The sequence below is a fragment of the Strongylocentrotus purpuratus genome, unplaced genomic scaffold, assembly GCF_000002235.5.
Source record: "Strongylocentrotus purpuratus isolate Spur 01 unplaced genomic scaffold, Spur_5.0 spur5_scaffold_19, whole genome shotgun sequence".
Lineage (NCBI taxonomy): Eukaryota > Metazoa > Echinodermata > Echinoidea > Camarodonta > Strongylocentrotidae > Strongylocentrotus > Strongylocentrotus purpuratus.
Window position 1 is genome coordinate 120,109 of NW_022145604.1, and position 72,089 is coordinate 192,197.

A 72,089-nucleotide genomic window follows, 5' to 3' on the forward strand; every position below is an offset into this window, starting at 1 on the left:
GATAGAAAAAAAATATGTACATTTTCTCCTTTGTACAGTCATCAAAGTTTGTATTATCTATTTCCATATGCGAAATTTACGGACTAACTTTATACGAGTTATCCAATTTTATTTCAGAACCATTAAAATGTTACGTTCCTGCATTCGAACTGGTAATCCATGACATGACCCGGCCAATATATTTCCGGTTCAACTTACCAAAACTTAGCCAATCAGAGCACTTGTTTAATATTGGGTTTGTGAATATTCATATATTACTGGGTGAAGCCGGGCTGACTCGTACGTATAACGCATAGCTAGAGGTAGACGCTCGAGAAAAAAAATATTCATCAACTCAAACCAAGATTATAAAATATTTGAATGCACCTTGAATCAAGAGTAATAACCAATTATTGTCGATTGACAGGACTCGTTGAGTACTATTTTATATTTTCCTATTTAACCTTAATCAAAGCACTGCATTCAGCAATTTGTGTGTCGTTGGGCTTTGTTTTAGTTCAAACAATTAAGAAAGATAATTTGTCTATACTAGATAATACACATGTCATTACATTATTTTATCCTAAACATAAACAAACTAATAATGCCCATATTTGCTTTACTGATTTGCGGTCACACGCGCTCACAATGGAATAAGAATATTCATCCCTTTTTAATTAATGTTTGATAGAAGAGAAATTGATTGCGTGTTACTTCATTTTCTTTATGTTACAGTCCAATGAGACCTACAACAATTTTTCATTTAAAACATCTTTTATCATATGAACTTCTCTTATTCCCCGACCCTCCTCCTCTCCCTCTCTCTCTCTCTCTCTCTCTGAACTGTACTAACTGCAATACTAGGACCGCTACACTTCTTTCCTACTCGTTAGGTTCCATCCCACTACTATAACCTGCAACAGCTTTGCATCTTTACACCACTACACTACTGTACTACTTCTATCATAGGCACCGAAAGCGAGGGGCAGAACGCATTTTCTCTCCCCCCCCCCCCCCCCCCCCAAAAAAAAAAAAAAAAAAAAAAATCAGCAGTAAACAAGTAAAAATGGTTTGTATTTTTTAACCAAAAAGAAGACAAAAATAATAAACATGAATGGAATCACATAAAAGTTTTATTCCATTCAAAGAAAAGGAGAGTAAAAAGGATTTAAATTTCCTAAACATTCCGCATTCCCCTATATTTATCAATGATGAGGCTACCCTGGGTAAACAAGACATACTATTATTATTATTATTATTATTATTATGAAGGATTTTATAATGTCGATACGCGCATATCGTGGAAATATTGTGAGAGGATTAGAAAGCGTGTGTTTTTTTATTATAGGGGTGAGAAGACATGAGCCCCTGAACACTAGCATACTGCTGTGGGGGGGGCAGTTGCCCCCCCCCCCCCCCCAATAAAATTCAAACGTGGTTTATTTCTAATTCGATACCAGTGATTTGCAAATTTTGCTGAAATGACATGATTTTCCGGGTTTTTTTTTTTTTTAACTTGTTTTGTAAAATATTCAATTTTATGCGTTTGTTTGAAAATTACCAATCACAAAATTTAAAGTTAGGCAAAACATTTACTTTTTAGAAGCCTTCAAGTTATGGCCTGTAAAAAGGCGGGGCTTGGGGGTTCGGGGCTCGGGGCCCTCACTTTTTTTGAAAAAGTATGTTAAAGAGAAAATGAAAGAAAGAGAGAAAGAAATAAGGTATCAAAATGTGCTCATCTGACCGTAATTAAATGCCTAAAACCCCTGAGCTTCATGGGGCTCAGCCCCCTGGACCCCACGCCAATTATTGACCTGCCAGTGTCACAAATAAGGTATATAATATGCTTATCTGTACGCTATTGAATGTCTAAAACCCCTGAGCCCCTGGACCCCACGCCAATTTATGCTCCAATCGCTTCGCTTGCTACACTCTACCTGATCGTTAATACTCTACCTTGAAAAGGGTGAGCCCCTGGAATGTTTGCCCCCCCCCCCCATCCCAAACTGCTTCCGGCGCGCCTGACTACTACTACTACTACTGTAAACACAACCACGACTAATACCACTACTAATACCACTACTAATACCACCACTACTACTAGTACTAGTACTATCACCACCATCATTATCGTGAATGCCGCTGCCACGCTACTATATAAGATGACGATGACGACTATGATACAGTTATTACTACTATCATACGAGCTACTCCTTTTACCGGCCTACTCTTTTACTCTGACCCAGTATTACAGGGATATTTCTCTACTGTTTACTAAAACAAAGACATTGACATCTCTTTGATACACTACACTCCTTACCAGGCGCGTACGCAGGATTTTTTCAAGGGGGGGTTTTAACATTCATAAATCGGGCCGAAAATTTCGCAACGACTCAGCCGACCGCTGAATAAGCGGGGGGGGGGGGGGTAAGAGGACACATTTTTTTTTTTTTTGGTCCCCAAAAATCGCAACGACTCAGCCGACCGCTGAATAAGCGGGGGGGGGGGGGGGGGGGGGGGGGGGGGGGGGGTAAGAGGACACTTTTGTTGTTTTTTTTTTACCTCGAAATTTGAAAATTTGACATTTTGCTCCGTTGGGAGGGGGGTAAGGTCACCTGTTTTAGGTCATTCATGGGGATAATTTTTTTTTTTTTTTTTTTTTTTTTTTTTTTTTTTTTAAACAAAACAAAACAAAGGGGGGGGGGTTTCAGGTTTTTTTTAGGGGGGGTTTATACACATAAAAATACCAAAGGGGGGGTTTAACCCCCCAAACCCCCCCCCCCCCCCCCCCCCCCCCCCTGCGTACGCGCCTGCTCCTTACATTCTTATGAAAACGTGTGTATATTTCACATGCCATATTAAATACTAATCGCTGCGTGTTTAAGATAAAGAGATTAGTCAACAAACACAACCCGACAATAAGCTGCTGTTTTCCGCTAACCACTGATTCATGTAGTGTATTTTCTTTCCTTTTGGTTAGAAATTAGTCACCATTCATTCACAAGGGAACATAAATCACGATGTTAAAGAGAATGCTTCAGATTCCATGCCAAATTTAAAAGCAAGCAAGCAGATAAAGGGTCAGTACAAAGTTTAACGTTGTAGGAGAAACATGGCTCACCGCTCTATCCAACCGTGTTTGCTGTTGCTATCGTGTGTGTCTTTTATAATTGGTGTAAACGGGCTTAATTATTGCTTTCATTCTCTCAATGCTTTCGGAGCAATGTGGAAACGTACTATTTCAGGTAAGAATATTAAAACAGGTATCGCTTAAATAGGGAGAGGACATAAATCTCATAATATGGCCCGGATACTGCTTTTTCAAAATAACCATCTGTAGGAATGACACCTTAAGCAGCAGTGTGCCAAACATTTCAGATCGGATACCGGGTTATTCTAACAGACATTCTGTCAGGACAAGTCAACGAGAAATATGAACTATATTCTGGAAATTCGTGTCTTTGCAATATAGATGTACATTCAAGTGATCGAGTTACACGTGAATGGAATTCAGCCTTATAAACATGTAAATGTATATACACAATTCACCGTGATACAGGTAAATTTGTTCACATGTCAAAAACAACACTTTTTATGCCATTCAGTTATGGCGTATGATTTTCTTAACATTATTACCACAAAAGTGCTAAGAAACGGGAATATCAACGTTACAGATCATGCAATATTACAGTGATTGGGTGCTGTATTCATCTGCTATGCTGGCTCCTTTACCATCAACCAGATAGTATAAATCCTGATGCATTTCCATATGTAAGCAGTCAGGCACGTACGCAGGATTTTTGCAAGGGGGGGGGGGGGTTAACATTTGAAAATTACGCAGAAAATTCGCAATTTTTTTTGTTGTTGGCTTGTTCGTGTTGGTTAATACGCATAACCGGCCGGCCCATGTATTGTTATTATTACACCATGTTTGTTTTTTTTAAAGTGGAGCTGAATTGGTATAATCTTATTGGCTAATTTTGGCTAAAATTACCTTCATAGCAACGGAAGAAATCACATTTAGGTGCGATTGTTCGGTGTACGAGAGGGAGGGGTAGGGCATAGTACTAGTAGGGGTGACAGCTTTTCAAATAGCGGAACTCCCTAATGAAAACATTTTCAGAGAACAACAAAGAGATAGATAACACTGAATGAATGTTGAGCTTCCCAGTAGAAAGTAATAACTTGATCTCTTTTCGACAAAGAGGTATATGCTGTCCATGGCCTTTCAATGAGTGGTAACAATGGAATTATTATGAAACCTACTGTTACGGCACAAACAGATCTATATTGAGATCGTATATTGAGTACATTTCTTCTGATATGCTTTTTGTTTTACCTCTATACCTCTATTACCTAAATATGCCCATTATTATACATGGAATAACATGCAACATGCAATGGAAAAGAAATGCATGACTTCTATCGAGAGTTACTATAACTATTATAACATTAAATCACATTTAAGCATATTAAATGGAGGGAAAATCTATATTAACTTTATCTAGGTACTCTAGGGATAATATGTCTACTGCTTTCATTGGTGACGGTCCGCATTTCGACACTACGAATAGCTGATGGACATACGGTCATCACAGCTATACTCCACTACGTACTTATCAACTGCACCTTACTCAGAAATGAACTACGCATGCGTGATTATCATTCAGCGTGGAGAAATCCACGTGAAGCACAGGAGAAACTCCTGCAGGACATCATCCAAAAAAACGGTGACACAGTTTACGGGCGACAACACAAGCTGAAAGTAAGAACACTAATTATTTATTATCAACACTTTGCATCATTATTCAGAGACCGTGGATTTTGATCATTGAGTTTGGGTGGGGCATGATTCTTAAAGATTTCATACAGGTTGTATGGAGTTAGGGAGAGGACTTGGCTATTCTTCTATGTTATTTCAAAATAATAAACCAGTCAAAGTCCCCCATTTTGTTGATTAAAGATCAATTTTTTAAATAATGTAATGATTATTATAATCTAATTATCATTCCCTTCAAAATAAATGTTAAAAACAAAAAGGAGTGTTGTTTACCTTCTATATCCATAGGACGTTCATTTTCTAAATGATCTAAGGAAGACACATCCTCTGACTACATACGACCATTATCGCTCATACATCGACAGAATGGCAATTGGAGAGAAAGGTGTGTTAACTTCTGAGGCACCAATGCGCTTTGCTCTCACCTCCGGTACTACGGGCAAGGCTAAAATGTGGCCCTATCTCAAATCATATATATCAGATTCATACAAGATCATGTACGGTTTGGTCAGTGCTATCACGTTTAAGACCTTCAACGAGAGGAGTCTGTTGCAACAAGATATTTGGCTTTACACTGCTCCAAAAACAAGGTAAGAAAGCAATCGCTTCCATTACTCAAGAAAAATGAACATTTTGATATACTAACGCATTATGCATTATTCTACACTGCCAATACTACAATGTGTTTTGAAAGATGTGCATGTCTTTATAGTAACTGTAAACAAAGATTTGAATTCGATGGCAAACTTTGCAACTTTCCGGCATTGATCACACCCTTTCCCCCTTTTATTTCACTCACAAGATTCACCGAAGGAGGTATCTTAATGGGACTTGGGTTCTATTAACATGATCACACCCTTTCCCCCTTTTATTTCACTCACAAGATTCACCGAAGGAGGTATCTTAATGGGACTTGGGTTCTATTAACATGATCACACCCTTTCCCCCTTTTATTTCACTCACAAGATTCACCGAAGGAGGTATCTTAATGGGACTTGGGTTCTATCAACATGATCACACCCTTCCCCCCTTTTATTTCACTCACAAGATTCACCGAATGAGGTATCGTAATGGAACTTGGGTTATATTAACATGATCACACCCTTTTCCCCTTTTATTTCACTCACAAGATTCACCGAATGAGGTATCGTAATGGAACTTGGGTTCTATTAACATGATCACACCCTTTCCCCCTTTTATTTCACTCACAAGATTCACCGAATGAGGTATCGTAATGGAACTTGGGTTCTATTAACATGATCACACCCTTTCCCCCTTTTATTTCACTCACAAGATTCACCGAAGGAGGTATCTTAATGGAACTTGGGTTCTATTAACATGATCACACCCTTTCCCACTTTTATTTCACTCACAAGATTCACCTAATGAGGTATCTTAATGGGACTTGGGTTCTATCAACATGATCACACCCTTCCCCCCTTTTATTTCACTCACAAGATTCACCGAATGAGGTATCGTAATGGAACTTGGGTTCTATTAACATGATCACACCCTTTCCCCCTTTTATTTCACTCACAAGATTCACCGAAGGAGGTATCTTAATGGAACTTGGGTTCTATTAACATGATCACACCCTTTCCCCCTTTAATTTCACTCACAAGATTCACCTAATGAGGTATCTTAATGGGACTTGGGTTCTATTAACATGATCACACCCTTTCCCACTTTTATTTCACTCACAAGATTCACCTAATGAGGTATCTTAATGGGACTTGGGTTCTATTAACATGATCACACCCTTTCCCCCTTTTATTTCACTCACAAGATTCACCGAATGAGGTATCTTAATGGAACTTGGGTTCTATCAACATGATCACATCCTTTCCCCTCTTTCATTTCACTCACAAGATTCACCGAATGAGGTATCTTAATGGAACTTGGGTTCTATTAACATGATCACACCCTTTCCCACTTTTATTTCACTCACAAGATTCACCGAAGGAGGTATCTTAATGGGACTTGGGTTCTATTAACATGATCACACCCTTTCCCCCTTTAATTTCACTCACAAGATTTACCTAATGAGGTATCTTAATGGGTGTAACTTCCAAACAAACCAGAACTTGTGAAGAGCGCCACCTTGTGGCGAAGTTTAGACACTGTATATAAAATAGGGCTGACGATATGAACCCGGGAAACCGAATGGTCTTTCAACCTTCTTTTTCTGTCAAGAAAGTGCTCTATTTACTTGAATACTGGACATGAATCATGGGATAGGTCACTAGAGAACGCATTTGTTTGCATGGAGAATGTTTCGATGAGAAGAAAGCAGAATTAAAGTTTGTTTTAGACAGATTATAACCAGTTTTTCATCGATTGACCTGTCTTAGTTGAACTGTGTAGCTGTATTGAGTAAGTGCAACGCACCGTGACAATTTGCTAGTAGGCCTAATAGTATTTACACCTGAGATACACGTGAGAACTTATTACGAGGTGAATGACCTTTGCGACATGTGAGTGTTGTGGGAGCAAAGTAAAGAGGACAGAGCTGAGAAGCGTATGGAGCAAGTCAGATCACGGGTTCAAATATTAAGGCGCCAGTCAGACGCATGAGAGAACAAGAGAGATTTTACAAGATGGCAATATCTAAATTATGGCACTTACATTAGTTGAAAGACCAAGCTGTTTCACTGCTGATGAGGTCTAAGGTCTATGTGCGTGAAGTCACCTGAATTCTGAATAGAGAACGAAACCAAGTAATAGATGACATGGATCCATACTATGCACCCTCACAGTTGAATGGAGAAGATGTAAGGCAAGAGAGTTATCTTTTGCAAGATGAAGATCCTTTTATGCCCCAAGGCCAAGCATCAAGTTTGGAGAGTGAAGATCAGCATGTAGCACAATCAGGAAATAGGCCTAGAGTTAATAGACCTAACATGGCTGCCCCAAGGGAGAGTCCTGAGAGTATGAATGGAACAACAGACCATATATCTGCCGCTGCTGGAAATATGATAGACCCAATGATAATTTGTATGCAGCAGCAAAACCAACTTATGCAAATGTTGGTTCAGTGCAACATGAGAGCATCGTTGCCATCACCACAGGTAAAACCATTTTTGTGGTAACCCACTGGAATACAGGTCGTTTATTAAGTCCTTTGAGCATGCTGTAGAGTCCAAAACTGCAGATAACACGGATCGGCTGTATTACCTGGACCAATACACTAGAGGGGAAGCAAACTCCATTGTCAAGAGCTGTATGTATGGACCAAGTGAAGCAGGCTACCTAAAGGCAAAGGAGCTGCTAAGGAAAAAGTTTGGAGATAAACATAAGATAATGGAAGCTATGATGAATAAAGCTTCACAATGGCCTGAAATCAAGTCAGAAGATGGAGAGGAGCTTCACAAGTACTCCACATTCATAACTGAGTTGCATAACATGGCGATAGATTTGAACATGGAAATGGAAGTGAATCACACACAAAATGTAAAGATGGTCATAGGAAGGTTGCCTTTTAAGTTGAGAGATAAGTGGAGGTACAAAGCTGATGACATTGTAGAAGAACGGCAAAGGAGAATTACATTTGGTGATGTGCAGGCCTTCATTGCCAAACAGACCAGGATTATGACAAACCCAGCCTACGGGGACCTGAAATACACACAGTCACAGAGTCAGGGAAGAACACCTGGAAGGCTTGGAAAGTCTGCAGCTCCACATAAAGCCAGCCTTAACACGGCTATGAGACAAGACACAAAGACAAGTGGCAATGGTCAAGAGTTTGCACATACAGCCAGCAATGACACAACTATGAAAGTTGGAATAATGGAAGGAGGAAAAGAAATCTGCACTTTCTGTAATGATGAGAGCCACCAAATCGAGGAATGTAAGGTGTTATCATCACAGCCTTATGATGACAGGATAACCTTCTGTAAGAAAACTGGGCTATGTTTCAGCTGTCTAAAGAAGGCCAGGCATATTGCCAAAGATTGCAGAAGGAAATTAAAATGCAGCAAATGTAACAGACTGCATCCGACAGCATTACACAGAGACTGGAAGGGTAATTCTAACAGTAACAGTCAAGATAGCAACAATGCTGACAGGCAACATGTCAGACTGCAGCCCCAAGAGGCAGAAGCATCGTTCACCCCTTCAGTAGTGACACAGATAAACAATCATGAAAATGATGATGGAAATGTAGATGATGGCCAACAAGCAACGGCGAGGAATATCAAGTGCAGTTATATTGATTCCAGAGCTGAGTCAGCTGACGTACTACCTGGAATAGTCCCAGTGCTGATTCGTTCACAAGACACACAGGTCCAACTGAAGACATATGCATTGATTGATTCAGGAAGCAATGCAGTATTTTGCACGGATGAATTGGCAAGAGACCTGAAGGTTAAAGGGAAAAAGATGAACATTCACATGTCAACCATGACAGATGAGAAGGTGGTGTCAAGCCATATCATAAGTAATCTGGAAATTACTGATTTACATGGACAGAACAGCATAAACCTCCCTGAAGTATATGCTCGAGAGCAGATACCAGTGTCAGAAGATGACATACCAAGAGAAGGAGACCTCGTGAAATGGCCATACCTTCAAGACATCCAGCTACCGACCTCAGATGAAGATGTGCATGTTGGTCTGTTAATAGGAAGTAACATTCCAAGGGCCATGGAACCAGTCGAGGTCATAAATAGTGAAGTACCTAACGGCCCTTTCGCATGTAAGACAGCTCTTGGCTGGATAGTGTACGGAGCAACTAAGGATCAGGCCAAGCAACATACAATTCATTCTCACAGAGTAAAGGCCAAGACAAACATTGATCAACAACTCGAAAGTCTGTTCAATCAGGACTTTAATGAGCGAATTATCAACGACAAACAAGAGAAGTCGCAAGAGGACTTGTCCTTCATCAAGAAAGTTGAAAAGTCAATTAAGCAGCAAGATGATGGACATTTTGAAATTGGTTTGCCTATGAAAAGAGAGGAAGTTAAACTTCCTAACAATAGGAGTCAGGCAACGCAGAGGGCGGCTCACTTGAAGAAAAGGTTTGAGAGGCAGCCAGATTTCAGACAGGACTACACCGAATTTGTGACCAAGATGCAGAACAAAGGTTATATGGAGAGGGTGCCCGAACATGAAACCAAGAGGGATGATGGCCGTGTTTGGTATTTACCACACCATGGAGTCGTACACCCACAGAAGAAGAAACTTAGAGTCGTCTTTGACTGCTCGGCCGAATTTGGAGTGTTCTGTCTCAACCGAGAGCTGTTACAGGGGCCGGATCTAACTAACACACTGTTTGGAGTTTTGACAAGGTTTCGGCAAGACAAAGTGGCCTTGATGGCGGATATTGAAGGCATGTTTTCGCAAGTTCGAGTACCCAAAGACGACAGAGATCTCCTTCGCTTTCTTTGGTGGGAGAAAGGAGACATTGAGCAGCCCTTGACTGACCATAGAATGAAAGTACATGTATTCGGAGCAGTATCATCCCCATCATGCGCTAACTTTGCGCTGAAGAGAGCAGCTCAAGAACAAGCAGACAGTTTCTCAAATGAAGTCACAAGCACAATTCAGAAGAATTTCTACGTAGATGACTGTTTGTTCTCAACTCCCAGTGTACAACAGGCAGTTAAATTGGCAACAGATGTAACAGCTGCATGTGAAGGGAGAGGATTTCATCTTACCAAGTGGGTTTGTAACGAACCAGAGGTAATGAAGACGATTCCAGAAAAGGAAAAGGCAAAGAGTGTTCAAGATCTGAGCTTAGACAACAAGAATCAAGTCACAGAAAGGGCCCTTGGCATCATATGGTCCACAAGTGAAGATACATTTGGTGTCAAGATAGATCTGAAGGCCAAACCGCTGACAAGAAGGGGGATTTTATCCACAGTGAGTTCTGTGTTTGACCCTTTGGGCTGTGTATCACCAGTGGTGCTGCCAGCAAAACAGCTCCTACAGACATTGTGCAGATCTCAACTAGGATGGGATGCAGAAATTCCAAGTGAGCTGATGAGGAAATGGCTACAATGGAGGACTGAGTTACCAAAGCTCATGCAATTCAAGATGGATCGATGTCTGAAGCCAGACGGCTTCGCACCACAATCAGTCACCCTGCATCATTTCTCCGATGCGAGCGAAAAGGGCTATGGTGTTGTCTCATACCTCAGATGGGAAAATGAAGACGAGGTACAGATGAAATTCGTAACAAGTAAGGCAAGAGTGGCACCATTGAAAGAGGTATCCATTCCCAGAATGGAGTTGACAGCAGCGAATGTAGCAGTGAGGATAGACCACATGATCAAGCAGGAGCTAGATATTCCTATTGAGGAAACATACTTCTGGACAGATAGTCAGACTGTACTTGGATACATCAATAACAGTACTGCTAGATACAAGACTTTCGTGGCAAATAGACTAGCCGTGATTCGTGATGGATCAAAGCCTTCGCAGTGGCGATATGTTGAGTCTTCGCTCAATCCAGCAGACATATGTTCGAGGGGAATAACAGTGGACAAGTTTCTTGAACTTGAATATTGGAAGGATGGACCAGCTTTCCTTCGGCACCCAGAGAAGGAGTGGCTTGCAACGAGTGAAGTCCCTCATTGCAAATTGATAGATGAGTTGGAAGTAAAGAAATCCTGCCTTGCCACTGAAGTTACCCCAGAGAAAGAAGTGCCAAACCACACTCATGAAGTGATTCATCACTACTCAGACTGGATTAGGATGAAGAGAGCAGTGTGTTGGCTGAGAAGATTCATAAGATGGATCACATTGAAATCTGAGGCCAAAGATGTGTCCGAAGGTGACAGTTTGAAAGGACGGATTACACTCCAGGAAATGGACGCAGCTGAGATGGTGATCCTGAAGTTTGTGCAAAAGGAAAATTTTGCACAGGAAATCAAATGTCTGGAAAGCAAGGACCCCTCTGGGGTACAAAGAGGAAGACAGAAACCAGGAGTGAAGAAAACCAGTCCAATCTATAAGCTTGATCCAGTGCTTGATGAGGGACTGTTAAGAGTGGGAGGAAGACTCCAGAAGAGTTCCCTACCAGACAATGCAAAGCACCAAGTAATTCTCCCAAAGAAAGGGCATGTCTCAAAGTTGATCCTGGAGAATCTACATAAAATGTCAGGACATATGGGGAGGAATTACATGCTGTCCAGCCTTCATCAGAAATACTGGATGCCCAGTGCCAAGGCAGCTATCGGGAGAATGATCAGCAGCTGTATTTCTTGCAGACGCCATAGAGCTAAGATTATGCAACAGAAGATGGCAGATCTGCCAGCTGATCGAGTGAGACCTGATGAACCCCCCTTTACGAAGGTTGGAATTGATTACTTTGGACCATTGGTGGTGAAGAGAGGGCGATCAGAGGTAAAAACATATGGAGTGATGTTCACCTGCTTAGCTATCAGGGCAATACATATAGAGAAGGCCGAGAGTCTGAGCACTGACTCATGCATTGCTGCCATTAGGAGATTCATCGCCAGACGGGGAACAGTAAAAGAAATGAGGTCAGATAATGGCACAAACTTGATCGGAGCACAAAGAGAACTAAAACGTGAGATTGAGAACTGGAATCAGGCTCAGATCAGTGATGCTATGTTGCAGCGCAACATCCAGTGGACATTCAACCCTCCGGGTGGCTCCCATCACGGTGGCGTGTGGGAGCGTCAAATTCGTACTGTGAGGCAGGTGCTCTTCAACTTGGTTAGGCAACAAAGACTGGACGATGAAGGTTTACAGACCTTCCTGTGTGAAGCTGAAGGTATCATCAATGGGAGGCCTATAACCAAAGCCTCAAATGACCCTAACGACTTGGAAGCATTAACGCCAAACCATTTGCTTCTGATGAAGTCCCAACCAGCACTACCTCCGACAATAACTAGAGAAACTGATATCTATGTAAGAAGAAGATGGCGACAGGTCCAGTACATGTCGGATCTGTTCTGGCGCAGATGGACGAAGGAGTATCTACCCCAGTTACAGCAAAGGCAGAAGTGGGTGGAGCCACATCGCAATCTTCAGGTGGACGACTTGGTGCTCGTGGTAGATCAGACAATACCACGAAACTTTTGGTTGCTGGGCCGAGTTTCTCGAGTACTTCCTGATGCTGAGGGCTTGGTTCGAAGAGCAGAGGTGAAGACGAAATTGGGCGTCTACTTAAGGCCGATCAGCAAGCTGTGCTTCATATTGGAAGGGGACGCGTAAGCAGAACGAGTTATTTGACACCCACTGGATCAATGTGAAATCGTTTTTGGAAACCATTTGTTTTGTGAATATCGAGCTTGCGAAATTTGAAATAGAAAGAGAAACCGCCACAAGTTTTTTGTGAAATTAGAAATGGAGATCATTTACCTTTTCGCAATGGAGGAGCTTAATTGTTCGCCAAATCACCTTCACACCTTTGAAATTGATATTTGTTGATATTGGAGCCTACAAGTGAAATTTGATCTTTTTGTGAATTGCCTGTATCACCGCTCAGCTGAAATTGGATCAATGCAATTTGCCATTAATGAAAACAAATATGTTTTGATTTGCAAAACATAATTCGTGAAAAGGAAGCATTTCTACAACGTTTAAAGTTTATAAAATTGGTTTTAATACCACAAGGAATTACATTTGAAAAGCCAGTTGTGCCTGGATTTGGATATCATCACGTTTGTTTTGAAATTTGATGACCATCAAGAGCTCACTTTGATTCTTTCGCGAAGAGAGGAGCACGTTTATCGCGATAGGCTCAAGTTTACATGGAGAGACTGAAAGTATGTACTGTAATCCTGTGCATATGGAGCCATAACATTGAGGTCTGATAATATTAGCGAGCCAAGTGGACATGGACATAATTGTGCTACGCTTGTTTAACCAGAACTATGAAAAAACTCTAACAGAAGACTGAAAGAAACTCTGTTTAAGATGCATGAAAGTTATAATTGTTTTTTGGAAACAAATTTGTCTAAGTTTGGTGTACTGTACCAATCCCATCATTTGTTTTGATGTAAAGTTAAAGAGCAAAAGGAAATTCATACAAGTTATTTATATCATGCTACATTTCACAATAATTGATTAATGCTTGTAAGATTGATTTCTTGTTGTTGCTTGGAAACAGGTCTACTCGTTTTTCAAAATTTATGACTGACGTATTTTGGAATGAAGACATTTCTGAATTGCATTTTTGAGTATTTTGGGGGGCAAAATTTGGATAAAATGGCAGTCACTAAAGAAATTTTGGTATTCATGTATAACCACTAAAATATAGAGTATCAAACAGCTAATTGTCACACATACCAGTACAGTATTTCATTTCGCTTTGGTTTTTCAGTGTAATTTACATACACTGTACATGTATCTTTAATCAAGGAATTTCCAAGCAAGTTGACAGACATTTTTGAGGACTAAATGGAACATTTTTTTTTGTAATGATAATTTGTTCCTTTTAATACAACTTGTGCATGATTCTGATAAGTTGTAATATCTTTGAAATCAACAGACATATTTTGGAAACCATGACAATAAGTTTAGAAGGTTAGCAATGTTCTGTAAATCATGATTTGGGTTTCTTGATGTGTTGCCAACATGAGGATTGTAAGGGTTGTTTTTCTTTTTAAGATTCTGGGTATTAAATGCCATATGCTCACAGTAAAGGCAAATGCAGTGTGTATCTGAGTTTTGAATCAAAAGTTATATATTCAGACCACAAGACATTGCCAGTTGTCTTGAAAGTGTTAAGAGGTGTTGTTTTTAACGACTTTCATGTTGTTCAATGCAAAGTGCATGAATTTAATTAAGTTGAAATTACAAACATCAAGGTGTTTCATTATGCAAACGATAAAGACAATAATATTGCCATTGTGTTATGGTATTTTGCTATAAACATGAGTCAAAAATTATTATGTGCATTATTGTTTTTTGAAACAAATTTTTGTTTATTGATTGTTTTTTATACATGCCATTTATTCTTGGTAGATACGTTATAATGTTAGATGTAACATGACACACAGATAGTTAAGAAAATATTCTTGGTAGTTTTGATTATTTAGTACATGTATTGTTTCATTGAGCCTTGTATACATGTATGTCAGGTATGCCAAATAAAAAATAGCATCCGTGTTGTTACGAAGCGAGTATTGGCTTTCGGTTCATAGAAAAATTGCAGCTATGTTGTAAGTTGTTATTCGCTCTATTATGAGTGGTATAGATAGATTGTGAAGTTCCAATCATTTGGCAGGATGAACAATACGTGTATACCAAGGACAGTTGACACTTGACAGTTTTATCAGTTTAAAAGCGTTCTGTATTTGTTGTTGCGAAAAACCTATTTTAGGAAATCAGTATCACCGTCACAGTTTGTGACTTGCTTTATTGATTATCACTGTGCATTACATGAGTAATTAGGTTTTAGTTATACGCCGATAGGCTACAGTAATTTGTTGGTAGATTGATGAGTGAGCTAGAGATTTAGGATCATTTTATTGGCATTTGTGTTTGAGTACATTGGAAGCTCAGTGTAACAAGGTCTTTGGGGCCCTTAATTCCCAAGTTTTGACAGGAATGTTGTTTTTATTGGACTTCGTTCAACCGAGTTTCCGTTGTATGTTGATGTTTATTGATTAAGTGTTATAGAATGGTAATTTCCAAGTGATTTATATTGAAAATTAAGGGGCCGGAAATGTAACTTCCAAACAAACCAGAACTTGTGAAGAGCGCCACCTTGTGGCGAAGTTTAGACACTGTATATAAAATAGGGCTGACGATATGAACCCGGGAAACCGAATGGTCTTTCAACCTTCTTTTTCTGTCAAGAAAGTGCTCTATTTACTTGAATACTGGACATGAATCATGGGATAGGTCACTAGAGAACGCATTTGTTTGCATGGAGAATGTTTCGATGAGAAGAAAGCAGAATTAAAGTTTGTTTTAGACAGATTATAACCAGTTTTTCATCGATTGACCTGTCTTAGTTGAACTGTGTAGCTGTATTGAGTAAGTGCAACGCACCGTGACAATTTGCTAGTAGGCCTAATAGTATTTACACCTGAGATACACGTGAGAACTTATTACGAGGTGAATGACCTTTGCGACATGTGAGTGTTGTGGGAGCAAAGTAAAGAGGACAGAGCTGAGAAGCGTATGGAGCAAGTCAGATCACGGGTTCAAATATTAAGGCGCCAGTCAGACGCATGAGAGAACAAGAGAGATTTTACAAGATGGCAATATCTAAATTATGGCACTTACAATGGGACTTGGGTTCTATTAACATGATCACACCCTTTCCCACTTTTTTTTCACTCACAAGATTCACCTAATGAGGTATCTTAATGGAACTTGGGTTCTATCAACATGATCATATCCTTTCCCCTCTTTCATTTCACTCACAAGATTCACCGAAGGAGGTATCTTAATGGGACTTGGGTTCTATTAACATGATCACATCCTTCCCACTTTTATTTCACTCACAAGATTCACCGAAGGAGGTATCTTAATGGAACTTGGGTTCTATCAACATGATCACACCCTTTCCCCTCTTTCATTTCACTCACAAGATTCACCGAAGGAGGTATCTTAATGGAACTTGGGTTCTATTAACATGATCACACCCTTTCCCCTCTTTTATTTCACTCACAAGATTCACCGAAGGAGGTATCTTAATGGAACTTGGGTTCTATTAACATGATCACACCCTTTCCCCTCTTTTATTTCACTCACAAGATTCACCGAAGGAGGTATCTTAATGGGACCTGGATCTCTGATTGCTCCATGGATGAAGAAATTCTTAGTCATATTTTCGACTCCTGGAGAAGGTTTCTTCATAAGTCGTCCCTTCGAGGCCACATATATCCATCTTCTGTTTGGTCTCCGAGACCGCAACCTTGGGGGGATCATGGCCAACTTTACCTCCAATTTGATGTCTGCCATGCGACAGCTTGAGCACTGCTGGCAGGATATCGTCAGAGACATCGAACACGGCACCATCTCGTATCTCAACCTAGAGTCCGACGTCCAGAAAAAGTTTTCAAAATCGTTGGGGAGTGGAGACCCGGAGAGGGCCGCTGAGCTCAAAACAGAGTTCGAGAAGGGTTTCGATGGTATCATTCGACGGGTATGGCCACATATACATTACATCAATGCCGTAGATAGCGCAGGACTTAAAGGCGTACTACTCGATACATATGCCAAAGGTATGCCATGTCTAATCTTTAATAAGCACTACGGTAAATGGTCGAATAACAAATATTCTAAATATGAATTAGTGAGAGAAGCTGTCTTTATTATTGGGGAAAAGTTGATTATGAAGTACGCATGATAGTGTACTAAGAGATTTCTTAAAGAAAACAAAATCGTGCGCACACCCCACCTCATTCAGAGTGGTCTCGGGCTAGTCGAATTATTTTGTGACGTACGTCACAGACCACATCTATGTTTGAGTACATCTGATCATAGTATCAAGTTGATAGCACTATTGAAGCTTTTATCGTGAAACCAAGGTAATTTGATTTGTTTATTAATAGTGGAATACAAATCGTGATTGGCAGCCAATGGCGGAATCGTTAATAGAATATGCACAAATTAAAATACATATAGAACACAATATTGCAAATGGTCATACAAACAGCACGATTAAAACATAATAATCAGCGTACGAAGACCATCGTGGATTAAATGATTTAAGAAAAGAAATTTAAAGTCTTAAATTATAAAACATAATTCTATGGAGAGAAGTTTTTGTAGTTAGATCGGCCATATGGTAATCATTGCTAAACGAATTATTGAAGGCTACGTTAGCTTGTTTTCGGAATCAATAGGAATAGCCCAACATGAAGCCGGTTCACAACATCATTGGATTTTTTTTAAATAATTATTTATATAAAGCTAAGAGGCTTATTAGTATTTGACTACGGTCAATGTTTTTAAATGGCATGTGTATTCCAGGTCCGGTAGCAAGTCGCCGAGCATACTTTAAACAAGACAGGTCAGGTACCGAGTCGATGGGCATACTTTAAACAAGACAGGTCCGGTACCAAGTCGCTGGGCATACTTTAAACAAGACTGGTCAGGTGCAAAGTCGCTGGGCATACTTCAAACAAGACAGGTCAGGTACCGAGTCGCTGGGCATACTTTAAACAAGACAGGCCAGGTACCGAGTCGCTTGGCATACTTCAAACAAGACAGGTCCGGTACCAAGTCGCTGGGCATACTTTAAACAAGACATGTAAGGTACCAAGTCGCTGGGCATACTTTAAACAAGACTGGTCAGGTACCGAGTCGCCGGGCATACTTCAAACAAGACAGGTCAGGTACCAAGTCGCCGGCATACTTCAAACAAGTCTTGTTATCATTACCCTCTAGTAAAGCCTCTGTGACTGAGAAAGTGTTCTGATTTCTTGCAGGTGTCCGATGTACGCACCTGGTTTAGGGGCGACAGAAGGAATGATGGGTATCAACCTATGGATCACATCAGGCAAAGACGAGTTCGTCCTTTTACCGGGGTATACAGTCTTTGAGTTCATTCCAGAGGAGAATATGTAAGTCCTGTTTAGATGACTATATCGCTCTCTCTCAATCAACTCTCTCTGTATCCCCTTCCTACCCCCGCCGCTCCCCCCCCCCCCCCCTCTCTCTCTCTCCCTCTCTCTCTCAAGTTCATTCCAGAGGAGCGTCTGGTTAGATAACTATATATACAGCCCTCTCTTAATCACCTCTCGCTGTATCCCCCTCCAACCTCCCCCCCCCCCCCCCTCTCTCTCTCTCTCTCTCTCTCTCGAGTTCATTCCAGAGGAGAATATGTAAGTCCTGTTTAGATGACTATATCGCTCTCTCTCAATCAACTGTCTCTGTATCCCCCTCTCACCCCCGCCGCCCCCCCCCCTCTCTCTCTCTCTCTCCCTCTCTCTCTCGAGTTCATTCCAGAGGAGCATGTGTAAGTCTTGTTAGATAACTATATATACCGCCCTCTCTTAATCAACTCTCTCTGTAGAAAAGAAAAAAAAAAAAAAAAAGGATTAAATTGAACAACCCCAATCTGAAACAATTATTGATGTCTAACCCAATTTTTACTCGTGAATTATTGGGTTACATATACGATACTAATCGTTTTAGATAGCTTTTAAAGCTATTAGGGATCCCCTTAACTTATGTCGATCCTGTAATAATATATAAAATGAAGTATTTGCGGTTTTTCCAAGAACAATTGCAACTAACTCTCATCTCGCCTTTTATGTGCATTTTATGCAATTTTAATATTGCAGCCTTTTTTTTTTTTTTTTTTTTTTTTTTATAAAACCATATCACTATTAATTTCATTTCACCAAGGAAAGTCGCTCGTGGGCTTGATTTCCGAAGCCCACGCCAAAGCTATACACGAAATTGACTGGCGCAAATAATCTTTGAGATTGAAGAGTGCCATCTAAACGAAGAACCAACCAACCAACCTTCCTACCCCCGCCGCTCCCCCCCCCCCCCCCCCCTCTCTCTCTCTCTCTCTCCCCTCTCTCTCTCAAGTTCATTCCAGAGGAGCATGTGTAAGTCATGTTAGATAACTATATATACCGCCCTCTCTTAATCAACTCTCTCTGTATCCCCTCTCTGTATCCCTGATAACACACTATTGCGATCAACGGAGACGGTCGCTTTCTCTAAAAGCTCCTAATTGGCGTGTATTATATAGAATTTTGGCGGGAATTTCGAACCAGCCGCACCCCTCTGAACTCGACGGCAGCTGAGTCAATCCTGTACCGTGTCCAGCCCATCGGACTATACGAGCTTTCGCCGTAGCAATCTCGTTGTTGGATCACATCTTCACGTTTTAACTCGTTCGTCACTTTAGTCAAGGCAAAGGTCTAGGAGGTGACCCTAAGTGGCAATCCTGTGGTGATTTATTGCACTCATTTTCATCCCTCCATTCACGTACGATTAACAACTTAAATAACACAGCCTTGAAAGGTAAGAATTTTCACTTATCCTACTAATCTTAATTATGCGCGTTTGAAAATTGAATGGCGTCGATTTCTCTCTCCTCTTTATCTTCGGGGGAAGAGAATTATATGACGGCCGTTGCTGAGAAATACCGGGACGATGTACATGATTTAGGTGAAGGTATATCTTCTGACGGTACTACGGTCCCGGAAGATAGTGACATTGCAGATTGTTCATGGAAAACGGCAGTACGCAAAAAATCGAAAAAGAGGCCAAGGGTTAGAAGCAATAGTGATGGAGTGTTACATGAAAAGAATAACAAAATACCCAAATTCTCCCGCTCGACACCAACTCATTCTGAGGGTAAAGTAGTTATTGTTGGATTGGAGAATAAGAATGTGTGCAGAGCCAACCCCGTGAAGGTTGTAAAACAAATTCATGATCTTGTAGGCAGAGTAAAAGATATGGTAAAAGAAAGAAACATGTTGATTGTGAGATGTGAGAGCGAAAACCAAATACCCAAACTGTTGGAATTAACCCAGTTGGCGGGCATTAATGTGAAAGTTACACGATACGATGGGAGCCAATCAACCACTAAAGGAGTTAAGCCCCAGTCCCATATAAAGCCGGACCAGCACGGACGAGCACGGACCACTCCGGACCATCCCGGACCATGGTCTGGGGTGATCCGGGATGGTCCGGGATGTTTTGTTCAAAAAAGTGTGATGCTTTTAAGCTACAGTCCCATATACGTCCCGGACCGTCCCGGACCATCCCGGACCCCATCCGGGGTAATCCGGGATTCGGTCCGTGTTGACACCGTGTTGGCACCGGGGTGGTCCTGGATGGTCCTGGATGGTCCTGGATGGTCCTGGCCGGTCAATAACTCACTCCCGGACTGCCACGGATCAACACGGACCGCCCCGGCGCCACTACGGATGACCCCGGACCCAGCACGGTGGCTACACGGATCACCCCGGATCAAACTATTGTCCCGGACCGTCCCGGACCACCCCGGCAGTTTTTGACCGTCAAAAACATCCGGGGTCGACTCCCGGACCGCCCAGGACCATCCAGGACCATCCAGGACCATCCAGGACCACCCCGGTGCCAACACGGTGTCAACACGGACCGAATCCCGGATCACCCCGGATGGGGTCCGGGATGGTCCGGGACGGTCCGGGACGTATATGGGACTGTAGCTTAATTCACAAGATTGATCCCCAAATCAGTAACGAGGAAATAGAGGAAGTTTTGAAAGAACAGAATGTAGTGAACGCTAAAAGATTTATGAAGAAGATCAAAGGAGAAATGGTAGCAACCCCTTCCGTTCTCCTCACTTTCAAGGGTAAAAACTTACCCGAGTCCATACATTTTCTGTATGAGGTAAAGCAAGTGGATGACTATATCCCTCCTGTGCCGCGATGCCATAAATGTCAGTTATTCGGACACATTAGGCAAACTTGTAAAGGCAATATCCGATGTGTTAGATGCGGGGGAGAACATGAGTTCGAAGATTGCCCTAATAAGGAGAACCCTAAATGCCTCAGATGTGGTGAAAACCACTCTGCAGCTTACCAAGGTTGTAAATTTTATGCAGAGGCGAAGCAAATTCAAAAAATAAAATTACAGGAAAACCTCACTTATGCCCAAGCGGCCAAGGCCCATCGTGCACAGATACATGAAAATGCCGTTACTGACATGGATAATCAGAAAGACATGGGTAGTGCAAATCTAAACAAACCTGCCAAAAAACATAACACAGAATCAAGGCCAAATAACCCTCAGAGAGCCAATCCGAATCCTCAGAGAGCCAATCCGAACCCTCAGGCCCATACCCCACACACAGTACGAGAAAGAAAGGGACAGGAAGAAAGGGACAGGGCAATACCCAGATCTCATTCCCAGATCCCAATTCCAGTACGAAAAACAAAGAAGGAAACTGCAACCCAAACTCCAGTAAATATGACATCTATTGATTTGATTATGTTTATTCTGTTTGTGGTACGACAGTTGCCTCAGTCCAGTAATGATGATAATTTCTTGGAAGCGGTAGTTAGAGCAGGCAAAGAAATTTTGAAGGTAGACATTACCATGGAAATGGTAAAAAGTCGCCTCATATAACTAATAAGTCCATATCAGACCTATTGATTGTACAATGGAACGCACAAGGCTTGACGGCGCATGGCGCAAACTTTTTATCTTCCCTTATTGATAACAATTTGTTAGGTATTCACCCAGATATAATGTGCATCCAAGAAACTTGGTTTAACGATTTTAATGTTTTGTTTATACCCAATTACGTTTGTGTTTGTAAAAACAGGCCGGACGGCAGAAGAGGTGGTTTGGTGATGTATTTAAAAAACGACATCACTTTTCAGGCGATGGATACACCCAGGAACGCCGAATACCAAAAAGTTGATATTTTTTGTAAAAACGGAGTTATCTCAATCTTCAACTATTATAATCCGTGTAAAAAGATTGAACTGATAGATCTAAATAACATGATAAGAAATGTGCCGGGGAAGTATTTGATTCTAGGCGACTTTAATAGTCACAATCCTCTATGGGGGAGCAACAAATTAGACACAAACGGTAGAACTGTGGAGTCTTTTATAGAAAATAATGATTTGGTTTTATTAAATGATGGATCTCCTACAAGGTTAGACCCATATTATGGTACATACTCAAATCTGGATTTGTCCTTAGTATCGAAAGAATTAGCACGTAATACAGAATGGAAAGTACTATCCAATAATTTTGGCAGTGATCATAATCTGGTTTGCTTAAATTTTAAACATGTGTACAATAGACCAGGGGGTGAGAATATGGGACAGAGATGGTCTTTTAGAAAGGTTAATTGGGAAGAGTATAGAGAAGAAATTGAAGAGGCATTGAGAAAAGAAGGATATGAAAATCTTGGTGCAGAACTAAACATTCAAGGCAGATACAATGTGATTGTTAAGGTGATCAAGGAAACGTCGAACAAGTGCATTCCGCGTGTGCAGATTGCCAAGAGAAGAAAAGTAAATCCCTGGTGGAACAATGCCTGCAAGAAGGCGGTGCAAGAGAGAAATCGTCTTAAAAACAGGTTAAGAAGGTATTATGATCTAAATGATGTTAAGAAATACTTAAAGAAGAAAGCTGTCGCTCAGAAGGTAATCAGGAGAGCTCAATATGATTATTGGTTAGAGTACTGCCGTAGAATGAATAGATTTACAGACATTGGGAAAGTCTGGGAACAGGTTAAAAGAATGCGGGACAGTACAATGAACAAGCACATCTTTCACAATCTATTTGTAGACGGAAATATCTTGAAAGAATCTGAGGAAAAAGCTAATGCAATGGCAACCTATTTTAAATCGGTTGATGAATCACTTTCCGTAACTAAAAATGAAAACGAAAATATCTTGTACAATAATTCTTCAACAAATGATGATGATTGTATCAATGATGACTTTAACATGAGTGAAATGGGGAATGTTTTAAAGGAGATGAAAAACTCCTCATCCGGTAAGGATGATATTTATTTAATTATGATTAAGAATTTGCCGAACAAGGCACTCGTGTATTTATTAAACTTGTATAATGACATTTGGAAAATCTCACTTTTTCCACATCAGTGGTATGAGGTTATTCAAATACCAATCTTGAAATCCGGAAAAGATCCGACTCAAGTGACCTCTTATAGGCCGATTTCGTTGATATCAACATTCTCTAAAATTATGGAAAAAATGATAAAAAATCGCCTGACGTGGTTTCTAGAAAAAAACAGACTATTAAATCCTATTCAATCTGGCTTCCGCAAATATAGGAATGTCAAAGATCACTTAGTGAGATTGGAGACGGACATACATATATCCTTGAAAAGTAAAAAATATACCGTAGCGGTCTTTCTTGATTTAGAAAAAGCATATGATTCGCTATGGAAAACAGGTCTACTAAGAAAATTATCTATCTTAGGCATTGGTGGAAAAATGTTACTTTTTATAAAAGCATTTCTATTGAGTAGGATTTCTAATGTGAGGATAAATAACTATATGTCTCGCCACTACACGTTAGAAAATGGAATCCCGCAAGGAAGTTCATTAAGTCCTTTATTATTTACTTTAATGTTAAATGATCTCAAGATAAATGTAAGTGATGTTAAATTATCTTGCTATGCTGATGACATTGCAATCTGGTGTTCAAATAAGGATTTAGAGCTGGCCCGCAGGAAATTACAAGAGGCCCTGCATGAGCTTGAGATATGGTGTTGGACGTGGAAGTTAAACGTTTCCCCTACCAAATCTGCAGTATTAGTCTTTACCAACAAACAAAAGAAAGATATTCTTCTACAAATAAAAGGACATAATCTGCCTATATGCGAGCAGTATAAGTTCCTTGGTGTGAGGTTTGACTCCAATTTAACTTGGTCTGTCCATATAGATTCTATCATTGATAAATGTAAGAAAAGAATAAACTTGCTACGTTGTGTCTCCGGCACCCCCTGGGGAAGTAAGTATGAGATTTTGATGATGATTTATAAAGGACTTATCCTATCCATTTTGGACTATGGGAGTGAAATGTATGATTCTGCTTGTATATCTTTAACAAAAAAACTTGACTCTATCCAATACAGAGCCTTAAAAATTATTACAGGCACAATACACAATGTGTCCTTGGAGGCTTTACAAGTTTTGACCGGGGAGCTGCCTCTGAGATATCGTAGAAGGTTGTTAAATGATAACTTTCGAGTTTATTTACTGTCTAGTACTTTAAACCACCCAACAAAAGAAGTATTGGGTGATGACTATGATTTAAATAACTTAGAATGGAAGATAGGAGAAGGACCTTTTAAACTGCGATCCTTTAGAGACGAAGTAGTGGTGGAAGGGCAAACCAACTTATTGCCGAAAATCCCAGAATGGCGGTTAGCACGACCACAAGTGTCTTTCGAACACCATGGCAAAGTGCAAAAAAAGGAAATGCCTCCATTTGAAATAAAATCGATTGTTCTAGATAGCATTGGAAATTCATGGAATGGGTTTTTACATATATATACAGATGGTTCTAAACTCGAGGATGGGAAGACAGGAGCCGCATTTTATGTGTCTCATTATAATGTGGTGAAATTTTTTAGATTATCCCATGTCTGTATTATGAGAGCAGAACTAGTGGCCATACTAATGGCACTAGAGTGGATTAATACATTTATTGAATCCTCTTCGGTGGTAATTTTTAGCGACGCTTTGTCAGCTTTACAAATGATCGATTCATACTTTATTAGATGTGCTATTGTAAATGAAATTTTATCCATAATTAATATTTTGCAGTTTAAGGATGTTTGTGTTGCTTTTGAATGGATTCCGTCACATTGCGATATTAGGGGCAATGAGATCGTAGATCGGGCTGCCAAAAAAGGAGCCATGAAAAGGTGTATAGACATAGTTATACCAAATACAAGAAGTGAATTGGCAGCCTCTCGTTTGATCCATTATAACAAATTATGGCAAGCAGAATGGGACAATGCAGAACACGGTAGATTTTTATATGCTTTGCATAGCGACGTTTCAAAGCCCATACATAGACAAGGCCTATCTCGCAGAGAAGAATGCTTGATACAACAACTAAGAGTAGGTAACTGTAGTTTAAATTATTACCTTTTTCAAATTAACCAACACGATACTGGTCTTTGTGAAGTTTGTCAAGAAGATGAAACAATTAAACATTTTATTTTCTATTGTACAAAATACGACAAAGATAGACGTCTCTTAAAAGAAAGGATTAAATTGAACAACCCCAATCTGAAACAATTATTGATGTCTAACCCAATTTTTACTCGTGAATTATTGGGTTACATATACGATACTAATCGTTTTAGATAGCTTTTAAAGCTATCAGGGATCCCCTTAACTTATGTCGATCCTGTAATAATATATCAAATGAAGTATTTGCGGTTTTTCCATGAACAATTGCAACTAACTCCCATCTCGCCTTTTATGTGCATTTTATGCAATTTTAATATTGCAGCTTTTTTTTTTTTTTTTTTTTTTTTTAAACCATATCACTATTAATTTCATTTCACCAAGGAAAGTCGCTCGTGGGCTTGATTTCCGAAGCCCACGCCAAAGCTATACACGAAATTGACTGGCGCAAATAATCTTTGAGATTGAAGAGCGCCATCTAAACGAAGAACCAACCAACCAACCTTCCTACCCCCGCCGCTCCCCCCCCCCCCCCTCTCTCTCTCTCTCTCTCTCTCCCCCTCTCTCTCCCTCGAGTTCATTCCAGAGGAGCATGTGTAAGTCATGTTAGATAACTATATTATACCGCCCTCTCACAATCAACTCTCGCTGTATCCCCCTCCACCCCCTCGCTCTCTCTGTTTCCCTATGCCATGGATTACATCAAGCAAAATTTAGTTTGTCTTAATACCATGTATACATAATTAGTACTTTGAAAGATGAAACTATCGGGTCTTATCATGCCTTTGTATTACTATTATTTTTATTAATCCTGTTTTGTACCAGCGTGCAGAGCGGAACAAAAGCTTTATGACAAGGCAAGGAAAATGCAGTGATCGATATATTAATAGAAAATTAATAGAATTATGAACATTTTGTGTGGTTTGGGAACTTTGATCAAACCTTTTCAAATAGTTCTGAAATGAACAATTTCCCCGTCACACAGACAATGAATGATAACTGATTTTGTCAATTATCTGATAACGTATACGAATGACACTATTATATTTAGCCGGCTTTATGAAACTTACTGATAAGAAGGTAAGGGCCCGATGTATGGATACAATCATACACAGTCCATAACATTTAAAGCCCGTGAGTTGTACGCCATCGTTGACGTACCTTTGGCTACCTTTCATGATCACAAGGTTTAACTCACGATGAGATATCGACGATCCAGACCATTTCCATTTCCCCTTACTTCTTTGCGAGGCAGATTTGTTGCAACGACAACCAAGGGTATGGTCAACGGAGCGAAAGCCCGAACTCAGCATAATAAACTTCACGTTGGATTCACGACATTAATCATTTTGTCAGACGAAGGAAATATCAATTCAGTTCATTTGGAGATTAGGGTTATCATGAGAAATCATATTAGCTCCAGAATGGAAGATTTCAGTAACTAAAGCAAAGCCCAAAGCTTCGAAAAGGATAACGAACTTTTGCTATAGTTTATCGTTGGTCTTATCGCCAAACAAACTCAATTTTTAACAGCTCCCCCACCCCCCTCCCCGCCCCCCCCCTCCACCCACCACCACCGCCTTCTGCATACGGTCGGCCTCCCTAAATGAAAGCATACAATAACTAACCAGTCAATTACTCCTACATAGGAAATTGCTGAATTTACAAAATTCGTGGTAACCCTTACGATATCTAGATACCCCCCTCACACATTTCACCACCATCACCATCACCACCACCACCACCACCATCAGCAACAACATCAACAACAAAACCACCCTAGCAGACAGTTGATCTCCCTCTACGTACGTACCCATAACGAATACGCAGTTATAATTGCTATAATGTGTGGAAGCGTTGGTTCCCAGGGGACGGGAATCAAGTGAAGACTTCCTTGGATATAAGAAAAGACTTTGCCTCCTTTTGTTATTTTAATTATTTAAGGGAAGACGAAACTCCCGAGACGCTGTTCCTTGATGAACTGACAATCGATGGCGTGTATGAGATCGTCATCACTCAACTCTTCGGCTGCTATCGGTTTCGCTATGGTGACGTCATCAAGATAACTCGTTTCCACATGAATACCCCCGTGGCTGAGTTCATGTATAGGTATGACATCAAACAACACCCTTTTATTTATTTCCATATATTTTACCTTACTACATAAATGTAGAGAATATTAATACATAGATTGGTTTATATGATCGAATATCATATCTAGTTCATTGTGGAAATGGGTAACTAGAAGTTTCTAGAACATTTTATTCGAGAGGAAGTCGTCATAATATCGTCATGAGATTTAAAAAGAGTTCGCGACATCCCGGTCTTATGCAGGGTTCGGTTTTCTCGGCATTTAAAAAAAATGTTTCTTGGGTTCAATATTCCTAGGTCTGGTCAGATGTTAAATGTTGTATCAGAGAAAGTTGATCAGCGGACAGTGCAGGAAGCCATGTGTGCTGCTGTGGACCAGTGGCCTGATGTTCAGATACGGGATTATGCCGTAGCAGAAAGCACACTCTTAGCTGAGTTAGGTGAGGAGGGGGCACAAAATGTACTATATTCTAATGCTTTCTCAGCTAATATTATTTTGTAATGTCTTCTATGACCACATTATTCTGTTATTAGCCTACCCCCCCCCCCCTCATCCCCTCTACGATAACAAACTGCATAGGGTCGCACCGGCGTTACCCCCTCCCTTTTTTGAAGGACAATAAAGAACTAGAGTGGTACGTTTATCTAAGCCCCTCCCCCCCCCCCCCCTGCTATATAATATATACTCTGCGTCCCAGATTTTTTTTTTTTTTTTTTTTTTTTTTGTAATGCACAAATGGCTTTTGTTATCAAGCTCTGTTCTCTTTTACCAAAATTACTTTGTTCCATAAAGTAAAAGTACATAATTATCATGCTTTGTGATACTTTGATGCCTTCCATCCGAATATTACCGACTGGAGCCCAATCACTTTGAAAAGGACATTCTATCCCAGTTGGTGGTGTGCCAGATTTGTGTAAAGCTATGAAAAGTAAACGTTGATCCTCTGGGAAGATTCTTTTAACAGCGAGCTACGAATGCTAACGACCTTATCATTAATAAAAGGATATTACAATTATTGTCGATGGTGGGGTATATAAAAAATACACATTGGAAATGAAATTCATGCAACAGAAACAAACGGAAAATTTTGAATTGTCAGAATCTTTTTTTAAAGTACGGTATATTTATAAAATGTAATTAAAGGGCAGGTTCCATTAAAATGAAAATAGGAAAATCGTATGAAAGGCACACTAGGCAAAACAAATATCATAATATAACCAGTTTACAACTCAGAATGGGCACCTTTGCTATCACAAGAGAGGCACTTTTTATCACTCGATGGACGTTGTCGGTCTCCTCCCCGATTTAAATCCCCCACCCCAGTGAGTTTCTTTGTTAAGGTTCCTCGTAAATTTATTCTCTTTTGCAATAGTTTCCATTGTTTTTGTTATCTCTCTCTCTCTCCTTCTATCTTAGATAACCGTGATAAGACTGTGTGTCCGTATTACATCGTGTTCATCGAGTTGGACCAAGATCCAGACTCAGGTGACATAGATCAGGACCAGTACTGCCTGGTAAGCTTATTCAAAATCAAAGGTACCGCCCCCCCCCCCACCCTCAAAGAAGAAAACAAATTGACCTAAACAATAATTATACAATATAAACGGTGGCATGAATATCCAGAATTTAGCTTTTAAGAAAAATTAAGAAAATGTATGTCATCGAGTTCTCAGATAGACCTATCACGATCACTACTTTATCATTATCGTTTTTGTACCATGAAGATTCATTGACTTCTGACAAAGATTCATTTTTGATTTTTTTTAAATAAATATTTTGAAAAGGAATGTAAGAGTGTTAATCACTATCAGATATATATTTAAGCTAAGCAATGTGAGCAATTTGACCGATGTTCAACCAAAATTTAAAGTTTAACCCTACGCGAGGACTAAAAAATGAAGCTGCGTTTGGGCGCATTCTCTTGTCTTTTGGTTATGCGACGTTGGGTTTTACTGGAAGAAGAGCCCCCCCCCCCCCCCGCCCCAAAAGGGGGGGGGGGTACTCAGATTTGGTTTGGACGGGGGTGTGCCGCTCAAGCCTTGAAACTCTTACCCATTATAAGGGGTCCTTTTTCTCGAAAAAAGACCCAAATTTTTAAAATTTCCGGGTGTTTGCATGGCAAACACTCGAAAAACATTGAAAAAAACGGACCCATCGGTATTTTTGATAAAAAGTGGGACCCATGTTTAGGGATGTTAAAGTGACCCATTGTGACCCATCACCCGGTGACCCATGTCGTAATATGCGAGGGGGGGGGGGGGAGGGAGCAAGCGCTTCTGTGTTATTTCTTAAATCCATCAATAATTACACACGATATTATTCTACTCGTTGTGTTTGCTTTTTTCTCGTATAATTGAACCATGTATTAGTTTCACTTTTGCTCTCCTCTTGTAGATTGACAGTGAACTGCAGCGGTTGTCTTTCACCTACAAATCGTATCGTGAGAAAGGTTGCATAGCAACCCCCAGCGTTCACATTGTGAAACCCGGTACATTTAGCCTGTTACATGACTTCATCCTAACGAACACGACCACTACAGCCAACCAGTACAAAGTTCCAAGAAAACTACGTACACCACAGATGCTCAGGCTTATGCTTGATAACTCCGCCGTGAGATCAAATACATTCGGGAGGATGGCCGAGCTATAAAGATCGACTGAAAAGCACTTTATGTAGACCGCCTAGCGCTACCTTCACTTTAATAACACAAACATTAGTGTGTTTCAAATAATGCACCATACATTTTCTAGCAAAGGAAAGCAGGAGTATACTTGACACACTGTCTTACAACCTGTGTATTCTTTAAAGGTTTACAAGATTATTTTTATCCGAGGCAAATATTGTTCTTTACGCACATTATTTTCTTCATATTATTTCCATAATGAACGCGTTTTGTACGCCTAGAAGTTTTAATAAATAAATAAATTAATTAATTAATGTATTATAATTGAATATGTTACTCAAATTGATTTTTCATAAATATTTGCTATCTATATTAACTTTGCTCGTAATGAATTAATACTCTTATTTACATGTCTTTAGTTTAAGGTTTTTATATTTCGTTTTTGTAACTATTTAATTATACTTGTACATGCTTATTTTTTACTTTGTAAAGCGCATAGAAAAACTTATGTTTATTATGCGCTCAATAAATCTATCTTTTGTATTATTATTAATAAAGCGGAACGTCCAATGAGACCGACTGAACACGAAGCCAATGTTTGTCTGATGAACGATCAGACGGTTGTCAAAAAGACTTTCGTATGGGATGTCCCAAGAACCTCATGCCGGTCGGGTTTGTTGAAGCCTATTGTATATAGTATTTATTTATTTGGTGACATCATTTAGCTTTGTACATATATTTTGCTATATTTTCAGCAGGTATTCTGCACATTCCCTTTTTCTATGACGCGGAGGTCATACGAAACAGCTTTTTATGGTTTGAAAAGATAGATTGTTTTAGTTTTAGTGGTGATTATTTTACCTGACTTCTAAGAAAGCATAAATGCTTGTTAGTAAGCAACCATATACATGATGCCATCATTTATTTAGCTCAAAAAGCGATATCAGAAAGAAGTTTTTAAACATGCCAAATTGAAGACAGTCTAGTATTAAACAGAGTTAACATTTATTTGCAAGATCTGAATTGCAAGATCAAGGCAATTTTCCACCAGGATATTTCGTGTAAAATTTACCTTTATTTTCCACCTCAATTAACCAATTTACCCATGCAACTTTTAAACCAGTTAAAACAGAAAGATGTAACATTTTAACCCTCCTAGAATGTAATCCCTTTGGATTGTGTGACGGCTGATCTTATCTGATTTTAAATTGATTTCATTTACCCCCCCCCCCCCCCACTCAGTGTTATTTAGGGTACGCGTATGCATGTTCCCTCCTTTTGAAAACACCCCCTAAGTCAGGTGTTTAAAGTCAATACGGACCGATTTTGTGTGTTTTACGAGCCGGACTTTAATTGTTGCGTGAAAATTACCCCTTTACCGGACATTTTGGGAATATGAATGCGGTCCCTCCGTTCCCGGAGAGGGGGGGGGGGGGGGGCATTTACCAACAGCAATACAGTAATACATTTCATACAATGTGTTTACATATACATGAATAAAACTAGTGATTGGTAAAAGGGGCCAGATAATAGCACATTTGCTAGTCGAGCCTAACCCATTAACGGCTAAACAAAATATTTTGGCACAAATCAATTTAGAAAACGTAACAAAACAAAAATAATGGGGTTAATTTACTATTACACTCAATACTTTAAAAAATACGAATACTCTACAATGTCTTATAATATACAAACTGATAATGTAAAATATTACTTTTATACATTATGCAGACTATATATTTAACTTGGTATTTAATTCATGATTTGTCCGTTTTAAATATTTGAATGTATTTGAATTGAATGAGTATAGTTTTCTTATATTTATGTTTGTATGTCATAAATGTCTTATTCCTCCTAGTCTATCAAACAAATTTATTTTGAATTCTGAAATACATTCATATATAACTAGACAATCATCTCATTTTCATATAAAACTCATCAAAACTTCTGTCTCCAAAAATTCAATTTTCTTTAAAGGTCCAATTTTATGGAATGAGTTACCTCCTAATGTTAAAGCAAGCCCAACTCTGAATACAATTAAAAAGAGATACAAACAATTACGTTTTTGTGAATAGTATTTTATTAGTTTTTATATATATGCAATCAGGTGTTAGATGTTAGGTGTTAGTTGTTAGGTGTAAGGTGTTAAGTGTTATGGGTTAAAATTCTTTATTATGTCGCAAGGGACCAGCACAACACAAGACTTAATTGTTCTTTCTTGCTGGTTCCTCATTCGTATATAATATTTGTATTTTATGTTTATCTTTCGTTATGTTATTCGTATGTTTTTTATTCATCTGTAAATATCAATGTTATAATCATGTATGTTTTTATATGACGAATGAAATAAAATGAAAAGAAATGGAATGAAATACAACAAATGACTAGTAATAGAATTCCGGAACCAATTTCTAGACCTTGTTAATCTGACATTAATAGATAATCTATTTCAAAATTCACTGCCCGCAAAAGACAATGAATGAATGACGTAATTGTCCCCCTTCCTTTTGTTTTTTGGAATAGCTATGCTTAATAATGTCACAGTACTCTTTTGAATTATGATGCAAATTGTCATTGACTAGACCAAACATGAAAGTATATATTGATAAATCATGTTAATTATACACAATTAGGATTGGCAATCTGTTAGATAATGGAGCTGGCTTTCGAAAGCTTGAATAGTGATTTTTTTTTTCACAAAGAAATATTGGTAATATTTCACTTTTTATTTGAACACACAAGGGGGGAATCGAACATGATAAAATATAAAAGCCTTATTGTGTCAAGAAATGTGTTTATATTGTATAGTAGCAGTTTTGATTTGTGAAAAATAGTTTAAAATTAAATCCTAAAATCTGCAATTTGACACTTGTCTTTTCCGATTACTTCAGGCTCACGAAAATAAAAAGTGATTTTGTTCATGTAGTTCTTTATTATGATATTAGTGCCCACAAATGCCCAGTCGAGTAATTTTGATTAATATTTCAGGAAATTTTGCTTCATTTTCTTTCGCTTTCCTCCTGTGAGCTGTGTAAGTAAGCACTGTGTATACTGCTCGTATTATCAGACGAGAGGTAGCGAAAAGTAATTATCCTTACAAAAGCATATTTCCCTTTGAAATGTGGCCCGTTAATTTGCAGCTCGGCAGGAATCTTTTGTCTACGTATCTGCACGGAAGATCCAGTTAAGCACATGCCTGACATATTTTCTCATGGCGGCATCGAAGATGATGGAATGAGGTAGATATGACTCCAGCTCTTTATTAGATTGGGGGATTGGGCTATGTACTGCTATCAAAATGTGCTAGTGTTCTTTTTCTTCATGATCGTCAACAAGCAAATAGAGCTTCGTTTTTTTGTCTTCCTGTTTTTTTGATTTTTTTTTAGCCATAACTATCATACTGAATACAAAGTCAGTGTAAGGTTATAGGCGTAAGGCCTGCTAGTAGGACTGCCCTCTCCCTTTCCGTGTGTACTACAATGTATAATAAAAGTACAATTTTAACAAGCTGGTGAAATATACATCCTTCCCTAAATACTACTACTACTAATAATAATAATAATAGATTTATATAGCGCAGCTTTTATACAAAATATATTCAGCTGCGCTGGTTAAGAGCTCCTTTTTACTAAATTCTACAAAATAAGATCACTCAGTTGAACAAATAAGTTTTTAAATTGGATTTAAAAACATTGAGAGATGGAGTGCTTCTTATTTCTATTGGCAAGCTATTCCATAATTTGGGGGCGGCAATAGCAAAAGCACGGTCCCCAAGAGTTACTTTAGTTTTGCCATGGGGAATCTGAAACAGTAATTTATCTGTGGAACTGCGCAGGCTACGACTGTGTGATTGGACTTTGAGTTGAAGTAATTCTTTGATGTAATTAGGGGCTTGACCGCTCAATGATTTATAGACGATTAACAATATTTTGAATGAGATTCTTTGACGGACTGGCAACCAGTGGAGTTCTCTCAGAAGAGGTGCGGTTGAAGTGAATTTCGACCGACGATAGACAAGTCTTGCACATGCATTTTGTACTCTTTGTAACTTAGCTATCAGAGAATCAGGCATTCCAAACAGCAACCCGTTACAATAATCAAGCTTACTTGTGATAAGAGCGTGTACAACCAATTTCATACTTTCTTGATCAAAATATTTGCGGATACGTCTGAGATTGTACAGAAGATAGTATGTTGATTTGCATATATTTTTAACATGTGTTTCCATGGTTAAATTAGTATCAAAGTATACTCCTAAATTCCTTGCTGTAACAGAGGGTATCACATTGGAGGATCCAACTCTTACACCGTCAATGCTTATTTTTGAGATCTGATGTGGAGTTCCTATAACCAAAAATTCACTCTTACTATCGTTTAGCTTAAGATTATTGTTAAGCATCCATGATGCATCTATGAATAAAATTAACACATTTTTCAAACATTGAAACACTTGCATCTTGAGTACTAGTGAATGGTCTAAAGGATAAAAATAATTGTGTGTCGTCTGCATAACAGTGACAGGAGACTTCAGGAAAATTATCCTGAGTGCTCTTGATTAGATTACTCGTGTATAACATAAAAAGCAAAGGGCCGAGCCGAGAGCCCTGTGGCACACCAAAGGGCACCTGGAAAGAGTCAGAGACAATGCCATCAATTTTAACTTTTTGATGTCGATCAGACAAGTATGACTCGATCCAGCCGAGAGCAACACCGTCGATACCGCAGCATATCTTCAAAATATCTAGTAATCTGGAATGCTCAATAGTGTCAAAGGCACTACTCAAGTCAAGTAATAACAGGAGAGTGATTTTCTGTCTGTCCATTGCAATCAGAATATCACTCTTGATCCTGAGTAGTGCCGTTTCTGTACTATGAAACTGTCTATATGCAGACTGATTGGATGGAAGGAGTGAATTACTGTTAAGAAACTGTAAAATCTGTTGTGTGGCTGCACCTTCTACCAATTTAGAAATGTATTGTATGTTACTTATGGGTCTAAGATTACCAAATTCAACATCAAGCCCTGGTTTTTTCAACAATGGTGAAACAAGTGAGACTTTCCATTCTTTAGGAAAGTGGCCCGTAGACAAGGAGACATTGATCATGGATGTGAACACAGGTAGTATAACATCAAAATATTGCAAGAGAATCTTTGTTGGAATCGGATCAGCAGAACAAGACTTCTTGCTGAGCTTCATCACAAGTTTCCCTACTTCCTGTTTAGATAAAAGTTTAAACTTATCAAGCTTGATACCATCAGGTACTGGAATAAGACTTGATGAATCAGTATCAATTCTATCCATCGAACCTATGCTACACTGTTAAAAATTTCACTGTAGAAATTACAGTAAATTACTGGCAACTTTGTTGCACAGTAAATTACTGTAACTTTGACATTACAGTAACTTCCTGTAAGTTTTTCAACAGTAACTTGCTGTAAGACATTAAAATACTGTAAGCTTACTGTAAAGAAATTTTCATGTATAAGGTTACAGTATTTATTGTAAGTTCTTCTTACAGTTAATTAATGTAATTTTATTCACAGTAATTTAAATGTATTTACAGTTATGTACTGTAAGTTTTTCTCTACAGTAAATTAATGTTATTTCTCTCATTTACATTAAGTTAATGTAATAAGTACAGCTTTTCTACTGTGACTTTAGCAGTATCATCCTGTTAATTTTGTATCTATTTCTCTCATTTACATTAAGTTAATGTTATAAGTACAGCTTTTCTACTGTGACTTTAGCAGTATCATCCTGTTAATTTTGTATCTATTTCTCTCATTTACATTAAGTTAATGTAATAAGTACAGTATTCTACTGTGACATTAGCAGTATCATCCTGTTATTTTGTTATCTATTTCTCTCATTTACATTAAGTTAATGTATTAAGTACAGTATTCTACTGTGACATTAGCAGTATCATCCTGTTATTTTTTAAATCTATTTCTCTCATTTACATTAAGTTAATGTAATAAGTACAGTATTCTAACTTGACATTAGCAGCATCATCCTGTTAATTTGAGGAAAAAACAAGCTTTCTGAACACAAAAATCATTATTAAAGTCTTTATTGGGTAATCAACGCTCCATAAAACAAGTTTCTCAAATAGTGTAACATTATGAAAATGCTTGCAAAGAAACTATCAAGTAAAACATTAAAACAAGTAAAACCACTAAAAACTGCAAAAGTTCAAGTACTCAAGAATCTACAGACCCATAGTCATCCTTCCAGTATCTCAAAAATTCTTGAAAAAATTGTTTAGATTATACCAATTCTGAAATACACATAACTTGCTTAATCCCAACCAATATGGCTTTAAAAAAAATCATTCACCCGACCTAGCATTAATTTAATTATACGACAGAATAACACATGCAATTGTGCAGACATAGCGGCTTTAAGGCATTGATATGCTAAATCACAACGTATGGCTTAGGGGCACTGCACTTTCTTGGGTCAAAAATTATTTGTCGAACAGACAACAATATGTTCACTTTAAAATTCTGAATTGTAAAAAACTATTGTAAAGAATTATCTTCAATTGTAAACAAGACATATTTTATACACTTTTATCTTCCTTTAAAGCCACTATTAAACGACAACTACTATCAGAATACAATCAATGAAAAGTCTCCATATACCTGGCAGAATCAAGGAAAACTCTCTATACCTGGTAGAATCTCTCCAAAAGACATTACTCATGCACTTTATTTTTGTTTAATTTATCTTTTGAACTAATACCCCATTTAATTTGAGTTGCTCTGTTATATTAAACTTGTAATCTTTAATACGTGTTTCATATTCTTCTGTATTTTTGTCTCATTTACATGCCAATTCTGCACAGAAACTTGTTTCAACTTCATGAGCTGTCATTCAATTGATTGATTGATTGATTTATTGACGGTAAAAGCCCTATTCAGCTACTCGGCTGGTTTACAAAGGGGCTGTGCAAAATAACAAAAACCGTAAAACATACTTGACAATAAGAAAATATACATGATATACAGAAATTAATGAAATAGAATTACCAATGTGCACAATGAACAAAGAAAATAGAAAATATGATCAATTTGTGTACAGTATGTAAAATGAAAACATAAAATTATGAAATTCGTTTAGCTACAATATTGCTACGTATTAAATATGATAAAAAAACATATTACCATATAACGTAACATATATCGTAATAAAATATAAGTTACTTTAAAAAAATATATTATTATATAACTTGAAATATGTCGAAATAAAATATAGGTTACTTAAATATAGGCCTAATATTTGGCAAATTCATTTATTTCATGACTTATTAAATTTATTAAAATAAAGGTGTATTGCATGTACGGACTAAAATATATGAAAATTCACTAAGGTAAAATAATGCTAAATTGCAAGTAATGTAAAACATATTTTGGAAAACAGTAAGTAAACAATCAAGCAATGCTACAGAAACAATTCCTTCGAAAAGATCGTGACCCAGGCAAGGTGGTAAACCTGGCTTGCAGACATGAAAGTTTGTCACTTTATTGAAAATGGAATCAAACTTGACACCGTCAATCACATTTTCGTCAGTATTGGTAGGATGTAGTGCTTGTTTATAGTTCTCCTCTGTTCTGATACTACCTGTTGCAAGTGGGTTCTCTCGAAAAGAGTCCCTCCGAATAATGCAATAGCGACAAAAAAAATGGCTCGTGCTAAAGTTCTCGGTAAAACCTCCAATGTTATGAGACCCCAAATTGTCTCCTGCGATTGCGAGTAGTGTACCTTTAACACATGTTTCGTCATCCAGAATAATACCACTATCTTCTAATGACTGAAGGTCACTGATGAGACGACTAAAAACAGCGCTGGCTCCAAATTCCTTATAATCCTGTTCGTTGCAGAGCAACACCAATTGCATATGATCAATGTTTGATCTATTGTAGGGCTGTATATCAGCGAGGGTAGCATACACAGCTAGAATTTTATGTTTTTTTTCCCCACTGCCTAGTGGATTTACTACTTCGAAAGAATCTTGGTACAATATGAGTGTTACTGCTGAGTTTTTATGCAAAGGCTCATCTTTTGGGAATGCTCTGCCATCATAAACATCACGTAGAATGGTCCTTTGTAAAGCAGGTTGAGCTTTATGAGTCTCTTTGTAATCTTTGATAAATGAGTTCTGCTTGAATAATGCTCTTAGTGTGTCTTGAATTTTAATGTATTGGCAAAATCGCTGTTTGCCAAACTGATCTTCTCCTAAATATATCTCAGTTGGGGAAACATAATCAAAAACTGCTTTAAAATGTGATTTTCTTGTAGACTCTGATCGAAATTCTTTACAATTTGAAGCACTGAACAAATCCTCAGATTTAAATAAAGTTAAAACGTTGGTAACCTCATCATCGGTAATTCCTATTCCTTCAAGTTTCTTTTTTAATTTTGGTATCAAATTTTGTTGGCTTAATGCATGAATATCCTGAACTGTGTCAATTATTTCCTGAATTGTAGAGTTGGGCAGGAGTAATTTTGCCTCCAACTTCAGATAAAACAAGGATAAGCTGTGTTTGAATGAGTCAGCGGATACATCTACTTCATCATCTGTCACACTTTCCTCGTCACTTGAGTGCAGTCTTCCAGGAAACTCCTGATTATTTTCTTGGGCGGATTCAGTTAACACAGTACCAGTTTCACTTGAAGTTGAGTCTAACTGAATCTGGTCTAACTTATTGTGAACTCTTGATATATGTGACGCAAAAGACGACCTCACTGAAAAACGTTTTTTGCAATTGGCAAAAGGACAGCGTATTTCAACTCCGTGTTTGATATGAACTCTAAGATGAGAAAGTATGTCATGGATTTCCTCACATTTTACAGCACAGAGTGGACAATTCCAGGTAGAAACGCAGAAAAACTGGGCATCTTTTTTTCTTGAAAATGGTTGATGATCCCTATGCACATGGGTTTTGAAGGATGAATAATTTCTGAATGTTCGATTGCAGCCAGGAACACCACACGGAAATCGAAATTCACCACATTTCTATGGACTGAAAAGTGTTCAGAAAACCGCTTCAATGATCCAGAAGAATGATTACATAGCTTACAAACGTACATGGGTATATGATGTCCATGTAGAGCATCCGTCTGATTAGTGTTTCAGCATGCACACTGTGTGACTTCAGCAGTAATCCATGGCATACTGCAAGAAAGAAGAGCGGAAAACAATACCTTTAATATGCATACGTACACATAACTTTTTATGTACAGCATTGACAGATTAAAAGTTATTTAAATGATAAATGAATAATAAAAAAAAAGATAAAGGACAAAAAATACAAAAGAAAATCGAAAGAAAAACATAAATTCATCAAATATAACCAGTTGTCACGAGCCTCCTGATGATGACTGTATGCGAAACCTTCAGCAAAAAAACATTTGATTTCACGGCTATGAATGTTACTACATAAGTGAAATTAACATTCATTTGCGGTAAATGAAACTACAATAGATTTCTGTAAAACAAATTTACAATCCTTAAAGACAAAAATTACTGTAATTTACTGTTAGTATTTGAAGAACCTACGGTAACAGCAATTTACTCTAAGAAATGCAGTGATTTACTGTAGGAAAGTTTACAGGCAGATACTTTGAGTAAAAATTGATGGTAACTTACTGTAGATATAACCTACAGTTACTGTAAATTAAAATTACAGTGAATTACGGTAGACAAGTACTCAAAATTAATATGAAATAAAATTACTGTAATTTACTGTAAACTAGCAGTAAGTTACTGTAAATTACAGTAATTTTACAGTAATTACTCAGTAATTTTACAGTAACTCACTGCCAGTTACGGAATGGCCTATTTGGTTGCTATGACAACGCTGCGACCTTCAAAAAAGTAAATTACAGTAATTTTACAGTAAATTACAGTAATTTTAAAGTAACTTACTGTAAATTACTAAGTAACAGTAAAATACTAAGTAATTTTACAGTAACTTACTGTAATTTTATTTCATATTTTAACTTTTAAGTAAAATTACACTATGCAGCAGGATTGCCAGTACTTTGCTGTAATTTCTTCAGTAACGTGCTGTAGACTACACTACATGAGCTTAGACTTGTGCGTATTCAACTGATCACGCAGTGTGCTCATGATGGACTGATGCTGTAGTCGATCGTAGTGTGTGCGGTGTCCTATAAGTTATAAGTCTTGATGGTCTTGACGTTAGACATTTAACGTGAGCATGCATATCTATGTGCAATGGCATCGCATTGACAGTGACACTGTACGCTGGTACTGCAGTACAGTGTCATGTGCTGCACTAACACTACCGACTCTGTCCCACACACCACAGCACAGCACGTACAGTACACATATACCGTAGACGGAACAATTACAAACACAATCCCTATACTTTCCACAGTCTGACAATTCTTCACTTCAGCGGGATACAAATCAAATCATGACTCTGATAATTGGCAATCTGTAACTTACCTCGGATCCCCTTGGAATTGACTTATTGGTCATCAATATCCCAGCTCGAGGATCAGGACCAGGAACAGAACAGATTCAGATTCGTTGCTCAGGATCAGGCCGGCCAGCTCAGCTATATATCTCAGCTCAAATCTTTGCAGAAAATTAAAAATGGCGGCGCGGCGTGGCGGGCTAGCGCGGGAGCCAATCACGTGCAACGCATACGCGCATATGCAGCCGATCCGCCTAATGCGCATGTGCGCTGTATCCCACAATGCTTTTTGCACGCTCCTTTACACTAGCTAATTACTGTAGATATTTGTTCCCATGCTCTACGACACTGATGTTTACAGCAATATACTGTACAGCAACGTACTTATACAGTTAATTATCGTAAAATCGTTATTACAACATATTACTGTTGTAAATCACAGTATTTTACTGCATGAGTTACAGCAAATTTTTACAGTGTAGTTTGAATGTCACTGTGAATGTTTAGAACCTTGTCATGAAAGAATTTTCCTAAGTCATTCACAAAAATCTTCTTATCAATGTTACATGGCATCACTGGTTGTTTGTTTTATGTGTTACTAAATCTTTATGATAAGTTCTGTGAGCAGCATTCAAAACATACAATGCTGCATTGCGAGCTTTCTTGTACTCATTCAGATCGTGATCAGATCGTGTTCTAGACCATCGTTTCTGTGCTTTTCTTCTTTGCTTCTTTGCTGCTCTAACCTCGTCCGTGTACCATGGCACATGAGGACGGGCAACTACTCGTTTTGATACTAAAGGAGCATGTTTATCTAAGACCTTTCTGAGTGTGATATCATACAAGGAGGCCAGATCAGAGATATCACTGGGTACATGTACATTTTGACAGAGTATACTTTCTGCAAGATCTATACTAAACATCCTAGCATTAATACGGGAGTATTTGCGATACGGCACAAGTTTGTCAGCCAATAATGGTTTACATGTATTGAGATGGCACATAACAGGAATATGATCAGATAAGAGGTAATCACATGGCCATGGTTGGCCAACAATTATATCATCAGACTCGCGACAAATAAGTAGGTCAAGGGTATGACCATGTGAATGAGTACTAAAATTTACAAATTGAGTACAACAGAGTGATTCGAGGAGGTCTCTAAATGACTTTGATTCAGATGAGCTTACATCAACTCGAATGTTGAAATCACCAGCAATTAGTAATGGAACATTGGACAAAAGGTGATCTTGAATATATTCATTGAACTGAGAAAGAAACAGTGAAACAGACACGGGATGAGATTCTGAATATGGTGGTCTGTATATATTGATCAAATGAAGACGAAACGATTTACAAGAAATATGATATTCAGCATACTCAAATGATTCCTTTTGACCAGCGACAACTTGACGAGCATCGATGGAATCTTTGGAGAGAAGACCAGTTCCACCGCGGCGACCAGTCCTAGGATGGTGAAGGAAGCGATACCCAGAGGGAACAAATTCTCGTAGAACTGCGGTGTCACTCTCAGTTAACCAGGTTTCTGTTAGTGTGACTAAATCAGCATTGCTTTCATAGACAAAATCGTGAATAATAGTTGTTTTATTACGAACAGAGCGTACATTAATTGAACAAAGTTTAAGACGATCTGAAAGTGATGAAGTTCTAATCGTTGCTTGACTTACATGTCGAAGACTATTCTTTTTCCTTCCGCCTCGATTACCCCGTCTGGTTTTCTTACGCGTCGTCTTTTGAATTCCATATAATCCAATAGTTTCACAAACATGTAGTGGAAGAGGTGCAGTGAAATCTTTCCACTGACAGAGTTCAGCTGGGGTGTACTTGATGACAGCAGCAGGTTGATTGACAAGACGTTTTGTAGCGAGTAGGGTGTCATCATGTTGCTTGTCTGGGCCGGGATTGGGGTGGACATCACCGGCATGAAGTAGTTCCAACTGGAAGGAGGCATTGCTGTTAACACTGTATGGGATCCTTGTTTTAAGGAAATGTTTCCTGGTGAAAGGTTGACAACCCAAAGGATGGACAATGGTCTGTCCACTGCAGTCAGCGAAGTCAATAGCACTGGCATAGCAGCACAGAATGATGAACAGTCCCAGATGAAAAGGCTGCATTGTGTTTGATCTGAGTCTAAGCATTCAAGTTCGTTGAAGCAAACAATACACAAAAGCTACACAGTGAGGTACATGTACATGTACAGTAGTGCACAGAGGTGTACAGGGAACATAGATTCTTACATATGGTACTAGTACACTAGAGAAACACATGCATGACACCTACAAACTAACTCAAACAAAACCATCTTTGCAGTATAGAACAACAATACCCACAAGACCACTACAAGTCGGGCTAAGAACAGCAAAACTTGAAGCTCTGCCCATAGGACAACAATCCCTATACCAACTGAATCCCGTACGATAGAGCGCTATACCAGCGAGAAAACTATATGACGACAACATTTTTAAGATTTGTGAGGTCGCAGTGAAAAAAAATTACATCTTATAAAGAGGAAGGGAAAAAACTCCAGATGGGATTATAAGCACATTCTCATAACGGAATATTGAAATGACCTGTGATAAGTAACATAATTATATCGTTTATAAATGCGAGCGAGCTTTGGGGGAAATTGCTCTTAGTCGCTATAAATATGGGGCACGTTTAATGATGAGAGGAAAAGGGGACACTTATCGAAAGGGATAAATTTAAACACTTATTAGAAGAGAAAATTAGGAGCACGTGTCAAAGTACAGTACAAAGGGTAATTATCAGAGGTGAAAATAAGGCACTTCTTACACCTGGAAAGAGACGCTCACCAGGGATGAAAAAGGCACTTAGGAGAATGGGAAACGGGCATTTGTTGACGGGAATGGGGCACCCATCAGATTTTGATAGGGGCATCTATAAGAGGTGAAAAGGGGATAGCTCCCTTATTATAAAGGAAAAGGAGCACGCATCATTGTTAAAAGGGGCACCTATCGCACCTGAAAAGGGGCACTGACCAGATATGAAAAGGGGCACTTATAATAAAGGAAAATTTGCATTTTTTGAAAGAAAGACAATTTTAATAAAAGCATTTATCGGAGGTGTATAGCGCTTTTATGAGAAGGGGAAAGTAGCTATTATTAAAAAGAAAAATAGCCACATGCCAACGGGGCACTTATCACAGATGAAAAGGGGCAATTATGAAAAGGGGAAGGGGGTACTTATAAGAAGGAAAAAGAGCGTTTATTAGAAAGGAAAAAGGGCACGTGTCAAAATAAAAGGGGCAGTTATTAGAGGTGAAATGGGGCACTCATCAGAGATGAAAAGATCAATTATCGGAGGTAAACGTAGCACTTATCTGAAGTTGAAAAGGAGTAACTTCTCGTACCTAAAAAGGATAATTTACCATAGATGAAAAGGCGCTCTTATAAGAATGAAAAGGGACACTTTTCATATGTTAAAAGGGGCATTCATGAGAAGGGGAAGGCGCTTTTAATTTTTTAATAAGGAAAAGGGGCACTTATTAGAAAGGAAAAGGGGCATATCACATGTTAAAATTAAAGATGCGCTTATCTGAGTTAAAAAGGGGTAGTTATTAATAGGGGAAGGTGCACTTCTTACAAAGGGAAAGGGGCACTGTCAAAGTAAAAGGGGCACCTCTCAGATTTGACACGGGCAATTATCAGAGGGGAAGGGGGTACTAATCAAAAGTGAAAAGAGGCACTTCTCGTACCTGAAACTGGGCACTTACTAGAGATTAATAAAGGCACGTATGAGAATGGAAAAATTGTCGAAGGAGAAGGTGAAAAGGGGGAGGGTCACTTTTCCAAGTAAAAAGGTCACTTTTCCAGTGTAAAAAGGGACAAAGTTAAAGGGTCACTTTTCGTTGGTAAAAAGGGGCACTTGTTGGGTACTTGTAAAAGTGCCCCCCCCCCCCCCTGTCAACCGGGAGGGCCGTCTCTACCTGCAAACGTCTCTACCTGCAAACATAATGCATACTGTTTATATATCAAACATCATAAGGCCTAACAAAAAAAATGTTGTATTGCCCTTTAGGTGCCAGAACCTGGGTCGGTCGGTCGGTTTTCTTCTTTCTTATTTTACCCCCCCCCCCCCCCCCTCAAAACAGAGACTGTCGCCCCAAAAAACAAAAAAACGGGAAAGTCGCCCATATCTCGTTGGTTTCTAGCTGGTGCATTGCATGGTGTATACACGTACACTAGGCGGGGGTCTACGTGTTTACAATACCAGGATTTCGAAACTAGGGCAAAAGATAAGTGTTTGGGAATGATTCGATGATTCTATACATGTATATCCCGTTCTAACAAACAAAATGAATATCTTTGTATTCATTAAACATTTTTCGTCTAAAAAAATGGTTAAAAAAATAAAAACTTTATTAAAAAGCCGACCCTAGATTTAAAATTGTTTGTTTGGGTCGGTCGCAAAGGGCAATAAAACATCTTTATTTAAACACCTGTAGGGTATGTGCATAAGACTTGAAACGGAAAATAAATGATTTACAGACTGCTACAAAGAATAAATGTCACTTTAAACAGAATCATTTCCATCACTTAGATATATTTATTCAAATACAATAAGTAACCTTTGATGGCAATGTACTTATAGGTGTACTTAAAACATTTCAAGATTGAATAATAAAAGAAATCAGAAGAAGAAAAAAAATCTAAAAATTTATAAAAAGAGACGTGACTTTATCGTACATTCTTCTTATACAGAAGCAATATAAACTTTGCATAATAATGTATCGTTTTATAAATTAAATCAAACAAACGAACAAGGATCAAAATAAAATTAATATGGTTATCTCAACAAAGTGATTCTGTTTGTAACCTCTGACATCATGACCTTTGAATTATACAGGTCAACATACATCGCAGGATATAAAGTTCTCAAAAAGACAATTTTCACCTTTTAACATCTGAATTCTAGCTATGTCAAATTGGTACATGTATGTACATATGTTAGGATTGTGCAAAATGGATCTATAGATATTGTGGTGATAGAACCAACATATTATTTGTACGTTAGAATGAATGTCACCTCTTTTAACCTTTAACCCAACTAGTCATTAAAACTGAAATTTCGTTCTGTGACAACAAATCAATAAACACTGGTTTACAAAAGTAAATTTAGATTGCTGAATTTCCACACATAAGATCTTCTGTCCTATTTCTTTATTAAACCAGATCAACATATAGCTCTTTCTTTATTTCATGAATCATGTCATCTCCCTACGTGAATGAATGCTCATTTAAGTTTGATGTTCATACCCTAAAAGGATCTCAAGTGATTGGGATAACAAGTTCAAATGAACCAGAGCGGACGGACAACATTGACGGACTAAAAATTAATCTTCATACAGCACCTTTAAAGGCATAGATATAAACCATAGTAACAATACATGTTACAGTTCAGCAGCAAATTAACAATGAACATGAACTAAATCTGAGTTACTATCCGTTTTAAAATTCTCAAAAATAAAAAATGGAATCTGATATCTTATTTGCCCTGCAGTAAATGGAGATCAAATCATTTATTATGGTATGGATATACCTCATTAAGAAAGTAGAGATCAGTGGAATATTGACATCATATTGATGGCATGTAATCCATAGGGATCTATCTAACCTGTTTTCTTTTTGTTTATTTTTATTTGGACAAGTCATTGCCCTCCGCCTGCCGGATGGTGGGTTTTTAGGCCGTTTTTTTTTGGTTTTTCACATTCATCCAATCAGAGATCAGTAGAGCATTGACATCCTACTGGTGACATGTAATCCATAGAGGTCTATCTATCATCCAATCAGAGATTAGTAGAGCATTGACATCCTACTGATGACATGTAATCCATAGAGGTCTATCTATCATCCAATCAGCTACTCATGTTCATACCTTTAACATCTTGAACCTTTATAGAAAATTATTTCTTAAAACTAACCACTTTATAATAATGATTGTATTACTGCTCAAGCAAATAATCTATTATGATTTTTGCTTCTGTATTATTCCATAAAAGGAAATACAATACTCAATATGTAAGTACATCATTTGACCACTAATAGATAGAAAAAAGGAAGATCTTTTTGTAATCCTCTTACAAACTATACACTATAAAAAATGACACATTTTAAGTACATGACAGACAATATTACAAAACATTACTCACTTCACAACATTGTAATTTACTCTACGATTGAGCACTACAAAATGATTTTTTTTTTTAATTCACAGAAATGGGCTCTCAAAGAGCAAAGGTTCATGAAAAAAATACCATCATGATTTTAGTATTGGCAGGTACAAAACAAGGAAACAAAACCAAGGAAACACATTTTCCAGTGGAACTCTTGCGATAAAGATTTGGCGCTTCCTATTACATAAAACTGTGGGATGAAAATTGGTACAAAATGCAACCAAAGAACTGCAAAATTTTACTTGAATCTGTAACTGATATCACTATCTTTCCAACCATCTTCAATTTGTTCATTTGTAATCAGTGTTTATCATCATTTTGACAAGGACCATATGCTTGTAATTCACATAACCACGATTTAAACTTTAAAAACTTTTAAATCCCAATCCTTTATAATCATTTATGTACATGTACTGGGTATATTGCAGATTTAGTACGTTCTAAACTACCGAGGTCATAAAACTGTGGGATGACTGTTGATACGAAATGCAGACAAAAAAAACTTCTTTTGGAGCACTCAAGTCTTAATGCCCAAATATAACCCTCGTTAAAGCTACATTTATTGCATCCTAGATATGGAGGGTCAAATTTCATAAAAATGTGGGATGATTGTCAGTATGTATACAGAAAAAACAGTGAAATGTCAAAGTAACCATCTTTAAATTACACTGTCATCAAACTGTACCTGATTTGGTTGTGTGTATTGAGTATGACTGTGTTCTTAATTGTATAGTTTATATAGGGAGACAATGCTCATTAAATAAAATTAAACAAATTGAAATCTCTAATCACTTATAATCATTGATGTACATTGCATATTTTGGTGTTTCCTATTTCATAAAACTGTGGGATGAAAGTTGGTACAAAATATAGCAAAATAACTGAAAATAGTTTAATCCTTGATGTACATTACAGATTTTGGTGGTTCCTATTTCATAAAGCTGTGGGATGAAAGTTGGTACAAAATGTCGCAAAATAACTGTTGTTATAATCATTGATGTACATTACGGATGTTGGTGGTTCCTATTTCATAAAGCTGTGGGATGAAAGTTGGTACAAAATGTAGCAAAATAACTGTAAATTGTTATAATCAGTGATGTACATTACAGATTTTGGTGGTTCCTATTTCATAAAACTGGGATGAAAGTTGGTACAAAATGTAGCAAAATAACTGTAAATTGTTATAATCAGTGATGTACATTACAGATTTTGGTGGTTCCTATTTCATAAAACTGGGATGAAAGTTGGTACAAAATGTAGCAAAATAACTGTAACTAGTTTCTCACATTGTATCCACCAGTATAAAAATAACGTTGAGTTCTCAGGGGGTGTTTCACAAAGCATTTTTTCAATGACAAATGACAAAAGTCAGTGACAAATCTGCTGATGACCAATCAGAAGCAAGGATTTCAGTAGCTTATAACAAAAACTGTCATTTGTCACTGATGACAAGTTTTGTGAAACACCCTCCTGGCCAAGCAAGGACAATGCAAAAGAGATGTATGTGGAAACAATTAGTACACAAGAATTGGTTTATACTGTAGGCTTTGGAATCATCAAAATGATAAGAAATAAGACTTCTTCTTGCTGAAAGTTGCATGCATACACTGCACATTGAAATGTATGTATATGACTACATTTAGTACACATTATTTCATGTCATATTTTGAATACCAGTACATTTAAAGAGCATATCTTTCTAAGGGAAATTTCAAACTAGTGTGAAGAGAATGAGAACGTTTTGAAATGATTTTCCATCTTTAATTACCAGAACATAACCTTCTCTCTTAACATGGTGTAAATCATTCTCGGTGTAATGTTGTTTCTCTTCAATAACATCCATCTCATTCTAATTCGTACTGGCAGCGATTTAATACAAGCATGACATTCATGATTAAAGTATATGTCAAAAGAGATGGAAGCAAACTAGCAAGGTTGAGTAAACATAGACAATTTTCACTAAAATGATATTGAACTGAAATGAGAATTGGAGCATGTTTGTTATGCCCAACTAAGAGCATTCTTCTATTGCTATACCTAGCAGGCTATTATTAAAATATCCCTTTATGGGTGTTTGATTATTGACAAGAATGGAGAATTAGAGCATGTATTGGTGAGCATTACGAAGAACATTCCTACAATTTATTTAAAACTTCTTTTATTTTTACTGTACAAAAAAATCTTAAAACTACAAACTATTGCACTTACATACTTTAGTACAATATACAATTATCAACATGTTGAATGTATATTTCATACATGAGTTTTCTAGGGCTACATAAAGAGGAATCAACTGTTGATAGAAAGTTGACTCAAGAGGGAGTAGGGAAACAGATCTCAACATTCAGACAAACGATAAGAACATTAAGACTTTCTTAAAGTCATGCCACCTCTTTGAAATAAATATGATTATGGAGAATTTCCTATGAGTGCAATTGTATAGTAAGAACCCATCCATATAACTCGTAGTTTACTTTTCTCAAGTCTCATGATGGAGTAGCATACATGTAACCATGTACACATAGCAGGATAATGAATACTGTAGTCTTTTCTATCATTGAAGTGGACAAGGGGAAGTATCACATAGTTTGCTTCTTTTTTCTTCTGTTTTACAGAACAAAAAGTGAGTTCTCACTGTTTGATGCTCACAATTTGATTTTCATCATGTGACATCATACCAGATGAAAACATTACCAGTCAGAAGAAGATAACATTAGTAATCTTACTACTTTGTTAATTTTTCTCAAATTTTCACTGACCTGCATTTCTGATTTTTTTTTTTTTTCCATTAAAGCCAACTTTCTACAAAGAATAAAAACTCTTTAAATCCATTAATCAAATATTTGTTTTACTGTTTTGATAAATTATAGACAAAAACTAAAAACAAATTCCATTCAGTATTTCAGTCTTCTTACTACCGGTACTCCACATTGTGAGTTAAATTAAGGTCACTATTAAAGCTCTATTTATCTCCTATAATCCTCTCAGATATAGCTTTCAATCAGACCCTTCAACAACTTATACAGAGCAAGAAAGAAAAATTACACACTTCATAATTTGCCCATTGTTGCAAGATGGAGCTACAAATAGAACTTCTTCCTGCTTCTTTTGGTGCTATTTTTGTTGGACAACTCTTCATGGCAGACTGCAGAAGGTTCAATTGCATGTGTTTATGTCAAACTCCATTCGTGCCAACGCCAGGTGTTTTCTTGCCTCTGTCTTAATACATATGTTCATCTTAGACTTGATGCTATTATTGTAACCATCAATTCATATGAAAATCACTAAAGATATAATAATTAATGGCATATTAATATGTTACACACATATCTTAGATAATCAACAAGTTTTTTAAATATTTTATTGGGTATCTTGAAAGGAATATCTTATCACTTGATAGCATCATAGACTTACTTCAGCCCTTTATTATCTTAGATATAATATTGCAAACACTTCCAAAACAAATCAATGGCATATTCACAATTTGAAGGATAAATATTTCCCACTTGGATGTCTCTGAAATTGACTTGTTGGTTGATCAATTCAATCATGGTTTTATAAATCATGTTATCCAGAATTTGTTATAACACCACATTTTTGCTTCAATTACAAACATGTTGTAATGTGCGAGGGCTACATTGTCAATATACTTCATATCTAAAAAGGGTAAGAGCAAGGCGTGGCCTGGAGTTGATAGAAATGGAGTTGACATTATCCCATACACTGACCTCTGTACAGCCAACCATGTAGAACAGCCCAACATAAATGGTAAGATACAACATTTCAGAATTAAGAGTTATAGAACTTTGCAGCTAGATAGCTGAATTGTTTCAGTTTTACAGATTACAAAATAAGAAGTTACAATATTCAAAAAAACATATAAATCGTACTCACCAAAATTTAAAGATGGTACCCCACAAAAACGCAGGAGGAATGATTCTGTTACTCAGGTTCAAATCATTTCATATTTTATAGCTCCATCTTAAAACAATAAGCAATTTAAAAAGTGTGCACATTATTTTCTGACATATATATTGTAAAATACAAGTATGTCTGAAATATAATAAAGGAGTATGGTTTTAAGAACAAAAGGAGAATATCACAATCATGTATCAATTCCAATAAATAAATGTATACATGTATGTAAGTCATTACATAGTATGTATAACATATCCTCATCTTTTAACTTTGTTGTTATAAACCCACACAGTATTAGATATGTTGGAAGAAAATATACTCGCCAACATTTCCTACCATATACCCTATTTGGCATTTTGTGTTAATGTTAAAATGCAGACATTAGACACAAAGATTGTAATCTATAATTTCAGATGCACTTATAATGAAAATAATTGGTCATAAATATTCATCCATTACATAAATGAAGATAAAATAAGAGCTGTATAAATACTCCTAAAGTGTATATTAAAAATCATGACCTTGTATACATGTACTACAAATTGTCCATTGAAATACAAATTTCAATGCATGATATCATATATTCTGTGAAATTCATCCAAGAAATTGGAGTTATTGTATATATACTTGTACATATTTCTCTGCTTGAGAATCTGAATTAAAAACTCAACTTTGGCATACATCATTCCCTACAGTTATTACAATACAATAATCCACTGGAGGGAAACATGAGATCAAGAAATGAATAATTCGCAATATCAATTGCTTACTGATGTTCTCAGAAAAGAATTTGCATATAATGGTTGATCTTTACAAAAACAGCAGTTAATATGAGCTCAGCTACAAGTTCTACTCTCTGAGTTGCAGATTCACTAAACAGACAGACAGACAGACAGACAGAGAGCACTCATTACATATCATCCAGACTCCTCTATACCTTGTCCTTCACAGTCTGCTTCATCTTCCAGCAATGAGATTGGAGGAATCAGTCCACTGGTATCCTATTTGTAAAAACTCCCATTCACCTTTCCAGGCCCATTGGCACCCTGGTTTTAAAAACTCCCATTCTCCTTTACAGGCCCATTGGCACCCTGGTTTTAAAAACTCCCATTCTCCTTTACAGGCCGTTTGGCACCCTGCGTTTACAAGCATATCACAGTAGAATACACCTATCCCTTTTTCTATCTTTCTTATTCGAGTCCACGGGCTGTCTCCTACACACAATAAAGAAAGAACAAAGAAAACACTTGACATACATGTGAATTCACATCACTTATGTGTTGAAACTAATCTTAAGTTCTGATAATAGAAATTAAATTCACAAGAAACTGATTTGAACTAATTCTAAATTGTTATCATGCAGACTTCATTTTTTTCAGATCAGTGAAAGGTACAGACTTGTTAGACATTGGATTCATTCACTGACATTACATTCTATATTGTCCTAACTTGGATGGGACAACTAGTGACAGCTTCCAATAACGGGTGGGGGGGGGGGACAAAGAGACAAAGAAACACCTTATTTGGTAAATCAAAAATAAATTTAAAAAATCTAGGAAATGACAGCGTTATAACAATATTTCAAGGGTCACTACATTGTGTATTGCTGCATAACCACACTGCCTTTTATCTTAACCCTCTGACTACTTGCAACCCTATCCCAGCAGCCTACCCCAGCAGTTAGGTACCCTCAGCTAGCAGTGATGGTACATAGTCCTGCACTGGGGCTAGTATTCAATTAATGATATTGTACTTACTTGCAACCCTATCCCAGCAGCCTACCCAGCAGTTAGGTACCCTCAGCTAGCAGTGATGGTACATAGTCCTGCACTGGGGCTAGTATTCAATTAATGATATTGTACTTACTTGCAACCCTATACCAGCAGCCTACCCCAGCAGTTAGGTACCCTCAGCTAGCAGTGATGGTACATAGTCCTGCACTGGGGCTAGTATTCAATTAATGATATTGTACTTACTTGCAACCCTATCCCAGCAGCCTACCCCAGCAGTTAGGTACCCTCAGCTAGCAGTGATGGTACATAGTCCTGCACTGGGGCTAGTATTCAATTAATGATATTGTACTTACTTGCAACCCTATCCCAGCAGCCTACCCCAGCAGTTAGGTACCCTCAGCTAGCAGTGATGGTACATAGTCCTGCACTGGGGCTATTATTCAATTAATGATATTGTACTTACTTGCAACCCTATCCCAGCAGCCTATCCCAGCAGTTAGGTAGCCTCAGCTAGCAGTGATGGTACATAGTCCTGCACTGGGGCTAGTATTCAATTAATGATATTGTACTTACTTACAACCCTATCCTAGCAGCCTATCCCAGCAGTTAGGTAGCCTCAGCTAGCAGTGATGGTACATAGTCCTGCACTGGGGCTAGTATTCAATTAATGATATTGTACTTACTTGCAACCCTATCCCAGCAGCCTACCCCAGCAGTTAGGTACCCTCAGCTAGCAGTGATGGTACATTTGTAGCATAGTCCTGCACTGGGGCTAGTATTCAATTAATTATTTTGTACTTACTTGCAACCCTATCCCAGCATCCTATCCCAGCAGCCTACCCCAGCAGTTAGGTACCTTCAGCTAGCAGTGATGGTACATTTGTAGCATAGTCCTGCACTGGGGCTAGTATTCAATTAATTATTTTGTACGTACGTACCTGATTACCCTCACTACTTCATGAAAGGCTGCGTCAATGTTCTTAGGAGGATCTTTTGCACTTGTTTCAATATAAGGAATAGGCTGTAACAAAGCAGTCAAAACAAACAAAACAATTATGTTATTAGACAGTGTTCGTTGATTAACAGTACCATACATGTATTGACTTTTCTTTAGAAATGCATTCATAGTTTGGTCCTAATGTGTATTAAATTGATGTTATGACAGTCATGCTTCTCTCTGACTTCTGTGAGTGGATGAATTATTTAGTTGGATGATGGGTAAATAAAATATTCAATGATGTCCACATGTACATGTAATGAACTGCTGCTACGCCCTGGCCTGTATTGTTTTCATTTGTTCATCACAGATAACTGTGCATGATCAAAAAAATTGTTGAATTCTGGTTAATTTTGGATTATATTTTTTGGCATATGAACATGCGCAAAACTAGAAAATGTTGTCACCTAAATTTTCCACAAATTACTGTAGAAGCCATTTCTGTAGCAAAAAAAAAATGCAATTTTCAAAAAAAAAATCATTGTTGTAATTTAGTCTTTCTGTAGCACAAAAGCTTCAAGCCTGTAGCAGTAATGGTTTGACAGTATTTATTTGTTATTTGCAATGCCAGCTTTTCCTCTCCTTTACCATCATTCCCTTCCCATAGATACATTCACTTACCCCTAATTCTGCAGCTACATTCTTGCCTTCTTCTTCCGTTACCTTCCTCTGATGTACTAGGTCCACTTTGTTGGCAACAAGGATCATGGGATACGAGTCTCTGTAAAATAATAGCACATGGGATCATTGCATCAGAGACACACTATAATGCAATCATTTCTTGCAGGGCTAGCAACTGAGATGGCAGTATATTGAACATGTGTGACCAGCTTTGACTCTGAAATATATTTCAAGTTCTTGTTGCCTTTTCTACATGCGAGGATCTCTAGAGGCTTACACAATCCTAAGAAAGATTTTGAGAGAAAGACGTGCATGAGTACTGGAGTAAAAAAGAAAAGAAAAGGAGAACAAAGGGTTACCAGTAAGGAATCTACTGAAGTTCACTCAAGGAATAGATCTAGTGTGAAAGAGGCATCATGAGTGAAAGAGTTATGAGTCTATGAGTATTTGAGTGTGAAATTATTCTCTGTTAATTTGTTATCATCTCATGGAGCTCTATGTGTGACCAGGTGGTAATCTACATGTATGGATGTCTGAAAGTGTGAAGTGTGAAAGTGGCAGGATTCACACATACATGTTTAACAGGATGTCTGAACTTCAATTTGGGGAAGGGGAGGGGGATAATGTTTCACTGACCCCTGATTTTTTTTCTCAACCACCTACCCCCCCCCCCCCTACCCCACTTGAGTAAAAAAAAAATTAAAAAAAGGATTCAGGAAAAAAATTATATCTAACAACATTCCCCCCTTTTGAGAAAGAAAATTGGGAAAAAATCAGGGGAAATTGGGAAAATAAGGAAAAAATAAGGAAAATTGGGGGGAGGGATTCAGGTAATTATCAGGCCTAAACAGGTTACTTACTTGTCTTTGACTCTGAGAATCTGAGTATGAAAAGCTTTCATGTTCTCATAGCTGGCTCTATCAGTGACTGAATAGACGAGAAGGAAACCATCACCAGTCCTCATATATTGCTCTCTCATTGCAGAAAACTCTTCTTGACCAGCAGTATCCAACACTACATAAAATGAAAGAGAGACAAATCAAACATACAGTTAGATTAGAGACAACTGCTTGTAGTATTGAGTCAAGTAGCTGTAAAATGTACAGAAACCAAACATTCAGAAAGTTGCCTCCAGTGAAAGCAGAAAACACAAACAAAAAGAATGTTTATCACTATTTGAATATTACATTGTATACATTGTACATTTATGGAATCATAATTGAATTATTCTCTTTAATACATTCATGTATAGTTGTTGTAATTGTCATAGCTATAAATGTACATGTACATGAAATGCAAGAACATTTCTTTGCTCAATATTTGAAATGATTACAGTACCATGGTGGATATAAAAGTATAATATTAAAGGTGAGTTACATGTATGTCTTGTTATCTGTTACCATTTTGCATAACAGCGGCAGTCAAATGAAAGTTAGGAATTTGTAAGTCGAGGTCATGCAAATAATCATGCATCAATGTAAAACTTAAAATACATGTTTGGGGTCTACATGTATCCTTTAAAGTTAAAATAGCTGGGCTCTACTAGATTAGCAAATTTCATCTGGATTTTTACAACCCGTGCCCAGCACAATGCTAGGTCAATGTACCAGTAGTATGCGCTTCATTAATGGGTATACATTTTTAAATAGTTTTAGTCTGCAAAAACTATGTACTGTAAACCATCAAAGATGTAAGCTGTGATATCATTACTTTAGTAATCAAACAAAATAGGTTTTTCCAATACTGTTGAATGTCGTGGGTCACACAATGATTACCTACCATCTAGTATACACCAATCACCATCAATCTCAGTATGTTGAATGTAAGAGTCTTCAATAATTACCTACCATCTAGAATACACCAATCACCATCAATCTCAGTGTGTTGAATGTAAGAGTCTTCAATGATTACCTACCATCTAGTACACCAATCACCATCGATCTCAGTGTGTTGAATGTAAGAGTCTCCAATGATTACCTACCATCTAGAATACACCAATCACCATCAATCTCAGTATGTTGAATATAAGAGTCTTCAATGACTACCTACCATCTAGTACACCAATCACCATCGATCTCAGTGTGTTGAATGTAAGAGTCTCCAATGATTACCTACCATCTAGAATACACCAATCACCATCAATCTCAGTATGTTGAATGTAAGAGTCTTCAATGATTACCTACCATCTAGAATACACCAATCACCATCAATCTCAGTGTGTTGAATGTAAGAGTCTTCAATGATTACCTACCATCTAGTACACCAATCACCATCGATCTCAGTGTGTTGAATGTAAGAGTCTCCAATGATTACCTACCATCTAGAATACACCAATCACCATCAATCTCAGTATGTTGAATGTAAGAGTCTTCAATGATTACCTACCATCTAGAATACACCAATCACCATCAATCTCAGTATGTTGAATGTAAGAGTCTTCAATGATTACCTACCATCTAGAATACACCAATCACCATCGATCTCAGTATGTTGAATATAAGAGTCTTCAATGATTACCTACCATCTAGTATACACCAATCACCATCAATCTCAGTATGTTGAATGTAAGAGTCTTCAATGGTGGGGTCATAGTCTGCTACAAAGAGTTTCTGGAAGAACTGTATCGTGATAGCACTCTTGCCCACGCCTCCATCTCCTACCACAACCAACTTGTAAGTGGTCAGATTCTCACGAGAAATGTCTGATAATGTCGTCATTTTTAACTCTTTCTTTCCTCTTCTGGTTAGACTAAGTGATATTCCTCACTTAAGCACAGTCAGGGCTATGCTACTTTGTCTGTCCCAATGATTGCATCACTCCAGCTCTGTAGAGGAGGTGCTAGCTGTTTAAATATGACGATCACCACTGCCCCCGATTGTGGGGTAGTAAGTCTGTAGGTGACTTGATGAAACTCTCACTTAACCATCTTAGCAGGTCATGTTTCTATCAATCAGCACAACATCAATGGAATGATGACACCTTGAGGACTCCTTGTGTGGTGAGGTAGAACTCTACATCATCTTCACCGACTTGAATTATCTGTCTTTTTCATTGTCATTCCTTTTCTTCCGATGATCATCAGTACCTACATTCAGGAGACACAATAACCATTGGTTTCTATTAGTAAACAAAATCCATCCACATAACAGCACAATTCTTACTCTATTCTGTAATCAATAATGTATCCAGGCCTATATGATTATTAATGCTACAGGGAAAAGAGAGAGCATGAGAGAGAGAGAGAGAGAGAGAGAGGGGGGGGGAGAGATAGCGAGAGGGAGAGATAGCGAGAGAGGGGGAGAGAGATAGCGAGAGAGAGAGAGAGAGAGAGAGAGAGGATGCTTCCGCACACAAAATTTATACAGAAAAGTTAATTGTAGTCCACATATTCATTGGTAATGGTATTTGGTAATGAGTTCGCCTTGGCAGTCACAGTCATAAATGTATGTATTAGAAGTTTTACAAGGTTGGCCTACCTGGCAACATTGCAGAGTGCTTTTAGTACTTCCTGCCAATTAAGTTCCTGGGTCCTATTGCATAAAACTTACCATTGATGGTATTACGTTGCCGTTAATTAATGATAAGTTTTAGACAATGGAGCCCAGGGGTAATTTGCACTCAGTAGGCTTGTTTTTCAACTCACAGCTATAAACATAATACAAATAAAAAAGAACCAATATATGACGAGAATCTTGATGTAATAGTTCTTGTCGGTTCATGTCCAAACCATTAAGCTTCATACTGTACATTGCACACATGATAAAAATCAATCAAACTTGAATAAAGACTGCAAACGTCCAAAAATTATGTGTTAGGATAGAAAATAGATTTCACATACATGTACTTATTATAGAGTATTTGTAATGCACCAACTCAACACGAATAATGTGTTCGAGGCGGAATGGAGAAGAAAAACTAAAAGTACAAAAAAAAAAGGTAAGGTCCAGTTTGTGCAAATGACAGATTCCCACATGATTTCTTAGTTTTCGGAACAACAAGCAATTTAGAATCGGATGATCTTAAAAGCGTCTGGGAGGATAATAAGGCATCAACAAATTATTGTTGTACTCTGGGGGCAGATCTATGTATAGTTGTAGGCTTACGGTACTGCTAATCAAAACTATTTTACTGTAAACTTAAACACTACATGTACATGTAGATGTGAGTAATGTTGAAGAATCTACTTGATATCTTTCAAGCAATTTTTGTTTTAAATGTTGACCTTTACATGTATGTGTACGCTCTTCAGGGAAAGTGATTGTTCAATGTTTACACTTAGCTGGACAACAACAAAATATTTTACTGCAAACTCTAATTTAATTTATATCTCACCACGCCTTAACATCTTGTGCATGAAATGCATTTGATAATTCATGTGAAAACTACTACCGTATTTGCCGGCGATAAGGTCGCAGTGTTGGGGTGCGGCCTTTACAACAACCTACAACAAAATTCAGCGATCAAAACAGCACTTCCATTTGAACATATGGGACTAGGATGACTAGACAATTCTAGAATAACTCCACACAACTTACCAACAATTTTATGATGCATAGTTGACATGAAGATGAAAAAAAAAAGCATAACTTATTTTTCTAACAAAAATCTGCCGATAGATCTACACACATGTAGATCTAAGTCCGTACCATTGCATCGCCAAAAAAGTAAAAGAAGGGACAGACCATTACTTACGGAGCTAGCAGATGCCGTGCAATGCAACAGCGCAGGTCGAAAACGCAATTCCGGATTACACCGCACATCGTGGTAGGGGTATTGTAGGATACCAAATCTGTGTGCGATACAGTACCGGTACTAGCTTAAAAATCTATGAAGATCTGCTAAATTACGATCATTTTTTAGGTAAACTTCTTGTAAATTTATTAGAATATTGATGAATTTGGTATCAGTTTGTAAAAAAAAAGTGTTCTACAAGAAAATTACAATTACCGTACTTCGTTTGGTCCGGGTTTTTTTAATCTCTTTTTTTTTTTCTTTCTTTTTCCCTCTATGAAATGTCAAAGTTGGGGGTGCGGCCTTATCGCCGGCAAATACGGTATCCGGTTGGCAAGGCTCCTTTCTTTCCTAATGCACCGCAACTCAAGTCAAATTTACCATAAAGACATGTACCGGTATATTATGGAATAAAGCAATGCACATTTATGTAGGGCCTGCTTGATTTTGGAATCATGATCACTTTCACAACTTTAAAAAAGGGTGAAGGAAGGCGGCAGACAAAAAATGTGAACATATGAACTTTCACAAATTTCCCTGAGAAATAAACATGTACACTTGCTAAGGTGTCGTCATGCCATGTTGATCGAATCACAAGTTATAACACTGAAGTTCTGCAATTTGGCAAACTCTTGCTTCAATATGTATACCGAGTATCTACTGTACTGTACGTGTAGATGTACTCAGGAGTACACTATGTACACAGTAGCCTATTTGAAGAGCAAAGGAATCTCATAGATGATATATAAAGATGTTTTAGACTATGTGTAATGTACATGCATTACCGATGACTCACCTCCATCATCAGCACACCCTGCACCAGTCAATTTCAGAGAAACCAAATCACTCAATCTTAATAATACACTCATGTTGGTATTGCATGCCCTGAAAGCATATAACACTCTGCTCCCACATTCATATCGTACAGAGATCTCATTATTTTTAGCTATATTTTTAACTTTCAATTCGCTAATTTCTACATGCAGGAATTACTCATCAATTCAGGAACATTGCAAAATATTACTTTAAATGTACACATGATTAAATTTTCTAAATTGCCACAAGTATTCATACGTATTAGCGGCCATTTAAACAAAATAGATGAAAGAAGATTTTGCTAATAATCTAAAATTGCAAATTTACTACAACCCTACATGTTGTACAAGAAATGAAGAAATGTGTACAATATGCATGTACATCAAGGCATTTAAACAAAGTGTACATGTAGTCCCCTTGTCAATCTGTGAACAGGTTGTAATGCATTACTCATACAGGCAGGCCCTCCCTAGGCTACAGGTTGAGAAGTTTAGATATTACAATGTACAGGCATGCAGGCCTACATGTAAAAAGTAGATCACAGTAGGCCTACAGTACATGTAGATCTAGGTCAAGGCCGGATTCCCAAGCCATCATTGTTTTGCCATCTATCTTCCATAACACTATCACATACATGAATGTACATGTACATGTAAACAAGGCTACATGTAATTGGGCAAGCAAGCTTATATCCATGTACATTATAATCAATGTTATATCTGTATCTGTCCGTGACGTACAATCACCAGCATCTGGTTGTCGCGTACTTTATAAACCAAGGACTGAATGAGTGCTGGTAACTCCTTGGTTTAACAGGATGCAAAACAAACTAGAGTAAAGAATCACATCCTGTATGAACAGGATTCTCTTTACCAAACCAAGCTCATTTACATATTGCTTGAGATTAAAAAGTTATTCAATATTTTTGTTAAAATCACATTTCTTCACACCCTTCCAAACAAATTATTTAAGCCAGTCAGTGTTGCAAATTATAAAATGGAATTAGAGTTTTGGGAGTTTTGTTGTTGTTTGTCTTACTTTCATTTCTTTAATTTTCTTTTATATGATTATAGAAGTTGCAAGATAACAATAACCTCATCAGACACATTGCAGACTTTCACTGGGAGCTCTGATGTGTCAATCAAGTGATTCATAACATCTCAAAATAACTCATTGATTATAATACAACTTACAAATAGCAAACTCATGTACATGTACATGTACCTACAATGTACTTCAGAAGAATTCAATGAATATAGAGATTGTAGGCTAATGATCTAGCCAAGTGGTACATGAACATTTTACTCTTTGAGTCCACCATCCCCCCATCCCCTCAAAGAGGAAAACAAGAGTCATTTCAAAGTACAGGGTATACATGTACCTTTTCATTTTCTATATTTCAATACTGTATGTGTGGAGGTAGTATATCCCATGGCCTAAAGGAGAGAAACATTACACAGACAGACCTTGTATTGAGAGGATTAAAAAGGAAACATGGAACAAAGAAGCTTTAAAAGCATGAGTCAACTCTGGGATAAAAAGAGAGAACAAAATCAATACAGGTTTCAAACAATGAACCGGAAAGCCAGCTCTATACATACTGGATTGGAAGTCAGTTATCCATGTATAACAAATATCTAAAGAAAGTCTACATGGACCTTGCACAAACCACCCACTCAACAAAATCAATTACCGGTATGGATTCACACCCAGCCTACCCTGTATTGCATGAGCTTGGAAAATATATGTAGGCAAACCGGTACTGTATATTATAATGTACTGTGGGGCCATTGTTGTATGTATGGTGGTAAAACTGTTTCATAAAATAAATTATAGATACACACTGGCTATCATGCTGAACATAATTAGGGAATTGTGAGCGACTTGCTTATGGCCTATTGTACAGCACACAAAAGTGTTCCATGGGGGGAGGTGAGGGGCCTTTTCACACTTGTTTTGCTTAACCCTGTACTTTGCTTAGCCCCGTTCTATCCTTAACCCCGGACTAACTTTTTTGGCTTACCTCACTGCAATTCCTTAGCCCCGTACTAGCCAAAGTGTGAATATTCATTAATTCGCTCCACTGCGTAGTCCCAGACTATTTTTTGTTTCTGTTCTCATTCATTTGCTTGGCACTGCAATTGCAGAGTTAGCAGGATTTAGCACCACAATTGCGGGGTCAGCCCTGCTATTTTGCAGGGCCAGCTAACCCCGTACTATAGGTGGGGCTAGCCCACTTTGGTAAATACGAGTCTGAACACAAAGTGGAAAAGGCTTAACCCCGGACTATAGGTGGGGCTAAGACCCCCCCCCCCCCCCCCCCTTTAACCCCACCTATAGTACGGGGTCAAGCAAATGTTTGCCAGTGTAAAAAGAAAGTGGAATAAGCTTAACCCAAGACTATAGGTGGGGCCAAACCCCCCCCCCCCCCTTTAACCCCACCTATAGTACGGGGTTAAGAAAAATATTGCCAGTGTGAAAACAGAATTAGAGTCTCACACCTCCTGCTTAGAAAGAGGGTCAGCAAAAGCGAGCTACAGTTAAAAGTCAAAATTTTCTTTTTGGCCAGGATTTTTTTTTGCTTTATCACAATCCCCAATTTTTACCGATGCAGGCACTGACAAAGTGCGGTGACACATTGTCATAGAATGCAATGTACATGTAGGTGTCAGACAATTTTTTTTTTTTTTCATGGTGTCTCCGATTTACAGACAGGCTTCTGGCCTGCATATCTCTTAGTAAGTGACACTGCGTGATAAGTTTTCTTGGGGTCAGAGACTGATGTACATGTACTGTACATGTACATCATATGGGTAAGTGAGGGGAGGTTTTGCTTGTCCTCATCGCGCATTTTTCAAGTAAACTGGCAGATTAGCTAAACTGAAAGTAAGTCGCCAAATTTTGATGTTTTCAGCTTCAGCATAATTTTCGATGTGATCTTGAAATTATATTTTCCCGCTTAAAGGCAATACAAAGTTTTGGGAAAATTTGAAAATCGGGTTGATAATGATTCTTTACAAATTTGATAATTTAGCCCCTAAGACACTTCTGCTTTCGAGAAAAATTTAATATAAAAATTTACCGGTGCTCCCGGTATATTTTCAAATAGCGCCTATGACCGTACAATGGTAGCTGCGACCATGAAAATCTCAGAATATGTAGTTGTGGTATATAATTTCCAAACGGGAATAGCAAATCGGTCGATTTCAGTTAAAAACGTCGTTTTATAGCTTAATTAATATCTTGACCTACAGAGGGAGCTATACAACATAAAGAGTTTATTATTTACAATTTCATAACTTTAGACTCGATTTCAACCGCGACAAAGATCACTGAATATTGTAGGATCGTATATGCTTCCAATATGTTCATTTGAACCAAATTCATTACCCCATACCAAAACTTTGTATTACCTTTAAGCTTTCACATTTCATTAAATTATTAGAAAGAAAGAAGACGATTCATTATACCGCTCTCTAAGTCTCTTAATCCTTGTCTGAGGGGGGCTACACGCCTGGCAAGAGGGACCCCATTATGCACACTGTAAAATTGTGTGCGACCCTTTCCCGGTAAAAAGCAACACCTTCTTATTATCATCCCCTTTCTTTCTTCTCTCCCTTCTCATTATTCTCCTTTTCCCCCTTTTCTCTCCCCTCTCACTTCACCTTTCTTCCTTTCCTCTTCCTTTTTCTCCTCTCCCCTTTTCTGTCCTCCCTCTTTTCTTCTTCTTTCTCTCTTCCCTTTTCTTTTCTTTCCCCCTCCTTTTTCTCCTTTTGTCCCTTTTTCTTTCCCCCCCTTCCCCACTTTTTTATTTACCAGGGGGCACGTGTCCCCCCCCCCCCCCCCCCCCCCCCCCCCCCCCCCCCCGTGAATCGTAGTTCAGCCACAGCCCAAGAGCAAGTAGCGGGGAGGATGCCTGACGGCCTCGGGCCTCGGCTCCGACTAGCTCCGCTCGCTCGCAGTACACTCGGACACAAACATAACTCATTGAACATGTTCGCACTTACCTCATTGGACGTCGAACTGAAAATTACTTGAAACTTCAATCTCTACAGATTACAAACATCTACTTGCATTACGCATAGGTTACGATTTGACTCTGAATTTAGCCTGTTTGTATAACTATTTTACTTCCTGTGGATGAAGATAGAGTGCAGACAATCAATACGGACTGCACTGTGCAGCGTGTAGCTAGCTGGATGAAGCTCGACCTTAGAATAGTTCGGTCGATCTAAAATCGATGTGACCGATTGACCGTACCGACCGAGTGTCTTATTATCAACCGAATTATCAACATTTTCATCATCATCACATCGACATCACGTAGGCTATAGAGAATTTCATCAAGTCGGACTTTGTTTCCTTTCAAAAACAATTTTACTTTTAACATGTCTCTTTTTATAGGTTTTCTACTCTTCTTTCCATACTTTTACCATCACGACTCTTTGACTCTCGTTTTACACAGTTCACCATTACGACTCGATCTTTTACATTCTTTCATCCTAAATGAATCCTTTTCATACTTTCCTTCGAGACATTTCACCATTACGAACTTTTTCCATACTCTCTCACGACTCTCTGACTTTCTTTCTCCATCGACAGTTATTTTCTCACCATTAACTTTACGACGTTTACAATAGAAGTTTTGACTCAATAGTTGTCTGTTTTGATGACGTTTAATATAATTTATACACTCCAAAGTTACGAGAAACGGTAAAGTATTCATTAATATTATGCACTCCAAAATTACGAGAAACGTAACGTATCTATTTTATGACATAATCATAAATATACAACATAAATTTACAAAGTATAACTTCAAATGTGTAATATAACCGTACAAAAGTTAATCATGTGAAATTACAATATTCATGAAATGAGACCAGGGGCGGCCGAGCGACTTCCAAAGTGGGGGGGGGGCACCAAGAAAAAAGGGCACTTTCTGGGAAAAAAGGGCACCTACAAAGGGAAATCTCAAAGCGAAAATATACATTTTTTTAGAAATTGGTATATACCCATACATTGTGATTACAACAATCAGGGATGATTTCAGTATTTGTTTCACTTTATACACCATTGCTGAAGCATCATGCCTTGCAGTTGGGTTTGATTGTCTAAAAAAAAAAATTGCGAGGGAGCGAAGTGAGCGAGGAAAAATGTTAAGATGTGTGAGGTCGCAGTGCGAAAAATTCTATCTTATAAAGAGGAAAAACAAATCCTGGTGGGGTTATTACAGGTATTATAAGCACATTCTCATAACGGAAGACTGAAAAGAACTTTGATAAGTAACATAATAATATCAGCTATAGATGAGTGCGAGCGTAGCGAGCGAGCTTTGGGGGAAATTGCTCCTAGTCGCTTGAAATTAGCTAGGGCGCGTTTAATGATGAGAGAAAAGGGGGACACTTATCAGGAAAGAAAAGGAGCATGTGCCAAAGTACAAAGAGTAATTATCAGAGGTGAAAATGGGGCACTTAGTTCTTACATTCTCTAAAAGAGGCACTCACCAGGGATGAAACAAGTCAGTCATGAGAAAAAAGAAATGTGCATTTGTCGACGGAAAAGGATATTGATAGGCGCATTTATAAGATTATTATTTATATTGTTAAAAGGGAAATTATCAGAGGTGAATTGAGGCACTTATCGCACCTAAAAAGGGGCAATGACCAGATATAAAAAGTGGCACTTAGGGGAATGAAAAAGGGGCACTTGTAATAGAGGAAAATGTGCATTAGTTAAAAGAAAATGGGCATCGATCAGATTTTAAAGGGGCATTTATCTGAGGTGAAGGGGGCACTTATCTGAAGTGAAAGGAGTAACTTCTCGGACCTGAAATGGGTCAATTACCAGAGAAGGGGCACTTATGAGAAGGGGAAGGGGCACTTTTTTAACGGGGCACTTTTCATTAGGAAAAAAGGGGCACTTATTAGAAAGGGAAAAGGGCACATGTGAAAATATAAGGTGCGCTTATCCGAGTTAAAATGGGGGAAGTTATTCAAAGGGGAACTTCTTACAAAGAAAAAGGGGCACTTGTCAAAGTAAAAGAGGCACGTACCTCTCAGATTTAAATAGGACAATTATCAGAGGTGAAGGGGGCACTTATCAAAAGTGAAAAGAGGCACTTCTCGTACCTAACTAGGGACACTTACTAGAGATTAAAAAGGGCACCTATGAGAATGGAAAATGGGAACTTGTCGAAGGAAAAGGGGCACGTGTCCAAACAAGGGGCACTTATCAGAGTTGAAAAGGGGAAGGGGCACTTTTACAAATTAATAGGGGCCCATGTCAAAGTAAAAAGGGGCACTTTTCGGGTGCTTGAAAAAGTGGGGGCACTGTTCCCCCCTGCCCCCCCCCCCCCCGGGAGGGCCGCCTCTGATCAAGAGAAACCCCCTTAAGAAAGTTGAACGGAATTTTTTATCAAAAGCCATAAGGATCGTATCTAGGTCATCCAATATCATACGTTTTATCATACACGAAACAATGCATTTTCGTTTCGTGAGCATCTCGATGGGCATGATCCATGCCATAGCCAACCATGGAACTAGTAGATGGTTTCATTATACCCCCCATTAAGAATTAAACCTATTGTCTTTCTCTACAAAATAACTTACGGAAAAGCACTGAACATGTCGATGCTATAGTAATCTGATAAAAGGGATCAATAATTGTAATATCCATGTAGATATTCCTCATGGGTAATACATCCTTTCATGGGAATAGCGACATCGCTACGAGCCTACGACAGTATACGCAAAGCATAGATTTGGTACACTGCCGTTTTTGTTTTATCCCAATTTTTCGTCTTGTCGACACTCAAATTCATACTGAACACCGAATGTTTTTGCTCCTGGTCGGATTATTTTGACGCTTTTTAGGTGGTCTGTCAACGACAGATCACCTATTGTTTTCGTCAGAATTTTCTTTCTTTATTTATTTATTAGGTGGTCTGTCAACGACAGATCACCTATTGTTTTCGTCAGAATTTTCTTTCTTTATTTATTTATTTATTTATTATTTATTTTTATTTCTCCCCGTTTTTTGTTCATCGGTTAACTCAAGATCGGTTGTGTTAATTTCTTTCAATTTTGACACAGTCATAGGTCATTGTCATGAGACGTGACAGTAACCTTTTCAAGGTCATCAGGTCATCGTGACGTCATCCAGGCGCCATTTTGTGAAATCACGTTATCCATCATATCTTCATGATGCCTAAACAAAGGTCATTCATATTCATATCACATATATTTCAGGTCAAGGGTCAACAAGTCATGTCATCAAAGGTCACATAAAGGTCATGACGCGCACGTACGCGCGCGTCAAATTTTTAAAATGCTCAAAATTACTTAACTATTAAAGGAGAGTACGAATCAGGTCATTTTAAGCATTTCAAAATTTTCCGTCCGTAAGTGTCACCGCGCGCGTTGCGCGCGCTCATAACGCGCGGAAAAGGTCAAATTTAAATTGTTTACATGATTTAGATTCCTCTTACCGTAAATGACAATTTACATTAATTTCAGTCACTCTTGACCTTTCATAAGGCCGTGAGCGCGCGTCAAAGTTAAAAATCTGCGCGTGCTGCTATGGGCAATATAATGCAAATTTGATCAAAAACATCCCATTTTAAAAATCAAAATAGCTCTTCAGATAGTGAATTGACCCCAATTTTTATATCATGGTTGGAAATAGCATGAGTTGGAGATATGATTTCATGTGTCATTTGACCCTCAATTAACTCATGACGTCATCATAATGGCCTCCCAACTCAAAATTTCAATTTGCATATTATGACGTCAGCATATTTCTGGAAAATTGATTGTATCTCTGTAAATATTGATCGATTTTCTTCCAAATTTTGATATGATTTAACTGAGACAATTCTCTACAAATGTAGTTCCCACAATTTTTCATTTTGACAAAGGTATCATGGCGTATTTTTGTGATTAAAGGTGGCATGTCAATTTTTCACATTTTGCGTGTATTCTCTATGGGACATGACTTTTTCTCAAAACTGGATTCTACATCCTGTCTTTTGTGAGCAATATCTCCGTCGTTTTAGCTTTGTTTTCGCTGAGCTTCGAGTATGTTGTAGCAGAGACAATAAGCTATCACAAGTGTGCCCTTTATTTTTCGATCAGATGCCGGGATCATGCTCATATCTCACTTGCAAAGTGGGATTTGATCATTCCATTTTCCGTTTACGTGTAATCTCTATGGGAAATGTTTTGGTATATCGGTAACGCACTTGACTTCCGACCTCGAGGTCCCTGGTTCGAGTCCGGGGGTCTCCAACAAATTTTTTTTTCACTTTTTTTTTCTTTTTGACCTTTTACTGTACCATCTCCTTTAAATATTAAAACACGTACAATCGCAAATAATGTAATAGACAATCATATTTACTTTATTATTACCCTATTATCACTTGATCCATTACTTTTTGCATGTAATCCTTATGGGAGATGACTTTTTCTCAAATCTGGATTCTACATTCTTGTCTTTTGCGAGCAATATCGCCATTATTTCGGCTTGATTTTTGTTGATTTTTGAGTATGTTGTAGCTGAGACTATACGCTATCTCAATGTCCCCTCATTTTTTAATCAGATGTCTTCATGGTCTGTTGATGATCATCAACATCACCATGATCATCATCATCGTCATCACCATTACTATCAAGATCATCATCATGATCATCATTCTTTACATGTCTATATAACTTCTCCCTTTTTCAATATAGTAAATATTGAATTAAAGATGAGCATGAACATAGGAATTAAAGACAGACCACCTAATTCGTCCCCATGACGAATTAAATTTCTAGTTAGGTGGTCTGTCAACGACAGATCACCTATTGTTTTCGTCAGAATTTTCTTTCTTTATTTATTTATTTATTTATTATTTATTTTTATTTCTCCCCGTTTTTTGTTCATCGGTTAACTCAAGATCGGTTGTGTTAATTTCTTTCAATTTTGACACAGTCATAGGTCATTGTCATGAGACGTGACAGTAACCTTTTCAAGGTCATCAGGTCATCGTGACGTCATCCAGGCGCCATTTTGTGAAATCACGTTATCCATCATATCTTCATGATGCCTAAACAAAGGTCATTCATATTCATATCACATATATTTCAGGTCAAGGGTCAACAAGTCATGTCATCAAAGGTCACATAAAGGTCATGACGCGCACGTACGCGCGCGTCAAATTTTTAAAATGCTCAAAATTACTTAACTATTAAAGGAGAGTACGAATCAGGTCATTTTAAGCATTTCAAAATTTTCCGTCCGTAAGTGTCACCGCGCGCGTTGCGCGCGCTCATAACGCGCGGAAAAGGTCAAATTTAAATTGTTTACATGATTTAGATTCCTCTTACCGTAAATGACAATTTACATTAATTTCAGTCACTCTTGACCTTTCATAAGGCCGTGAGCGCGCGTCAAAGTTAAAAATCTGCGCGTGCTGCTATGGGCAATATAATGCAAATTTGATCAAAAACATCCCATTTTAAAAATCAAAATAGCTCTTCAGATAGTGAATTGACCCCAATTTTTATATCATGGTTGGAAATAGCATGAGTTGGAGATATGATTTCATGTGTCATTTGACCCTCAATTAACTCATGACGTCATCATAATGGCCTCCCAACTCAAAATTTCAATTTGCATATTATGACGTCAGCATATTTCTGGAAAATTGATTGTATCTCTGTAAATATTGATCGATTTTCTTCCAAATTTTGATATGATTTAACTGAGACAATTCTCTACAAATGTAGTTCCCACAATTTTTCATTTTGACAAAGGTATCATGGCGTATTTTTGTGATTAAAGGTGGCATGTCAATTTTTCACATTTTGCGTGTATTCTCTATGGGACATGACTTTTTCTCAAAACTGGATTCTACATCCTGTCTTTTGTGAGCAATATCTCCGTCGTTTTAGCTTTGTTTTCGCTGAGCTTCGAGTATGTTGTAGCAGAGACAATAAGCTATCACAAGTGTGCCCTTTATTTTTCGATCAGATGCCGGGATCATGCTCATATCTCACTTGCAAAGTGGGATTTGATCATTCCATTTTCCGTTTACGTGTAATCTCTATGGGAAATGTTTTGGTATATCGGTAACGCACTTGACTTCCGACCTCGAGGTCCCTGGTTCGAGTCCGGGGGTCTCCAACAAATTTTTTTTTCACTTTTTTTTTCTTTTTGACCTTTTACTGTACCATCTCCTTTAAATATTAAAACACGTACAATCGCAAATAATGTAATAGACAATCATATTTACTTTATTATTACCCTATTATCACTTGATCCATTACTTTTTGCATGTAATCCTTATGGGAGATGACTTTTTCTCAAATCTGGATTCTACATTCTTGTCTTTTGCGAGCAATATCGCCATTATTTCGGCTTGATTTTTGTTGATTTTTGAGTATGTTGTAGCTGAGACTATACGCTATCTCAATGTCCCCTCATTTTTTAATCAGATGTCTTCATGGTCTGTTGATGATCATCAACATCACCATGATCATCATCATCGTCATCACCATTACTATCAAGATCATCATCATGATCATCATTCTTTACATGTCTATATAACTTCTCCCTTTTTCAATATAGTAAATATTGAATTAAAGATGAGCATGAACATAGGAATTAAAGACAGACCACCTAATTCGTCCCCATGACGAATTAAATTTCTAGTTATTATTTATTTTTATTTCTCCCCGTTTTTTGTTCATCGGTTAACTCAAGATCGGTTGTGTTAATTTCTTTCAATTTTGACACAGTCATAGGTCATTGTCATGAGACGTGACAGTAACCTTTTCAAGGTCATCAGGTCATCGTGACGTCATCCAGGCGCCATTTTGTGAAATCACGTTATCCATCATATCTTCATGATGCAGGAGCAAAGGTCATTCATATTCATATCACATATACTTCAGGTCAAGGGTCAACAAGTCATGTCATCAAAGGTCACATAAAGGTCATGACCCGCACGTACGCGCGCGTCAAAATTTTAAAATGCTCAAAATCACTTAACTATTAAAGGAGAGTACGAATCAGGTCATTTTAAGCATTTCAAAATTTTCCGTCCGTACGTGTCACCGCGCGCGTTGCGCGCGCTCATAACGCGCGGAAAAGGTCAAATTCAATTTTGTTACATGATTTAGATTCCTCTTACCGTAAATGACAATTTACATTAATTTCAGTCACTCTTGACCTTTCATAAGGCCGTGAGTGCGCGTCAAAGTTCAAATCTGCGCGTGCTGCTATGGGCAATATAATGCAAATTTGATCAAAAACATCCCATTTTAAAAATCGAAATAGCTCTTCAGATAGTCAATTGACCCCAACTTTTATATCATGGTTAGAAAAAGCATGAGTTGGAGATATGATTTCATGTGTCATTTGACCCTCAATTAACTCATGACGTCATCATAATGGCCTCCGAACTCATAATTTTAATTTGCATATTATGACGTCAGCAGATTTTTGGAAAAATTGATTGTATCTCTGTAAATATTGATCAATTTTCTTTCGAATTGGGATATGTTCTACCTGAGAATATTCTCTACAAATACAGTCACCACAAAATTTCATTTTGACAAAGGTATCATGGCGTTTTTTTTGCGATTAAAGGAGGCATGTCATTTTTTCACATTTTGCGTGTATTCTCTAAGGGACATGACTTTTTCTCAAAACTGGATTCTACATTCTCGTCTTTCGCGAGCAATATCTCCGTCGTTTTATCTTTGTTTACGCTGAGCTTTGAGTATGTTGTAGCTGAGAAAATAAGCTATCACAAATGTGCCCTTTTTTTTTCGATCAGATGCCGGGATCATGCTCATATTTCACTTACAAAGTGGGATTTGATAATTCCATTTTCCGTTTACGTGTAATCTCTATGGGAAATGTTTTGGTATATCGGTAACGCACTTGACTTCAGACCTCAAGGTCCCTGGTTCGAGTCCGGGCGTCTCCAACAATTTTTTTTCTTCACTTTTTTTTCTTTTTGACCTTTCACTCTACCATCTCCTTTGAATATTAAAACACGTACAATCGCAAATAATGTAATAAACAACCATATTTACTTTATTATTACCCTATTATCACTAGATCCATTACTTTTTGCGTGTAATCCTTATGGGAGATGACTTTTTCTCAAACCTGGATTCTACATTCTTGTCTTTTGCGAGCAATATCGCCGTTATTTCGGCTTGGTTTTTGTTGATTTTTGAGTATGTTGTAGCTGAGACTATATGCTATCTAAATGTTCTCTCATTTTTTTCAGTCTAATGTCATCGTGGTCTGTTGATGATAATCATCAACATCATCATGATCATCGTCATCATCATAGTCGTCATCACCATTACTATCAAGATCATCATCATCATGATCATCATGATGATCATCATTGTTTACATGTCTATATAACTTCTCCCTTTCTCAATATAGTAAATATTATAATCTATCATAAGACTTGAAGACAGACCACCTAATTCGTCCCCATGACGAATTAAATTTCTAGTTTATTATTATTATTATTATTATTCTTTATTTTTATTTA

General features: G+C 37.8%; 3 protein-coding genes and 1 long non-coding RNA gene across 5 annotated transcripts; 2 read left to right on the forward strand and 2 right to left on the reverse strand.

Annotated features, from left to right (window-relative positions):
- Positions 1-2,945: 2,945 nt before the first annotated feature.
- On the forward strand, positions 2,946-12,943 carry LOC115926138. The gene is made up of 5 exons (XM_030990653.1): positions 2,946-3,224; positions 4,488-4,744; positions 5,048-5,349; positions 5,562-5,594; positions 7,864-12,943. The coding sequence occupies exons 1-5, from the start codon at positions 3,092-3,094 to the stop codon at positions 12,941-12,943; spliced, it is 5,805 nt and encodes a 1,934-aa protein (XP_030846513.1). The 5' UTR covers positions 2,946-3,091.
- A 5,187-nt stretch (positions 12,944-18,130) lies between these two features.
- Positions 18,131-31,465, forward strand: LOC115925936 (GH3 domain-containing protein-like). The gene is made up of 5 exons (XM_030989980.1): positions 18,131-18,255; positions 27,277-27,441; positions 27,721-27,863; positions 28,841-28,938; positions 29,819-31,465. The coding sequence occupies exons 1-5, from the start codon at positions 18,161-18,163 to the stop codon at positions 30,071-30,073; spliced, it is 756 nt and encodes a 251-aa protein (XP_030845840.1). The 5' UTR covers positions 18,131-18,160; the 3' UTR covers positions 30,074-31,465.
- Positions 31,466-38,230: 6,765 nt separating this feature from the next.
- Positions 38,231-40,802, reverse strand: LOC115925937. Its single transcript, XR_004064872.1, has 2 exons — positions 40,527-40,802; positions 38,231-39,227 (listed from the first exon to the last, which is right to left on the reverse strand). It is a non-coding gene; the product is annotated as an uncharacterized LOC115925937 (long non-coding RNA).
- An 8,680-nt stretch (positions 40,803-49,482) lies between these two features.
- Positions 49,483-63,695, reverse strand: LOC579665 (ras-related protein M-Ras). 2 transcript variants are annotated; one of them, XR_004064873.1, is made up of 7 exons: positions 63,535-63,695; positions 56,502-57,065; positions 54,841-54,994; positions 53,981-54,080; positions 53,301-53,383; positions 51,567-51,843; positions 49,483-50,692 (listed from the first exon to the last, which is right to left on the reverse strand). XR_004064873.1 is itself a non-coding variant. In XM_779769.4 (6 exons), the coding sequence occupies exons 2-6, from the start codon at positions 56,695-56,697 to the stop codon at positions 51,783-51,785; spliced, it is 594 nt and encodes a 197-aa protein (XP_784862.2). In that variant the 5' UTR covers positions 56,698-57,065; positions 63,535-63,695; the 3' UTR covers positions 49,483-51,782. The 2 variants fall into 2 exon arrangements, 1 of the variants encoding a protein (XP_784862.2); XM_779769.4 differs by having other exon boundaries at positions 49,483-51,843.
- Between the last annotated feature and the right edge of the window lie 8,394 nt (positions 63,696-72,089).

Coding starts and splice junctions, on each gene's coding strand:
- LOC115926138 (XM_030990653.1), top strand. CDS start 3,092: ATGGCTCACCGCTCTATCCAACCGTGTTTGCTGTTGCTATCGTGTGTG. Junction 4,745..5,047: donor GGCGACAACACAAGCTGAAA/GTAAGAACACTA, acceptor CTATATCCATAG/GACGTTCATTTTCTAAATGA. Junction 5,595..7,863: donor GGTATCTTAATGGGACTTGG/GTTCTATTAACA, acceptor ACTGGAATACAG/GTCGTTTATTAAGTCCTTTG.
- LOC115925936 (XM_030989980.1), top strand. CDS start 18,161: ATGATGGGTATCAACCTATGGATCACATCAGGCAAAGACGAGTTCGTC. Junction 18,256..27,276: donor TTCATTCCAGAGGAGAATAT/GTAAGTCCTGTT, acceptor TAATTATTTAAG/GGAAGACGAAACTCCCGAGA. Junction 28,939..29,818: donor ATCAGGACCAGTACTGCCTG/GTAAGCTTATTC, acceptor CTCCTCTTGTAG/ATTGACAGTGAACTGCAGCG.
- LOC579665 (XM_779769.4), bottom strand. CDS start 56,697: ATGACGACATTATCAGACATTTCTCGTGAGAATCTGACCACTTACAAG. Junction 54,081..54,840: donor ATTCTCAGAGTCAAAGACAA/GTAAGTAACCTG, acceptor ATTATTTTACAG/AGACTCGTATCCCATGATCC. Junction 53,384..53,980: donor ATGTAGCTGCAGAATTAGGG/GTAAGTGAATGT, acceptor GCTTTGTTACAG/CCTATTCCTTATATTGAAAC.